Source organism: Leucoraja erinacea, chromosome 28 (genome assembly GCF_028641065.1).
Source record: "Leucoraja erinacea ecotype New England chromosome 28, Leri_hhj_1, whole genome shotgun sequence".
NCBI lineage: Eukaryota > Metazoa > Chordata > Chondrichthyes > Rajiformes > Rajidae > Leucoraja > Leucoraja erinaceus.
In genome coordinates this window covers 8,344,731-8,399,101 of record NC_073404.1, presented here as the reverse complement: position 1 = coordinate 8,399,101, position 54,371 = coordinate 8,344,731, and the positions used below count along the sequence as shown (strand labels likewise).

Here is a 54,371-nt window from a genome sequence, read left to right as displayed (position 1 = left end):
GACCCCCGACATCCAAAAGAAAAGTTGCGACGCCAGTTCTTCAACCCGAACGGCATCCGCAGCCACTCAAATAGGCCGAAAGGGGTGATGATGGCGGTTTTGGGCACATCCTCGGGGTGGACGAGAATCTAATGGGAGCCGCACACCAGATCCACCTTGGAAAAAATGGTAGCACCCACCAGGTGGGCCGTGATGTCCTGAATGTGCGGGACTGGGTAGCGATCAGCGGTCATGACAGCATTCAGGCGGCGGTAATCCCCACACGGTCTCCACCCCCCAGATGATTTGGGAACCATGTGTAATGGGGACGCCCACGGGCTGTCGCAGCGTCACACAATCCCCATGTCCTCTATTTGCCTGAACTCCTCCTTAGCGAGTGGGCCTGTGCATGCAGTGGAGGACCGGTAGTAGGAATACGATGGACCACCCCGTGCTTAGGGGCGGCCGCGTGACAGCGAGGCGTCAGGAGCTCTGGGAATTCAGCCAGTTTGGGGACACATGCCGCACCCTCATCTGTCTCAGATCCCAGGTGCGGGTCGAGGGGGCCGGGCTAAAGGGACTCCGGAGGCACGAGGCGCCGGTCCCGCACGTCTATCATTAAAGAAAAGCCCCCCAGAAAATCGGTGCCCAGCAACAGCTGGGAAACGTCCGCAATGGTGAAGGCCCACAAGTAATGGCGGGAGTCGAGGACGATGGAAAGGGTCCGAGCGCATATGGGTGGGTGGGGCTGCCGTTGACGGTGGCAGGATGGGGCCACGCTTACTGACACGAGTATCGAGTCCAGACAGAGGAAGGATGCACAGCACAGTCCCGGTGTCCACCAGGAACCGAAATCCGGAATGGCGATCCCGGAAGTAGAGGCGATGGTTCTGGCTGCCTCTACTGGCGATCGGCCGAAGCATTTCCCGAAAACAAGCAGGGGGCGCGGATCAGCGGGCCTCTGCACCCCAGCGTTGGTGGTAATAGCACCACTGGCGCTTACTGCGATCTCCAGCGGTCGACTTCGGCGAGGCGATGGCAGCGGAGGGCTGGATGTCCATGTGAGGCTGCTGGTGGAACCACCGTCTTGCTGCTTGGCCAGCCACAGCTTGTCGGCCTGTTCGGCGAGCTGCAGGGGGTCGGCAAAATCTGTTCGAGCGAGGAGCAGGCGGATGCTGTCGGGCATCTGCTCGAGGAAGGCCTGCTCGAACAGCAGGCAGGGCTGATAGCCATCTATAAGAGGGAGCATCTCGTTCACCAGCGCGGATGGCTCACGATCGCCGAGGCCATCCATGTGCAACAGGCGGGCCGCGCGATCGCGGCGACTGAGCCCGAAATTGCGTAGCAGCAGCACCTTGAGACCCTTGTACTTGCCGAACGTAGGCGGATTTTGCAGGTAAGGCAACAATCGGGTGGCAGTCTCCCAACCACGTGGAAGTAGCATCCACGACGATGTTGCGGAGCTCGAATTGGGCCTCAATGTGGGTGAACCACACTTGAGGCGGTACCGCCCAGAAACGGGCAGCTTCAGGGCCACCGCGTTTTGCTGGGCAGGCTGGGTGTGGGGGTTTTCGACGGCATTTATTATAATGATCCAAAATAACGTTCGGACCAGCGGGGTCACCACTTTAGCAAGACAGGTAGGTTGAGTTAAATGATTTTTTATTGACAAACAAAAAACGAAGATTGAACTCAGTACACGCGGGCCTGGTCAGCTAACTTTAGAATAGCTCCTGCTGCTGGGTGGAGCGCTGTCGGCCGAACAGAAAAACCCGCGAACTCACCCCCAAGGTCATGAGATCGGGCCAACCAATGACGAGGGTTCGCATTTCCCCCAAACCACCACTAGGTGCCGCTACAGCTTGCAATATTGAATGTTTAATTAATAGAATAAGCTCAATGACCTCGCACCAATGCAAACTACTCAGAGAATAGACATGTTTTATATAAACACAAAAAGCTGGAGTAACTCAGCGGGTCAGACGTCACATCTGGAGAAAAGTAACGGAGAGAGAGGAAATGCAGGGGTTACTTGAAGTTAGAGAAATCAATATTCATACCACTGGGTTGAACTCTTATACATCGGCGAGACCAAACGTAAACTGGGCAATCGTTTCGCTGAACACCGTTACTCAGTCTGCCTGGATCTACCCGATCTCCCGATTGCCAAACACTTTAATTCCCCTTCCCATTCCCACACTGACCTTTCTGTCCTGGGCCTCATCCATTGTCAGAGTGAGGCCAAATGCAAATTGAAGGAACAGCATTTCATATTTCGCTTGGGCAGCTTACCACCCAGCGGTATGAATATCGATTTCTCTAACTTCAAGTTCTCTAACTTAACCAGCATCTGCAGGTCCTTCTTACACAGATGGGTTTTATATGATTGACATGTCCAGTATTTTTTTTCTTCATTTCTATATTAACACAAGCAGAATTTTTGGAAATCTGTATTTATCATTTCAGCGCGTTGCCCTGGACATGTCACACATAGTTTTGTTTTTAATATCCTTTGCTTTATATGAACACTGGATGAACACTGTAAGTGGTGCTGGATAGAATAATGTCTCTTTTCAGCTCTGAGACCATAGTTCAACAGGTCTTCCTCTTTGGTGGCCGCAAGAGGCTTTGCCTTGTGAAATTAGATTGGGCCGGCCTCTGTTCATTTCCCAAGGGCTCTGGGTCAGAGAACAAAGCTGGCAACAACTTGCAATGAACTGACAACTTTACTTAGAATGGCATTGAGCTCTCAGAGATGGGAAATGGAAATATGATGAATGATGAAGCTGCTTCACTGCTTTGTTGTCAGAAGTACTTCTATTGCATCCTTTTTAAAGATGCATCTTTCCTATAACATGGAGCCCAAAACTGAACACAATACCCCAAATCCAGCCTTAACCCACGACTTATACAACTGCAATATGACCCCTCCCAACGTCTATACTCAATGCACTGACTGATGAAGGCCAATGTGCGAAAATCCTTTTTGACCACCCTATCTACCTGTGATGCCATTTTCAATGAACGATGTACCTGTGCTCCTGGATCTCTCTGCTCTACAACACTCCTCAGAACCCGACCGTTCACTGCGTAGGTTCTGCCCTTGCTGGTGCTCCCAAAATGCAACACCTCACATTTCCCTGGGTTAAATTCCATCAACCATTCCTCAGCTCATTTGCCCAACCGATCAAGATCCTGCTGCAATTTGTGACAACCATCTTCACTATCTACAATACTACCCACTTTTGTGTCATCTACAAACTTGCTAACCATGCCATGTACGTTCTCATCCAAATCATTGATATAAATGGCAAACCCTCCCTCCCTCCCTCCACCCCACACCCACCCTTCAGTTTCTTCCTATACAAGGTAAAAGGGGACCTAGGAGGGTGCTCGTTCAAAGACATGGGCTAGGCTCAATGGGCCAAATGGCATCCATCCACTGCCTCATCTTCCTCGCCCCATGCCTTCTGCAGGGACCACGCTCTCTGTCACTCCATGGTATACTGAACTTTCCCCATCCACAACCCTCCTTCTCTCTACCACAACCTCTGGCACTTTCCCCTGTAACTGTAGGCAGAACAACACTTGTTCCGACACCTCTGCTTCCGCCAACAACCAGCAACCTAAAAAAAACTTTTCAAGCGAGGCAAGATTCACATGCACCTTCTCCAACCTCTTCTGCTGGATTCGGAGCACCTGATGTGACCTCCTCCACATTGCCGAGACCAAGTGCAATCATTTTGTGGAGTACCTGTACTCTCTCTGCAATGGCAAACTAGGCTCAAGTGTAGGGTTCAAGAGCCTGATGGTTGTTGAGATTAAACTGTTCCTGAATCTGGAGGTTATGGTTTTCAGACACCCAGACTTCCCTCTCGATGGCAGGAGTGAAATGAGAGTGTAGCCTTGATGATGCTGGCTGCCTTTTTGAGGCAGTGCCTTCTATAGATCACCTATGTGCTTCTCCGGCCGGGTCCCCTCCACCTATTGCTCCCATCTGCCCACCCCACCATTCCCCACTACTTCCTTTCCCATCAGATTCCATCATCTTCATCCCTTTGTTAACTCCACCGCATCTCAGCCTCTATCTCTACCCCTCTCTCCCTGACCTGACTCTATCCACCAATTCACCTCTCCTCACTGGGAACCAACTATAGCTCGCCAGGTCTTGGCCCTCTTACCTTCACCCCCTCACATATTTCTACTAGCTATCCCCCCTCAACTCTTTCCGTTCTGATGAAGCATCTCCAGCCAAAACATCTGCAAAGTTACGTTTCTTTGAAGAATTCCCTCCTTGAAGAACTCCAGGTCTCCCCTCTCCACTCACTTACCTATTTTCTCTTTTCCTTGTTTTTCATCATGTAGCAATTAAAATTCACTTACACCTATTATATTTCCTGTTATGTTGTAAAAGGACAAAACTGAAACATCAATTCCGTTTTCCTCTCCCCACGGTGGTTCTCACAGTTTTCGTTTATTTTTTTAATTTTAGTTAACCACCTTGTATATCCTTCACTCACTGGGCCGTTAAAACAATAAATACTTTTTTGGACTTTTGTTAGGAAGGTAAGAGATATCAGTGCCTCTTTATCGTAAGACGATTGATTTTTGTTTTGCTTCTGCTTTCTCTCAGCCTCATTTCAAATTATTCCAAACGGACCTTGTGTGCAGGATGGATTTGAATGAATTGCTTTTTGATTAAAGTGATCTGAAGAGGGAAAACAGATGGATTTTTTATCTGAACCAGCTGTTTCACAAATTCCACAAATTCCTGCATGTGCCTGACTTCTATAGCCATCAAATCTCCCATGTATAAAAATCAACAGAGCAGCCGTTCTGCGCCTCTTTAGGCGCAACTCACTAATGTCTGATTCGTAACCATCTCCACTCTCATTTTACAACACCAGGATAGCTGTCCATTTGCAGAGAAAGAGAGAAAGAGAGAGAGAGAGAGAGCGCTGCCCCAGAATAGCATGCAGCATAAAAACACCGTAATTTTTTTAAGGTGAGCATGTTGGACTGATGATAGAATTCAAGTTTCAAATACAGAGTTGAAATGACTTACCGTTTCAATTTATTTTACAACCCAGCTCCCTATAATTTATTACTTCATTTCAAGTTCCCATCAGTATTCTTGAAGATCACTTAAGATATTTCGCAGATTAATAAAACTGTGCATCATTAAGATTATATTTTTTCCCAGAATGATTTGCTGAATTATCTCTGCTCAGTGGCACCACGAGTAATTCATTTCAAAAGACAGAAGGACATTGGTGTAGAATTTCCATTGAATTGATCAAAAGATTCGGTTTTCTAAAAGCTTGCTTTGGATTGTACTTGTCAATGAGTGAAAATTGTTGGTAGATGAGGTTTTGAAGCTTGTTAGCATACGATTACATAAACCTGGTTTTATTAAATAGATGCATTGATATTTAAAAGAGGAAGGACAATGTTAATTTGTCTTCCATTTGCAGATTCTGGTCAATCTCTGGTAGATTCTTTTGCATATTTTGAAAGTATTCCAGATGAGATTAAGATCTAGAGAATATAAGGAACTGCAGATGTTGATTTACAAAAAAAGATACAAAGTGCTAGAGTAAGTCAGCGGGTAATGCAGCATCTCTGGAGAACATGGATGGGTGATGTTTTGTGTTGGAATCCCTCTTCAGACTAATGGAGGTAGGGTGGTGAAAACCAAAGATCATAGAGCGGATGATCTTTGGTGAAAACTGGAAGAGAGGAGGCCAGGACAAAGCCTAGAAAATGATAGGTAGAAACAGATGAGGGTTTTTTTTTTGAAAGGCAGTTGGTTGGACAAAGGACAGTGATGAGCAGGCAGCAAGTGTGAGATAAGGGCAGACAATGTGAAGCTAATCGTGAAGCTAGATGAAGGAATCTAAGTGGAAGGGGATCCATGGGTGGGAATCCAATTGGGGCTCAGAGAAGATCGAAGGCAAAAATAATAAAAAAATAAAAAGGTGGGGGGGGGGGGGGGGGGGGGGGGGGGGAGTAGTTGTTTGCAGGTTAGTTTCCTAAAATTGGAGAATTCAATGGTGAAATGATAGATGTGTTTTTGTGATTGATGGAGGATGGTGAGTGTTTGAAATTCTTTATCCTAGAGAGTTGTGAAATGCCAGTTGTTGAGTATATTCAATCCAGGGCAGTAAATCTTCATAACTTACTGGTTATGGCTTTAACCGGACAAGCAGAGCTGATGTAGAGCTTCGATTGGAGTCAGCAGAGGGAAGAGTTTGTTCTGAATTGTTCTGAAACAGATCTTAATTTGGGGAAAAAAAAACACCTTCTTACCTCATTTCACTCTTCAGTTTCCCAATTTTCATTACTATAACTAATGACCATTCTTCAGGTCTCGACCCGAAACGTCACCCATTCCTTCTCTCCAGAGATGCTGCCTGTCCCGCTGAGTTACTTCAGCTTTTTGTGTCCATCTTGAGTTTGACTATATATCCTTTCTCTGCCTCTCATGATCTTATGTACTTCTATTACGTCACCTCTCAGCCTTCTTCACTCCAGGGAAAACAAGGCCAACCTATCCAATCCCTACCCATAACGAAAGCCCTCCAATCCAGCAATATTCCAATGAATCACCTCTCCACTCTAATCAGCTGAATCACATCCTTCACATTGTGTGGTGATCAGAACTACATGCAAAACTTCAACTGCTGTCAAACCCATGATTTGTAAAGTTGTATCTGCGGGTTTTGTTGGTTGGGGGCTTCTGGACTCTCAGGTATTGTCTCAGGTATTGTCCACAGTGTATTCTATGTATTTTCTGTCTGCGTTCGTTTTAAATCTGCGGGTTTGTTGGTTGGGGGCTTCTGGACATCTGAATTTCCCTGAGGGGATCAATAAAGTATTTATAATATAACATCAAACTCTTATATTCTGTGCTCCGACTTATGAAGGAAGGCAAGCATGCCCTTTGCCTTCTTCACCACCCCGACTCCTTGTTTTGTCCCTTCCAGGGAACTGTGGATGGATTCTACGTTTGGCTTTGTTGCTCACTCACTCACTCACTCACTCACTCTCACTCACTCACTCACTCACTCACTCACTCACTCACTCACTCACTCACTCACTCACTCACTCACTCACTCACTCACACACTCAAGCACATGCACACGCACGCACTCATACACACACATAGACACACACACAAGCCAGTCAAGCTAAGGACGGAGGAAGAGAGACACGCACAAACATGTGTGTTTATGTGTCTCCCTCGTACTCCTTCCTTGTCTTGACTGTTCTACAGTTTACCTTCCTACATCTTACGTTGTCCTTGTTTGTGCATTTTTGTTGTACATTTTTAATATCTTCATTCCCTCAATCAAACCATCTTTCTGTCTTCCTTTCATTGTCTTCCTTCCAAAACTATTCTAATTATAAATCTTTGGCACAGGTCTTGCTTAGCTGCGAACACAATATGTGTTCTCGATAACAACATGAACTGCTGGAGTTTGTGTGATGTTTCTGATGGCCATTGACACACAAGGGCTTCTCAGCTCTGGCAGATATTTTGAACAGCATTTTCTATGAGGTTTTTTACTTGGTAAAGTCTCAAAGATCAACCTACAATTCATTAATTCTTTGTTCTTATTATGCCTTCACTCCATACCCTGTCTCTAACAGATTTATTTAATGCTTCACAAACATTTAGTTTTGCAATGTTTCTGTCTGATTCTGTACATACCTAATGTCCAGTATGCACTTTGTGTCACTTATAGTTGTGTATATATATATATATATATATATGCAAATCCTTAATATGAGTATCTTTTGCCAATGTTTTCTTGGATTAAAAACCAACGAATGCCCATAATTTTATAACAATGTCCAAATTATTTTGTCCTGTTGGACACATTAGTTCACACAACAAAGGCATAGCATCATGTGGAAAGGAACTGCAGATGCTGGTTTACACCGAAGATAAACGCAAAATGCTGGAGTAACTCATTGGGACAGGCAGCATCTCTGGCGAGAAGGAATGAATTAAGTTTCGGGTCAAGTTCAAGTTAAAGTTCAAGTTTGCGTTTATTGTCACTTAACTAATTAAGATACAGTGTAATTTGAGGACCATACCATACAGCCATACTAAGTGAAAAGCAACAATACACATAGCCACATAAAATAAAATGTAACATAAACATCCACTACAGTGGAATCCACATTCCTCACTGTGATGGAAGGCAATAAAGTTTAGTCATCTTCCTCCTTTGTTCACTCGTGGTCGGGGCCTTTGAACCCTCCGCAGTTCGCCGCAGCCGACGGTCTGATGTCCAAGCCCTCGCTTCAGAATGGATCAGACCGAGTTCGGATCATGGAGCTTCCGAGTCGGCCTCTTCTTACCGGAGACCGCGGCTTCACAGTGTTAAAGTCCACAGGCCCCACGGTCGGAGCCCTTTCACTGGCGTTCCTCGGCAAAGGATCGCAGGCTCCGCGATGGTATGTCCGCACCTCGCCCGCGGCTTGAAGCTCCAGGCCGGTCTCCAGGAAAGGCCGCACCACTCCACGTTGTAGGCCTCAGGGGGGGATGGAGATGCGACATGGAAAAAAATCACATCTCCGTCGAGGTAAGTGGCTGAAAAAAGTTTCCCCCAATCCCACCCCCCACATAAAACATACCAAGAAACATTAAAACATACATTTAAGTCATACCTAAAATAATAAAAACAGAGAAGGGACGAGCCAGATTGTTGGCGAGACGGCCATTACAGATGGCACCCTTCTTCAGACAGTTGGGGGAGAGGGAGTCTCGAGATATGGAAGGGTAAGTTGTGAAAAAGACAGGTTAAAGTGGACAATGATAAGGAAATTTAGAATGGTTCATTGTTAGCTGAGGGCAATTTATTTATCACATCAGTGCAAGCCCAAAATAAATGTTTTGCTTGTTAAATGATACTTTACATTTTAAAATTATAAAAACACTGCTTCCATGTAGAGGCATGTGGTCGAACACAATCTTTTGTTTTGTTGTTGTTTTATCCCTGTGTTGCTGAGGTACAAAGTCAAATGGAATATCAGAATTACCTGGGGCTAGAGAATCAATTTGAGTGACGGAGTGAAATTCTTGTATTTTATAATCTGGCCTCAACAGGATTGATGTTGACCTGACAGATCCAACGAGTTCATCCAACAGGTCACGGAAAATGATATTCTCCGCCACTATAGTTTAAGTGGTTATTTTAGTTCATAAAATCGTGGGGCACAGTTGAAGGTTAATCAGCTCATCATGCATCTGAAAGAGCTACCAATTAATTCCACATCCCTGTTCTTTCACCCAGAGCCCTGAAACTTATTTATCCTTTTTTAAGCAGTGATCAAAATTCCCTTTTGATTGTTACGATTGCATCTGTTGCTGCCACCCCTTCAGGCAATCCAGATCATAAAACTCACTGAATAAATATGTTCTCATCTCCCTCCAAGCTACTTTTGCCAATTATTTTAAATCTGTGCCTTGTTACCAGTCCAAACTATTTCTCCCCATTTACCCCAGCTAAACCGTCACTGATTTTGATCACCTCAATTAAACTTCCCTTTAACCTCTGAGAGGTTCTAAACTGAAGAATTCAAGCTGCTAGGTTTTGCCTGATAACTGACATTGCTCCTCCCTGGTGTTATTGTAGTAAATAGCCTCCGCATTCTGTTCTAACGGTCCTTCCCAAAGTGCGCTGCCTAGAATTGGATGCAATTTTCCATCTGAAGGGCCTGTCCCACTTTCACAACCTAATTCACGACCTCAGCCGAGTTTGTCCCTTGACTCATACTTGCAGCATGGTCGTCACAAGGTCGTAGGTAGGTCGTGATGCTAGTCGTAGGTACTCGTGGCATCAAGTAGGTCGGGGCATTTTTCTAGCCTGATGAAAAATGCCCACGAATAAAAAAGGACGTGAATTAGGTTGTGAAGGTGGGACAGGCCTTTGAGGCTCATGAAGCCAATGATTTAGAACGTTTCCTTGTTTCCTTCTTTTTGAACTCCATGCATTTATTTATAATGCCAAAGACCCAAAATATTTGATCAACAATCTTTGTCAACTGTCCTGACAGTTTACATATTCCAAGTAAGGAAGTTTGTCTTGAAAGATTCAGCACGGAAACTGGCCCTTCGGCCACTGAATCCACGCCAACCATCGATCACATGTTCGCACTAGTTCTATGTTATCCTACTTTCGCATCCAGGCCCTGGATACTATGGGCAATTTACAGAGGCCAATAAAACTAACAATCTGCACGAGGGAGTGAACCGCAACTAGGGTTGCCAACGTTCTCACTCCCAAATAAGGGACAAAATTCCCGAAGGCAATTCGTTGACCAACTCGGCCGTGGCTGGGTGAATGATGAGTTAGCCTGGGTGCTGGACTGCACACAAAGCCCAGCCGGTGGGCCAGCTGAGGAGTTTTGGCCCGCACGACGTCGTGCACTAAGTCCGGCACCCCCATCCAACTCATGAACCGTTGATCAAGCATGAGGAGTGGTGGTGTCGGTGGTAAGCGAAGGTCCGGAGGTCGGACAGCTGGCCGGGCTGCCGACCGATGGGGCCACGGGCGAGGCGCTGCTGCTGCTGCACTCCATTGGCTGCACTACTTCGGGCCGGACGCGGCGCTCTGACCCGACAGTCCCCTCAAACCGAGTAGTAGCAGTCAAATACAGGACAAAGGCGGTCCCGTGAGGGATTTGAAGATTATGCATTGAAAACTGGCTTCCGGTACTCAAGTATATAGGTAAAATAGGTAATTTCCAGTTCATTTGCTGACATCTCAGGCCACGGCTCATAGCAAATCTTGGTGTTCCTACCTATGATTCAACCATCAATAGATCTTAGTGCTAAGGGTAGCCAACATCCAGGGATTCAATTAAAACTGGACAGATTTGTTAATGCAAGGTGAGTGTAATTTGGATAGAGCTGTTTCTACCTTGTAGCCCGGAAACAAAGATTGAAGGTTTAAATGGGCCACAGACTCAACTGTGGACACCTTTGCATGAAATTAAATGCCATTTCTAAGTTACAATGAAGGTTCTGCATTTCTTTCAGTACTAGGCGTCAAGAGTCACCATAACTAATCAGTTCCCAAGAATGTTGGCAAAACATGAAGATCTGTTGACTCAAAGCATCAACTGCAGATAAATAGAATAGAATTTCTTTTTATCTTGTTTATTGATCAGATTATACGCGAGTTGACAAAGAAAGTGACTCAATTGATTTAGAGCCATTGATCCCAGAATCCTCTTGAAATAGAGAGCAAAGCTTACAGTATCTCATTGTGCAACACTATATGAGAATGCAAATATTTTAAAACATTGTCAGCTGCAAAGTTTACCAAAAAAAATTGTCCTTACTAAAATTTTGCATGTGTAATAAGTTAAAGATAGGTGTTGAAAGATAATTTATAATAAGCTAGAGAAAACAGTGGGAAAAAGTAGACAGTGTCATTGAGGCTTTTGTCCGTAATGGAACTAGATTTATTCAAAGACACCAACTTAAACTATTGTGAAGGCAATCAACCTGAAATATATTCTGTAGGAAGGAACTGCAGATGTTGGTTTAAACCAAAGAAACTTGGAGTAACTCAGCGGGACAGGCAGCATCTCTGGAGAGAAGGAATGGGTGACATTTCAGGTCGAAACCCTTCTTCAGACTGGTTAGGGATAAGGGAAATATAAAGAGAGATATAGACAGTAATGTGGAGAAATAAACAGTGAATGAAAGATATGATAAAAAAAAAGTAATGATGATAAAGGAAACAAGCCATTGTAAGCTGTTTGTAGGATGAAAATGAGAAGCTAGTCCGATCTCCGTGGCAAGGATTATCCCAGTGAAAAAATTTCAAAACTCCACGTTCTTTATACCTGGGTGGTCATGTGGTGCGACGCTCAAATGACGTGTAAATGGCTCGCCGACGGCGTACAGGTGGCGCATGGTCACAGATGTTGACGCACGGTGACGCATAATAAATTAGCATTGGCAATGTTCGTGTGTCACTGAGCGTAACCATGCGTCACCACGCGCTACACGTACGCCATCAGTAAGTCAACGTACGCCATCAGTACATCAGCGTGCGCAAGGGATACATCACGCAGGTGGCGTGCAAGGATTTTGAACATCCCAAAATCCTGGGGCTCCGCGCGTTACCGCGCGTCACTGCATACGCCACCACGCGCCAACCAATTTTTAGGATGTCGCGTAAATGACACGCAAATGACGCCCAAGTGGGACAGGCCCTTAATAAACTCACTGTTCCGTTGTCGGTATATATGACAATTAAACACTCTAGAAGAATCTAGGAGTCTGGTGTTAGATTGTTACAACATGGGGAAATGCAACAGCTAAGTTGTTTGTTTTATTTATGTTGGTTGAGGAGACACAAAATACTTTGGTAAGTGCCGAACTTGACTTTTAAAAATGCAACGGAATTGTTCTTACCTGAGGGAATAGACAAAGAGACATCTTTGGATTCATATCTAAACTGTAAGACCATGCGTTGCTTACAATGGATAGTCTGCACACTGTTATATTTCTTACTCAATCCCTTGGAGCCAGGGACGACTTGCATACTCCAGTCCACGTGATAGTGTGACTGATCAATTGTGCGCTCAAGTCTCTGCACTGGGATCATGACCTTGTGTCTCATAAGCAAGATGCTACCAGTGAGGCATAGCTGAGAGAAACATAAAGAATTCCTTTCTAATATCTTTTATATTTACATTTCCTTCAAGTTTGATTGTGACCTCTGGCCCACTCTCCTGGCTCACTTTGAAGTAGTAATCTGTATTTACTTTCTGCATATCATTTTAGATTTTGTATGCTTAAGTGAAATCAATTCTTAACCACATACTTCTCAGACTGTCAAACTTAAGCTTCCCTGATCCTCTCTCTCTCAGCTCATACCCCTCTGGGAAACATTTCCCTGTTCTGCTGCCACGTAAACCATCTCATTTGACAACAGCACTCAATTCGTAATTTGGACTCGGCTCTCTCTGACTCAAAGACAAACATGAACTCCTGGAGGGACGTGGATTGGACTCTGACTCTATGCCTTTATGTGACAGCTGCTTCATGTCGGCCAAAACCAAATGTCAGTTCATGGGTTGACACGTCAATACCTTCTTACAGTAGAGCTAAAAACAAAATGCTGAAGGAACTCAGCCAGTCAGGCAGCATCCGCAGAGTGAAATGGACAGGCGACGCTTCGGGACGGGATCCTTCTTCAGAAGAAAGGTCTGAAGGAGAATCTCGACTTGAAACATCACCTGTCCGTTCCTTGCCCGACATGTTGAGCTCCTCCAGATCTGAGGAAGTGTCTCAACCCGAAACATCAATTGGTTTTTTTCTCCAGAGATGCTGCCTGCCCCGCTGAGTTACTCCATCTTTTTGTGTCTATCTTTGGTTTAAACCAGCATCTGCAGTTCCTTCCTACACACGTTCCTCCGGGTCTTTGTTTTCTACTCAAGGTTCCAGCATCTGCAGTGCCTTGTGTCTCCAGCCTTAGACCACGAGTTGGATATGTTGCTGTTCCGTTCAACCTTTCCCCTATGTGTATCAATGTTTCATTCTTAATTTAAGAATCAGCTGCGATTAACATTTTACGATTCTTAACATAGACACAAAATGCTGGAATAACTCAACGACTCAGGCAGCATCCCTGGGGAACATGGATAGGCGACATTTCTTCTCTTCTGCAGATTGATCTGTAACATTTTAAAGACTCTAAAATGTTTCTTCTTTGGCAGTCTCTTAGGATTTAGGATGACTTGCTGCCACTTCCTTTTTTTGTGAAGCCAAGGTAGGAACTGCCGGCTCTTCCACGGATCGGGCAGGTGTTGGCTGTGCAGGGTGGCTATTGTGTGAGATGGTGAACTCCTTCCGCCATTTATTCAGGGCTTGTGAGTGTGTGTTACTGATGCAAGGCCTTGAGATTCGCAATAACTATCCCAAGTGCTTCTTCTCCACCTTGATTATAACCACACAGACTGCAGTAATTCAAGAAGGCAACTCACCACCAAATCTCTCACGGAAAATTGGGAATGGGCAATAAATGCCTTGCCAGCATGATCCACATCTGAAAAGTGAATTAAAAAAACTTACACTGCACTGCCCATTTGTATTGCAGTTTAAAATTGCTTTTTTATTACCTGGACACAAGACATGTCAATTACCTGTCTTTCGAAGCCTCTTGATCCAAAGTTACTTGCAGTTTGTGTGCTTAATCAATTCATAGCATTTGCTGATCTTGAGCTGCAACCTTTATTTCTACAGCTGTCTCTATTTAGTATCAGAAGTCAAATTACCCAGGCTGACGATTCCATCCTCTGCCATTCAGTATCCTGCAACATGCTTTTTATTTGCTACACTGCAGTTAGAATTAGCAATTCCATTAAAATCATACTTAACGAGGCATTTGTTCCATCTGGGAGATTTACACCATTTGGGCACAATTTTTATTCTGCAAGGTTGTACCTGAGATCTAAACCTGAATTTCCAATGAGATGCGCAATCATTTTGCGTCTTTATTAGAATGATGCAGAAGGCAAATTATTGTTCAGCTTTCATTGTTTACATAAGAGCAGGAGAAGGGCAACCAGTCCTCAATCATGGATGTTTAGTTTAGTTTAGAGATACAGCACAGGAAAAGGCCCTTCGTGCCGACCAGTGATCCCCGCACAATAACACTATCCTACACACTAGGGACCATTTACAATTGTACCAAGCCAATTAGCCTACAAACCTGTACATCTTTGGAGTGTGTGACAAATCTGGAGCACCCGGAGAAAACCCATGCAGTTCAGGGGGAGAATGTACAAACTCTGTACAGACAGCACCCGTAGTCAGGAGCTAACCCGGGTCTCTGGCGCTGTGAGGCAGCAACTCTACCGCTGTGCCACCATGCTGCCAAAAGAACGACTGTAGATCCAAATAAAAAGTATGTTAACTGCAGAGGTTCCAAGAACAAATAAAAATTCCAAGGAGTATGATTTTCTTTAAATTAAGTATTTTATGAAATGTTTTTAATTTGAATTGAGTTTGCATTCTAAATTATTTTGCGCCCTTTACACTTGTTTCCACATTAGTGATGTAGACTATTCGGCCCATCAAGCCCATGTTGACCAAAAATTCCAATCCCACTTCTCAACTTTTGAATTGTGAATGTGTAGATTCTGCTGTAACAAGTTATTTTAAATTAGATGAGAGTTTTTACTTCAAAGGTTTCAAAGGTCTTTTATTGTTGCATGTACCAATTAAGGTAGTCTTATGCGAATTCCCATATCGCCATACGGAAAACAAGCAACAAGATACACAACTACATAAAAGTAAACATAAACATCAACCTCCTAGACCTTCTCTCAGTTCCTGCAAAATCTAGTAACGCTGCTACGACCACATTCATTGCAACCGAACCTCTCCAGCCAGCCCAAATTCAGCAAACCAAAATCAACATAAAGTTTAGATTAGATTAGTTTAGAAATTATAGCTCGGAAACAGGCCCTTTGGCACACCGAGTCTGCGCCGACCAGCGATCCCCGTACTGTAGCACTATCCTACACACTAGGGACAATTTACCAAAGCCAATTAACCTGTACAACTTTGGAGTGTGGGAGGAAACCGGAGCACCAGGAGAAAACTCATGCAATCACAGGGAGAACATACAAACTCCATACAGACAGCACCTGTAGTCAGGATCGAACCCGGGTCTCAGGCGCTGTAAGGAAGCAAGTGTACCACTGCGCCCAGGTCCTTGAAAGGAGGACTGAGTTTTAATTTCTCAGCAAATCTCATCTAATTTGATATGTATGCTCTATTCAGGGGGTTCTGTTAAATTGATGTTTAGGGAATTAAAATAATAAGTTAAATAGACTTTAGTCTTCTTTAGTTTGCTTTTGATCCCAAGATGGAAGAATATCAATAATGAATATAATGAGCAGTGCAAATTGTTAAGTACAAGCAGACATACATGGGAAAAAACGTTTCGCGTTGGAAGGAACTGCAGATGCTGGTTTACAACGAAGATGGATACAAAATGTTGGACTGAATCAGCGGGATAGGCAGCATCTCTGGAGAGAAGGAACGGGTGATGTTAAGGGTCTGAAAAAAAAACGTATTGTTGAGTTCCGTTTGAACATCAGTTATACACATCCAATCTCTCCCATAACTCATGATGTACAGATGGATCTTGGGGTCCAAGTCCATAGCTCTCTGAAAGTGGCCTCACGAGTAGTTAGTGTCATAAAGAAGCTATATTGTATGCTTGCCTTTATTGGTCATAGCAAGGAGTGTAAGAGTCATGTTTAAGAACATAACAGTCATGTTGCTGCTTTATATGACATTGGTTAGACTGCATTTGGGGTATTGTGTGCAGTTCTGGACGCCCCATTGCAGAAAATATCTGAAGGCGTTGGAGAGGGAATAGTAGAGGGTTTATTAGATGCTGAAACAAAGAACTCAGATGTTTGGTTACAAAAAAGGACACTAAGTGATGGAATAACTCAGTCGTTCAGGCAGCATCTCTGGAGAACATGGATAGTTGAGATTTTTGAGTGGTGACCCTTCTTCAGACTGATTGTAGGTGGGAGGAAAAAAACTGGGAGAGGCCTTGACTAGAATTCTATTTGGAATAAAGGGTATAGAACAATATAAAGCTTTACATAAAGCTGTATAAAAACTAGATTGTTTTTATATTAAAAAAGCTATTGCCTCTCGTACAGCTAGAGGTAATAGCTTTTTAACCTCGCTATAAAGACAAACTTGGAACATCTGAATGGGAGGGGAAATATGATAGAATTATATAAAATTATGCAAGGCATAGATAGGGTAGACTGTCGGAACCTTTGAAATGTCAAGGACTAGAGGGCAAAGCTTTAAAATAAGAGAGGTAAAGTTGCAAGCTAATGTTCAGGGCATTTTTTTCACACAGTATGTGGTAGATGTCTTGAAAGTGTTGCTAGGGGTGGTGGTGGAGGCAGATAGGGTAGGGGCATTTAAGAGGCTTTTACATAGGCACGTGGATATGGATGAGGAGGCCCATCAGCTGTGGCACGATCAAGCTGGCTGAGCAGAGAATCATGTTAAATACTTCTCATAGATACGAATGCAGAGAGCCATTTTTCATGAACTTTTTAAACATTACATGGAGTACTTTATAAAAATTGGAATACATGTATGATTAGAGGCTGAAATGTCATAAATGCACACTGAACACTTAAAAATATCTCCAAATCCCATTTATTCATCTAAGGAATTCGACATTCAGATAGGTACATGTAATATTTTAGGACAGGTACTCTGCTAAGCTGTAAATGTAGCTTGGTGCACCATTAAAATCCCACATCGTGTACATAAGCAAAGGATTTTCAGGGGAATTTATGCTGGGAGTAACTTGTAAAAAGCAAAATTTGCTTCAGTTCAATGGTTTCAGCTTGATTGCAGTGAAAAAGGCTGTAAACAGTGCATCTGCAAAGGCGCGCTGGATCAATTATGGCTACACCTGGGTTTCTGTGTTGTAATGTATGCATGACAATCCCCAGCTTGCTGACAGAAGCACAGAACAATGTCAGCAAACACATGAAGTCTCACCATCATTGCAATCACCGAAGGTCAGCTATTTGCTCTTCCGCCTCTGCATGGATGCAATTTAACCTGCTACTTCCGTATTTATTTACAATAGATATATACAACTCACCCAAAACCATATGATCGACTCGGCGAGGCAAAACAAATTGCAAAGTTAAAACATATATAGTTTGGTACATGAAGCCATCAAATAAATGTACTTAAATGTATGTTTTAAAGTATGTTTTTGTGTTTCTTTGTGTGTCTTGTGTGGGGGGTGGTGTTGGGGGGGTGAGGGGGAAACCGTTTCGGTCGCCTCCTCCATGGAGAGGCGACTTTTTCCAGGTCGCCTCCCCCGTGGCCTCACAATGAGGATCGGGCGGCCTTTCCCGGTGACGCGCCCGGGGCTTCAGCGGCGGGCGCAGCGTGGGCTCTCGGTGTGGAGCGGGCGAGCCCATGCTGGGGCTCACCGGAGGGGAGCGCTCCGTTTCGCTTGCCCGGGGCAGCCGGCAGCCGGCAGCCTGAAGCCGCGGTCTGCAGAGTTCCAGCTGGCTCGGCGTCTGCAGCCAGGGATCCCTCGTGGGGGACCCGGGGGGGAAGAAGAAGCTCCGAATGCCGGCCCGCGGCCAACTTCTACCACGGGCCCGGCGTGAACTTGCCATCACCCCTAGAGGGGAGCTTCGACCGCCGGCCCTGCAGTCTGCAGTGCTTCTGGCTGCGGCACGAACTTTAAATCTTCGACCGCCGGCCTGCAGCCTACACCAACCTGAAGCCGCGGTCTCCGGTGGGGAAGAGCCGATCCTGGACTGACTCTGGACTCTGGTCCCGACCACGGGGGGAAATGGAGGAGGACTGGCCAAATTTTGTGCTTTCCACCACAGTGATGTGGATGGCAGCTGTGGTGGATGTTTGTGTTAAATTTTTATTGTGTATTGTGTGTTCTTTATTATTGTACCGCTGCTGACAAATTCATTTCACTTGCACAAAATGTGACAAATAAAACTGATTGATTGATTGATTTAAACAGAGAACTCAGAGACACCACACGGCATCATTAAGCACCTGCTCATTGCTGCTCAGCAGTGCTGGGATCCATGGTTGTGTCCCCTCTTCAGTTAGTTTGGGTTAGAGATGCAGCATGTAAACAGGCCCTTCGGCCCACCGAGTCCATGCCGACTGTCGATCACCCACTGGTTCTATATTATCCCACTCTCTCATCCATTGCCTACTCATTCTAAGGGTCAATTTTACAGAGCCCAATTAACCCACGTCTTTGGGATGTGGGAGGAAACGTCTTTGGGATGTGGGAGGAAACCGGAGAACCCGTAGGAACCCCACAGGGAGAATGTGCAAACTGCACAAAAAACACCTGAGGTCAGGATCGAACCGGGGTCTCTGGCATTGTGAGGCAGCAGTTCTCGTACTAGCCAGTTTAAATGTGGCAGGGTATTACTTAATGGATAGACAAGTAATAGGCTTCAGCCATGCAATCGACTGAACATTAAAACAAATAATAGGCATTAAGAATGAACCATGAAAATCGAACAAATAATTTGGGATGTGATTAATTTGGGGAAATGTTCTTGGCTCTCTGTTTGGCATGGTATTGTGGTGGAGTTTACTCCTGCTGGAGTTTACATCATCTCACTGCTGTTGCCTCCCTTTTATTGGTTTAAAGGGTTCACTACTCTCCCCATGAAGAGCAGCGATCTAGTGTGATGCTCCAGGAGGAGGAAGAGGAAGGGATGATCAGCCATGAATTTGGCCTGCGTGGAAAGTGGCATGAACCCGGAGAGAGAGACGGAGGCTGCTTCACTTCCTTCTTCATCCACGTTCAGTGCCACACGTTGCTTCAGCTGAGGAGAATAAACAGGGAAACAAAACAAATATGAAGTGTGTGTGAGTATGAAGTATTAGACTGTATCGTATGTAACTGGTGCGCTACAACATACTGTGTATTCTGCATCTGTATCTTTACCCTTTGCTCTAGCTTTTGTTTTGATTGTATCTATGTATATTATTAGTTTAGACTTTAGAATTTTAAACTTAGAGCTACTCCTCGTTTAGTTTAGATTAGAGATGCAGCATGTAAACCGAGTCCGTGCCAACCAGTGATCACCCCCATACACTAACGCTATCCTACACACCAGGGACTATTTACAATTTTTACCAATGCCAATCAACCTACAAACCTGTACATCTTTGGAGTGTGGGAGGAAACCGGAGCACCCGGAGAAATCCCACGTGGTCACAGAGAGAAGGTACAAATTCCGTACAGATAGTACCCATGGTCAGGATCGAACCTGGGTCTCGGGCACTTTGAGGCAGCATCTCTCCCGCCCCCCTGAGTTTAGTTCAGAGATGCAGCATAGAAACATTGTCCACGCGGACCATCGATCTCCCGGTGACACTAATTCGACATCATCCCACTTCCTCATCCACTCCCTACACATCAGGGGCAATTTACAGAGCCCGATTAACCTACAAACCCGCACATCTTTGGGATGTGGGAGGAAACTGAACATCCGGAGGAAACCTTTGCAATCACAGGAAGAACATGCAAACTCCACGATGACAGGACCTGAGGGCAGGATTGAACCCGAGTCTCCGGTGATGCAAGGCCGTAGCTCTATCAGCTGCTCCACTGTGCCACCCTGGCTGACATAATTGGATATCATGCAAAACAATGGTTTGCACTGTATCTCGGCACACATGACAATAATAAACCTCGGCCTAAACTTACACCTCAGCAGTCTCAGCTCACTGGAGAGATAGTTTATGCACAACACTAACCAGTGGATACTGAGCTCTGTGGCTCTGTGAAATCCCAGATTTCTGAATCTCATTTTCTGAGTTAATTAATTTCATTTGTAAGAACACCTGGGTTGAGGAAAAGAAAAATGAACAAGGATTTACTTTCCTGATTGTGCAGCACAGAACACGGTGATTGGACCCATTGTCTGGATGCTCTCTGAAAGTTACTCACTAGTCCTAATCCTCTGCTTTATTTCCCGACAGCCCGACAAATACAAAGCAGTTTTTATCTAATTTACCTTTTGAAAGTTTTATTTGAAGCTGTTCCACATCTCTCTCAGGCAGTGCATTTCAAATAACACCTATTCAACGTGCAACAACAAATATCCATGTTCCTCTTCATATTAATGGAATGCCTGCTGGTGGCAGACCCTCTTAGAGGCATAGTCTTACAGTGTGGAGACTGGTCCTTCAGCCCAACATGTCCCATTTACACTAGTGCCTCTGTTTGGCCCATATCCCTCTTAACCAATCCTGTCCTCTTGTTTTTTTTTTGTTTTTTTTTATTAATCTTTTTACAAAAGAATTATTCAATTATTAAAAAATAATATTTACACTACAATAAAACAAGCCAGAACCCACCACCATAACACAATACAAACATATATTCATAATAAATTATTATACAATTACGATACAATCCTTATTGAGGATACATTCTACACCCTGCGGAGCCCAGCGGTCCCGGAACTCCCTCAGGGTGCCCGTGGACAGGGCGTATTCCCTTTCTAACCGCACCCGGGCACGGACGTATCCCCGGAAAAGGGGCAGGCAGCCGGCTCGGGTAAAGCCCTCCACCATCTGGCACCTTGACTTGGCCAGCTTGGCCAGGCCCAGGAGCAACCCAACCAGAACATCTTCATGTCCTATCCTCTTGTTGGTAGCAAAATAGAATAGTGCAACTACTAGATGCCAATAGGGTTGTACCCTTCCCCCTCTTTTTCAGGCAAGTCACCTCTCAGTGCTCGTTACCTAAAAATGCCAGCGTTCCAGTAAGGACGTGTTTGAGTCCCCTGTGCTTGAGGCTTAGCCCGTTTGGACGAGTTAATTGCATTGGGCGGACACCATCTATGCAATTAAATCACCCTCAGTCTGGAACATACCTTGAATGGACTGTGTACTCCCACTCCGTCGAATTTCACTGGGTAATGCTCCTTCATTCCCTAATGTTTCGATGAAACATTATCAGTAGAAAAATCTTAACATAAACCTCCAACTGCGCAGAGAAACTCGCCACTTAGAGACGGCCAGTGCTGAAAAAAAATTGCTATCACTTTGGAAGCTTACAAAGGACAATTATCAGTTGGTTTGACAAATCGCAAACTCTTTGACAGAATATTCCTATCATGTTTGTACTGCCGGAATAAACGGTGACAACACAACTGAACTACTCACCGTGCTAATGTGCAAGTTCCCCTCTTCACATACACCAGACAAATCTGCTTGATTCTGGAAGACATCCATCACACCCAGGTCTTGAAACATTTCAATTAAATCATAGTTTCCTTGTAGAGTGAACTTTGGAATATAGATCTCTCTTGTCCTATTATACAGGAGACACAAATCATTCAGACTGCAAACTCAATTCAGATTTAAAACATTTCATAAATTACTGAATTTAAAGCAAATGATATGCCTTGGAGTTTTAATCCGTTCTTGGGTCCTCTGCTGTTAACATATTATTTATTTGGTTCTACTGTCGGTCATTTGGCAGCACGGTGGCGCAGCGTTAGAGTTGCTGCTTTACCACGGCAGAGACCTGGGTTCATTCCTAACTACGGGTGCTGGCTGCACGTATGTACGTTTCCCCCGTGACCTGTGTGGGTTTTCCCCAGGAGCTCCGGTTTCCATCCACACTCCAAAGACATCCAGGTTTGTAGGTTAATTGACTTGGTAAAAGTGCGAATTGTACCTAGTGTGTGTAGGATACTGTTCGTGTGCTGGGATCACAAATTTGGGCTGAAGTGCCTGTTTCTGTGCTGTATCTCTAAACTATACTCAACTTTATTAATTATTTTTAATTTTCCCTCGCACATTTCTCTTTCCAAAGGCTCAGGGTGAAGCTCCAAAGCATCAGCTTGTTCCAAACCAATGCAGCAGATGTACATACATGCCTTGGCAATGATGGCAATGATCAGCAATGCCTAATCTGGTCCCTGCACACAATGCTGGCAAGCATTAAAACAGCAGAACTTGGCTAATTGGTTTTCTCCCCTTCCTACTCAGTGGCACTGATTTGACACAGGGTGGTCAATTGTGGTATTTCTACAATCAGAAATCGGGAAAATCAGCAGAGAACTGAAGCCCAAACCAGTAGCTGTCAAATTCAGTATCATTTTGAATGTAATTGCATATTCCCTTTGCCCAAGAACAGACGTGACAAAGACTTGGAAGTTGCAAGATGGCGTTGGAGTGCGGCGACTCTGTGTACTGATGTAGCAGAGGGTCTATTGTACTTGCGTTTGGTATGTTTTGACTGATAGCATGCAAGACATGCATTTCACTGTAACTTTGCAGCCGTGACAATCAATAAACGAACCCATTAACTATTGGTATTATTGTCACATTTACCGAGCTGCAGTGAAAAGCTTTGTCCGCTATCCGATCAAATATACTGCACATGAGCACAATCAACCCATTCAACAGGTAGTGCAAAGAGAAAAAATATAACAATGCAGAATATATCGTTGCAGCATTATAGCGTTATGCAGAGAAAGTGCACATTTTTTAAAGTGCAAGTTCCGCATTTGAAAAAGTTACTTTTATAACTACTAAACCAGGTTCGCTTCTTAATAAACAGACGCCACACAAACTGTTTGGTAGACCGGTTCAAAACTTTACTTAACATCGGCCGATGGAAGGGAGGGAGAATTCCAGTCAAGTGACCAATGCAGACACTTAACTGTGCTCAGCCACCTTCCCTTAACAACAGAATTACATTGCCTGAAATAGGTTTTTTTGTCCCCTTAGCACATTCCACAGACATTAATCATGTCAGAGGTACAGGAAAAGGTTTCCACAGATTGCATCACATCAAAGGCCTTTTGTTTACGGGGTTGGAACGACCCGGAGCAAACATTGGTACATCACCCGGCGCGGCTTCATGGCCGTGGGACATTACAGCGCCCACTGGGGGCTCCAACATTGTGACTTAGCCCTCATAAACGGGGCCGTTGGTTTATGACATCTTACATCAAAATGGCTAGCTGGGACTTATCATCGCCCTCTGGGGCTTGGACATCGGGGGAGACAATGGAGAACAGGGCGAGAAAAGACTTTGCCTTCCATCACAGTGGGTTCACTGTGATGGATGTTTGTGCGAATTAAATTGTGTGCTATGTCTGTAGGAATTTTGTATCTGTCTGTATGGCTTTTTAAACGGAATTTGCTTGAGCCTCACTGAGGTAGGTTGGGAGATTGAGATGACACCAAAGCTTGAGGGGGACCGTGCCACAACTCTCTATGACACTTGAAGCTGTTCTTGAACAGAGGTGTTTTGTGCTTCCAAGCATCGATACATCCCGATGTTATACTTTCAGAGGGGGGTGCATCAGTAAAGTTGGTGAGAGTCATTCTTGACATGCTGGCCCTTCCTTGTCCCCTGTCCCAGTGTAGAACCTGTCAACGGGGGCTGGAGACTTTGCGCCCACCCAAGGTTTCCGAGCGGTTTCCGGAGGTGTCAGTCTCCCGACCTGCTTCCCTACCTGCCCACAACTGCAACCTCCGGGAACCGCACGGAAAGCTTGGGGGGGCGCAAAGTCTCCAGAGGTTTCCGTTACATTTCCTAAGTGGGACAGGGGCAATAAGTCTTCTCAGAAAGTAGAGATGTTGGTGTGCTTTATTTGGCCAAAACTTCAATGTAGCTGGTCCAGGACAGATTGTTGGCAACATTTATACCCAGGAGGAGTGTGTGTTCCCAATGATACTGCCCACCTACTGATAACGTCTGTGACGGCTGTGACATACTCATCTAGATCAGCCGCGGAGTCCAAGAATATTGACTCAGTCCTCAACACAACGCAATTGCAAAGGATTTTACGAGTTTGTGAGTTGAGTTTCTTGTCAAGTGAAAAGCTTTTGTTGCTTGCTAACCTGTCAGCGGAAAGACAATGTTCAAGAAGGAACTGCAGATGCTGGAAAATCGAAGGTAGACGGAATTGCCGGAGAAACTCAGCGGGTACGGCAGCATTCAAGATGGCGGACAGCGGGGGTGATGCGCCGTTGTGTATGGCCGCTCCTCCTGCTGTCCGTCCTTTCACCCTTTTTTATTTTTATTTTTAGTCCTGTTCGTATAAATGTTTATTGGATGACTTCAATTTTATGTGTAGGGTTGGGGAGAGTCATTGGGGACATGCTTTAACCCAGTTATACCCTGTCCCACTTAGGAAACCTGAACGGAAACCTCTGGTCCTCTCTTTGCGCCCCACCAAAGGGAGCAGCGCTGGAGCGGAGGTTTCCTGTGGGTCTGCAGCTTCCACTACCTGCCACCTCTGGACATCTAAACCACCTGCAGCCTGGGAACCGCACGGAAAGTTGGGTGGGGCGCAAAGTCTCCAGGGTTTCCGTTCACTGTCCTACCGTCGACAGGGGCGCGGAGCCTGGGATCAGAGAGTCGCCAGTGTCGGGGTGTGCTTTATTTGGCCAAAACTTCAATGTAGTTGTCCAGGACAGGGGGTTGGCAACCGCTTCACCCCTGGCCGCTGATGGACGTTCACCCACGCCGATGGTGCCCACGGCAGGAGGGCCTGAAGATAACGGTCTGCTGAGGAGGCTGTGATATAGGCTCATCTCGGGTGGATCATGAGGCGGAGTCCAAGATATTTATTGGTGCCAGTCTCCTCACAAGTGAATTTGCTAAGGGGGGGAGTTTCATGTGATTTCTATAGTGTACTGTTCTGTGTCTTTTTTCTTTTTCTCTTTTTTTTGATTTGTATGGATTTATTGCATTGATCTGTAAAGCACTTTGGTTCAAATACTGGTTTTGTAGAAACGTGCTATTGCCGGAGATTACTCATTATTATTATTATTATTATCTATGGAGCGAAGGAAATAGGCAACGTTTCGGCACGAAACGTTGCCTATTTCCTTCGCTCCACAGATGCTGCCGTACCCGCTGAGTTTCCCCAGCAATTTTGTCTACCAGCGGAAAGACAATACATGATTACAATCAAGCTATCCACAGTGTATAGATACATGATAAGGGAATAACATAAATAACGTTTAGTGGAAGATAAAGCTGGTTAAGTCCAATCAAAGATAGTCTCTAATGAGGTAGCTGGTAGACTGCTCTCCAGTTGTTGGTGGAATGGTTCAATTGCCTGATAACATCTGGGTAGAAACTGTCCATGAATCTGGAGGTGTGCGTCAATGGAGGCGATCATATGTCTACTCAGACCAGCACTGCACCAATTTATGTACCCCATACTCTGGCTTCAGTTTCTGCTTGTGAGCAGGTCTCTGTCAGGTATCTTTCATGTCCAGAGCTTTAAACCCCAAGAGCAGCATCACTTCCTGATTTACCTCGTCTTTTTAACCTTGTTTGGGTCATCCATTATGCAGAATGTCATTGTTTTATATTTTCGTTAGCAGACGGCGTGTGTTTTTGTGTGCATTGCTCTTTCTAATTGCCTGCCACAAAGGCATAGGGGAAGTTCTGAGAGAAGGACAGCCAACTAATTTCTCATCTAGGCATGCATAACTTTCAAAGAACCAACTCGTAATTATAGTTCATAGGGACCTGTGGTTGAACAATGTACTGTCTGTTACATTTCCATACCTTGCACAGTTGGAAGCAGTGATGCAAGCATTAACAGGGAATGTTAAATCTCTCTGCAGTTCCAGAATTTGCAATATTTACACCATTAAACAAATGATTTTTACAAAATTGTGAGAGGAATAGATCGGGTAGATGCACAGATTATTTTACCCAGAGTAGGGGAATTGAGGACCAGAGGACATACGTTCAAGGTGAAGGGGAAAAGATTTAATAGGAATCCGAGGAGTAACTTTTTCACACAGGTGGGTGTATGGGACAAGCTGACAGAGGAGGGAGTTGAGGCTGGGACTATCCCATTGTTTAAGAAACAATTGGACAGGTACACGGATAGGACAGGTTTGGAGGGTTATGGACCAAGCAAGTGGTACTAGGGTAGCTGGGACATTGTTGGCTGGTGTGGGCGAGTTGGGCCGAAGGGCCTGTTTCCACACTGTATCACTCTATGACTCTTTACTGTATCAATGACTCTATGACTCTATTAACTATGGACAGTGGTATTTATATAATGTGTTCAGTTGGCTTTCACTTAAATTAAAATAAATAACATGTGTTGTGGGTTGGTGTTGTCACTAGCAAGGCTGCCAAGTATTGCCCACCTCCAGTTGTCTTCAGAAGGTGGTGAGGGGCTGCCTTGTTGCAGCAGTCATAGGTTCATAAGTTCTAGCAGAATTCGGCCATGCACCCCATCGAGACTAATCATGGCGGATCTATCTTTCCCTGCTAACCCCATTCTCCAGCCTTCTCCCCATAAGCCTTGACACCCTCACTAATCAAGAATGTGTCAATCTCCGCCTTAAAAATAGCCAATGATGGCCTTCACAGCCATCTATGGCAATGAATTCCACAGATTCACCACCCTCTTACTAAAGAAATTCCTCCTCAACTTTCTAAAGGTGCATCCTTATATTCCGAGGCTGTGCCCTCTGGTTGTAGACTCGCCCACTGGTGGAAACATCCTCTCCACATCCACTCAATCCAGGCCCTTTAATATTCACAATGTCACCCTTCATCCTTCTAAACTCCAGCAAGTACAGGCCCAGTGCCGTCATACGCTCATCATGCATTAACCCAATCATCGCTGGGATCATTTTCATAAACATCCTCTGGACCCTCTCCAAAGTCAGCGCATTCTTCCTCAGGTACGGGGCCCAAAACTGCTCGCAATACTCCAAGTGCAGTCTGATCAGTGCCTTATAAAGCCTCAGTATTGCATCCTTGTTTTTATTCTCTAGTTCTCTTGAAAGATATGCTAAATGAGGCCCAGTCAGTGGTGACATTGCTTCCACTGTATAGTTGGGGAGTTACAAACAGTAATGAAGCAACGGTAGTACTATTCCAGTACATTTATTCTCCAACCTCTCCAAAGCTGCAGAAATAGACTAGTTAGTTGCCTTTATCCCAGGAGAGCTCCACAGTTTTTAACCTGATGACGGCCACTCATTGCTCACTAAGATATTGGTTTCTGGTGACATTTTGCTGACTGAGCTCGGAATTTCCTCAGGGAATGCAATGTACACGTCATGATGGCGGGCTAATTTTCACAATAAAATACTGATGCAGCTGGTCTCTTCACACTAGAGCATCTAGAATTGTTAAACATGTCATCATTATTTCCCGCGTATGAGGTTCCATACTCCAGTGATGAGTTTGATCTCAACCCAAGGAATAACTCATGACATGAAGTATGGAAATGTTGTTCAGAGACCCAGCATGGAGACAGACCCTTTGTCCCACCATGTCCATACTAACCATCGATCACCCGCTCACACTAGTTCCATGTTATCCCACTTTTGCATCCACTCCCTACACTGTGAGGGGCAATTTGGGATGTGGGAGGAAACTGGAACACAGGGAGTAAACCCACTTGGACACAAGGAGAACGTGCAAACTCTGCACAGACAGTACTCAAGGTCAAGATTGAACCTGGGTCTCTGGCACTGTGAGGCATGGCGCTACCAGCTGCACCATTGTGCCACCCTATTCTTGGCAGACATAGAAGATATTCTTGAGTGCGGTGGAATACTCTGATAGATTCTGAGGACCATCAGATTGAAAGGTAAATCTGATTACTAATGTGTACATGCCTACTATGAAGGACTAGTTCGAAGCAATAGTGTCAGGTTGCTATATAACGTGAACAGGGCTGGTTGTGGCTTACCTTTCTCTCAGACCCTACCACTGAAGTTCGTCCCTTCCCACCCAAACCACCCCCTCCCCAAGTACTTTCCCTTGCAACTGCAGGAAATGCTACACTTGTCGCTTTCCCTCCCCCCTCGACTCCATCCAAGGACCCAAGCAGTCCTTCCAGGTGAAGCAGAGGTTCACCTGCACCTCCTCCAACCTCATCTACTGCATCCGCTGTTCCAGGTGTCAACTTCTCTACACCGATCGCTTTGCCCAACACCTCCGCTCAGTTCGCAATAACCAACCTGATCTCCCGGTGGCTCAGCACTTCAACTCCCCCTCCCATTCCGAATCTGACCTTTCTGTCCTGGGCCTCCATTGCCAGAGTGAGGCCCAGCGCATATTGGAGGAACAGCATCTCATATTTCGCTTGGGTAGTTTACACCCCAGCAGTATGAACATTGACTTACTTCTCCAATTTCAGGTAGTCTTTGCTTTCTGCCTCCTTCCCCTCCCCCTCCCAGCTCTCCCACAAGCCTACTGTCTCCATCTCTTCCTTTCCTTTCCCCGCTCCCCCCCCCCCCCCCCCCCAGACATCAGTCTGAAGAAGGGTCTCGACCTGAAACGTTGCCCATTCCTTCTCTCCATAGATGCCGCCTTACCCGCTGAGTTTCTCCAGCATTTTTGTCTACCTTCGATTTTTCCAGCATCTGCAGTTCTTTCTTAAACACTACTCTTGCCTGCTTCCGTTTGAAAAGGTTACTGCGGGGGAAGGGACTGCCGGAAGGACCTTGTTGAGGTGCTGCCATGTGTTGAATGGATTGTACGTGCCTGGGCCGCAGTGTGCTGGTGCTGGAGTGAATCCAGCAGAAAGGCTAAGAGAACTGAAAATAAAAACTCAGCACATCAGTAATTCAGAACCATTGCCCAACATCTGAGTCTTTTGATGTAACAAAAAGGGTAATTTTTACAAATGTTGTTACCCAATATGGATTGAAAGTCAGATGTGTCCAATAGGTCTGTGAATTATTCCCCAGATGGTAAATTAAAAACCATGTATTTCAGAAATCCTATTTTCAGACTTTTTATGCTCCTTTGTTTTCTGTTTTCCTTTGTAGAATGTAACTTTAATGAGATGATGCCTGCATTTCAGATTCCAAACAGCATACTTGGTGAGTAAGCTTACCTTTGATGTTGTATGGGAGGATTTAAGAAAGCAGGCAGCAGAATTAAACTATAAATAAACTACAAGACTTGAGCACCTCACCACCTCCTTCTGCACCTATTGTCTATGTTTCTATGGCTAATGGCATCAAAAGATATGGGGAGAAGGCAGGCAGGGGTTATTGATTGAGGACGATCAGCCATGATCACAATGAGTGGTGGTGCTGGCTCAAAGGGCCGAATGGCCTCCTCCTGCACCTATTTTCTATGTTTCTATGTTACTAAGAATATCTCCACGCTTCACGTCATGAGTGATTTGTTTGTATTGAGGGCAACTCATCACTGGACAAAGCTGCCAAACAGTGGAACCGCCATCTTAGGAAGCAATCATGACACGTTTTAACGATTGTAGGTGTATGAAGAAATTAACTCCAAGGAATTGCTACATCGGTATTTTATTGTGAAAATTTAGCCCGCTGTCAGGATGTGGACGTTGCGATCCCTGAGGAAATTCTGAGCTCCGTCAGCAAAATGCCACCAGAAGCCAATATCCCAGTGAGCAATGAGTGGTCGGCATCAGGTTAAGAACAGTGGAGCTCTCCTGGGGTGAAGTCAACTTGTCCATTTCTGCAGCTTTGGAGAGGCTGGAGAATACATTTGCCAGAATGAGTAATTGGATTAAGGGCTTTAGTAATGCAGAGAGAATGGTAAAGCTGGATTTGTGCCACTTGGAACAGGTTTCATAAAGAGGTTCAAAATCACATAGGGTTTTGTTAGTAGCAAGGGTGAATTCTTCAATGAAACACAAAGTGCCGGTGGAACTCAGTGGGTCAGGCAGCAACGGTGGAGAGAATGGATAGGCAATGTTTAGGGTCGGGACACATCTTCGGACCAGATCCATTCCCCCAACAGATGCTGCCTGCCCCACTGAGTTCCTCCAGCACTTTGTGTTTTGCTCATGATTCCAGCATCTGCAATTCCTTGTGGCTCCAGCAAACCTTTCCGTCCTTGATTCCCAAACCCTGGGGGGAAACACAGTGTGTTTTTACCCTATCTATGTCCCTTGTGATTGTGTACACCTCTATAAGATCACCCTTGAGTTTAATTTAGTTTAGTTTAAATTAGAGATACAGCGCGTAAACAGGCCCTTCAGCCCACCAAGTTCGCACCGACCAGCGATCCCCGCACACTAGCACTGCCCCACACACACGAGGGACAATTTACATTTATGCCAAGCCAATTAACCTACAAACCTGTACGTTTTATGGAGGGTGGAAGGAAACCGAAGACCGTGGAAAAAACTCGCGCAGGTCACAGGGAGTACAAACTCTGTACAGACAAGCACTGGCAGTGAGGATTGAACCCAGGTCTCTGGCGCTATAAAGCAGCATCTCTACTTCTGCCCCATCGTGCCACCCAGTGATTTGTTTCCCCAAATCATTTCTGAACTCTTTCAGGTGGAATACTCTGCTGGAAACTCCGAGGATCACAGAATCAAATTGAAAGGTAACTTTGATTAATAAAAATGTTTACATGCCTGCCATGAAAGACTAGTTTGATCCCGTTTTTGGGTATAAAGATGAATTCGAATTTTGCCAAGCCTGTGCTCATTCCAAGGAATTAACCGCAAAGGTCGTCCTTTGATATTTTATTTCTTTCTCTCTGTAGACTGCTCTCAATTTGACTATTTCATTGAGATGTTGCCATGTTCCAAGATGTTCTGACCATTTTACCAATGGAAATTATTTGAAAATACTGTCATGGTTGAAATATTTTTCAATCAAAGGTGTATTCTCAATTTTGGAAGTTAGGACTCTGGACAAAATATGATTAAAAGTGCTAATCAGTAGCAGTTTTTCTGGAGAATATAGCAACGAGAGAGATTCTTTAGCTCATCCAGAATATCATAAAATAAAACACTTTACATTCACTGTGCTTAATCTCTGTGGAGAAAGATATAAATGGATTTTGAGAGGTATATGTAAGAGGATGTTACATGATCAGACAGAAAAAGGCTGGCAAAGATGACAGCAGAATGTAGGCAACCAATTCCAAGTCCAGCAAGATGACTCAGAGATGTGAGGTTATATTACACTAAAAAAACAATTCTTTTGATTGAAAAAAATGAATCTGATTATAGGTGTTGCTTTGTACATTTGGTATCTTGTATCTTGTATTTTCTTGTATTTAGAAGAGGTGGATTGAAGCAGCTTAATAACTAATATCAAATCGTGCTTCACCAAGTGGCGCAGCTGATAGTGCTGCTGCCGCACAGCACAGAGCCGGAGTCGATCCTGACTTTGTCTGAAGAAGGGTCTCGACCCAAAACATCACCCATTCCTTCTCTCCAGAGATGCTGCGCTGAGTTACTCCAGCGTTTTGTGTCTACCCTGACTTTGGGTGCTGTCGGTGTGGAGTTCGCACCTTCTCCTTGTGACCACGTGGGTTTCCATCAGGTGCCCTGGTTTCCAACCGCAACCCAAAGATGTGCGGGTTTGTACGTTCATTAGCCTCTGTAAATTGCCCCTGGTGTGTAAGGACTGGTGGAGGCATGTGCTACTGGCAGTTAAAATGTTTGCATTAGGGTAGTTACGATGGTCAAGGGACGTTTCTCCCCCTTTGCGTTTTTCTCTTTATATTCTCATCAACATCCGGTATCTATCCGGTAGGCGGCGCGGCTCTGGCCAGCAGCGGCCTCTGCAGTCTGTCCGCGTTTTTATTATTTTCTGTCTGTGTTTTAATGTAGTTTTTGTTATTTTTTGTTGGGGTGTGTGTGTGGGGGGGTGGGGGTGGGGTGGGAGGGGGGGGGAAACTTTTTCTCTCCCTGCACTGGAGACCCGGTCGGGTTTCCGTTGTCGTTGGGGCCGCAACGAGGAGCGGCCTCCAACAGGAAGAAGCCGGGGACTCTGGTGCTACTCACCGTCGCCGTCGCGGGGCTGGCCGAGTCCGGAGCGGTTGGAGCGGTGGAGGAGCGCTGCTGCTGCTGCTGCCGCTGCTGCTGCCGCTGCTGCTGCTGCTGCCGATGCCGCTGCTGAGTCGGAGGCTGCTACTGCGGGTCTGCGGACGGCGGCACCGGGAGCCCGTGGGTCCCTGGAGGGAGACCGCTTTTCGGGGCTCCTGCAACGGCGAATTCTCCCGTTGCGGGGTTGAAGAGCTCCTGGAGCGGGGCCTGACACCACTGCCCCGCGCGGCTGGAATGGCCGCGGGACTTTGCGAGCGCACACCGGGGGCTCCAACACCAAGACCCGGTGTGCGACCTCGCACCACCCGGCGTGGCTTCAATGGCCGCGGGACAATCGCCATCGCCAGCCGGGGGCTTTGACTTTGACTCTGACATCGGGGGGGGGAGAGTGCAGTGGAGAGATAAGTTTTTTTTGGCCTTCCATCACAGCTATGTGATGGATGTTTATGTAAAATGTAATTATGTTGTGTCTGGGGTCTATTTGTGTGTAATGTATGGCTGCAGAAACGGCATTTCGTTTGGACCTCCAGGGGTCCAAATGACAATTAAATTGACTCTTGACTCTTGAACATGCACCGTATGTGTGCATGGGGATCTACCAGGGTTTTACAAGCACAAATTGTCAAAGCTGTCCTCTCCATTTTTGTACGGAATTGAGATGAAAGGATGTGGAGATTAATGAAAAGAATCCCGAACCTGAGTATCGCATCTAATCCCCGCAGAATCCAATTTGATGCCAAGCTCCCTGGTCAATAGTCAAAGCTAAGGAACACATTGCAATGAGTTATCAGATTGCCATATTGACCATAGGACACTCAATGTGGTGATGTGGAGAGCATGTTTCCACTAGTGGGAGAGTCTTGGACCAGAGGTCATAACCTCAGACGTTCCTTTAGAAAGGGGATGAGGAGGAATTTCCTGTCAGAGGGTTGTGAATCTGTGGAATTCATTGCCACAGAAGGCTGTGGAGGCCGTCAATAGATATTTTTAAGGCAGAGAGAGATAGATTCTTGATTAGTACGGGTGTCAAGGGTTATGGGGAGAAGGCAGGAGAATGGGGTTAGGAGGGAGGGATACATCAGCCATGATTGAATGGTGGAATAAACGATGGGCCGAATGGCCTAATTCTGCTCCTATCACATATGACCTTATGACTTGAGTCCTCCATATCCATTGTCAACCCTCTGTGAACTCAGGCACTCGTATTCCCAACAAACATTTACATGATCAACTATGGAGTCCAACAGCACAATGGTGAAGTTACTGTTCTTTGATCCAGAGACAAGAGTTCAGTTCCCACCATGGACTAACTGGGAATTTCTCAATGCAGTTCACGAGATAAAATCTGGAATTAAAAAGTGAGTACCATGAAAGGGACCATGATACTAATGAGATGTTATAAAAATCCATTAGTTTCACTAGTTCTTCTTCCATAGTTCTATGTTATCCCACATTCTCAATCACTCCCTACACACTTGGGGCAATTTTACAGAGGTCTGTTAAACTACAAACCCTTGCATCTTAAGTGTTTAAGAAGGAACTGCAGATGCTGGAGAATCGAAGGTTACACAAAAAAGCTGGAGAAACTCAGCGGGTGCAGCAGCATCTATGGAGCGAAGGAAATAGGCACGTTTCGGGACGAAACGTTGCCTATTTCCTTCGCTCCATAGATGCTGCTGCACCCGCTGAGTTTCTCCAGCTTTTTTGTGTAACCCTTGCATCTTAAGGATGTGGGAGGAAACTGGAGCACTGGGAGAAAACCCGAACGGCCACACGGAGAACATGCAAACTCCACATACACAGCGCCCGAGGTCAGGATCAAACCCAGGTCTCTGGCGCTGTGAGGCAGGAGCTCTGCCAGCTACGCCGCGGTGCAGGAACATTTGAGGGGACATAGGAAGACTTATTGGGCCAATCTCAAAATGGATTCTAATAGCATATGTATTTTTTTTTAATAGTTCAGGGAACTAAAGAAAAGAATAAAATTGCCTGTAACCATACGATGAATTACTTCTTTCAATTGCTCATCCCTTTCAAAAAAATGTTTAATAAAATACCTGCTCCTAGCAGCTTGATGTTGGCCTATTAGATTTAGTCCCACATTAGTATCTGTACCATTTTAAAGTAGGTTGTAAATGTTAATTGGGTTTTAAATTTCAATTGACTACTCTAAATTTTAAATGTTAAAATTATAAATTTTTTATTTATTCCCCCTACAGGGACCTACCACAAATTACCTTGTATGTGAACAGCCGGGTTATGTGTAATTCCAGTGCTCCTTTAGTCTCTTTATTTTCCTCACAGCTCCAGAAGATGGTTTGGTCGGTATGGCTCCCCCAGGAACAGGCCACTCAGCCCTTCTCATCTGCCCTGCTATTTTCCTTACGTCTGATCAAATGGTTCAAATCAAATTTACCCACCCTATTCTCATATTTCCTCAACCTTTGACCCTTTCCAGGGGTTCACTGTTAAATAGCTTATGCTCCGACTCTAGAAGTGAATTCTGTACCTAATTCATAGGTTCATAGGTGATGATTAGGCCATTCGGCCCATCAAGCCTACTCCGCCATTCAATCATGGCTGACCTATCTCTTCCTCCTAGCTCCCTTCGCCTGCCTTCTCCCCAGAGCGCCTGACTCCCATACTAATCAACGCACTTATAAACGCTCAATAAAGATTATTGAAGTTCAGTTACAAAGATTTGACCACGTGTGAATGAGTCCTGACAGACATGAAACCCATCCTCCACTTGAACCACGTCCAAGCAACATAAGACCAAAAGAATTCCCTGAAGAAAGTTATTTGTGTCTGCTCCACCATTCAATAAGAAAGTAGCTGATCTTTTATCTCAATATCACTTTCTTCCACTAACCTCGTACCTATCAATTCCCTTAATATCCAACATATCCATAGTCTTTCAATCCTGAAAAGGAAGGAAATCCTGCCTCATAAGCCTCACAATCCTAACCCTAAATGATAGGAACGGAATTAGGCCATTCGGCCCATCGAGTCAATTCAATCATGGCTGATCTATTTTACCCTCCTAACACCATTCTCCTGCCTTCTCCCCATAACCACTACCACTCGTACTAACCAGGAATCTATCTCTGCCTTAAAAATATCCATTGACTTAACCTCTGCGACCTTCTGTGGCAATGAATTCCACAGATTCACCACCCTACTAAATAAATTCCCCCTCATCTTCCAAAAGGAACGTTTAATTCTAAGGTTATGACCATTAGAATAGGACAAAGTCATTCAACCTACCCTGGTTGCGGCACTCAATATAGATCATGGAAAATCTGTTAATTTTATTTCCATCTACCCACCTTGGTTTGAAATTTGTTAATGTTATTTCCTGATAAACATCCATGCAGTCTTGTTTCTGAAGGTTTGTTGCTGTAATAGCTTTTTGAGTGGGTGAGGTTCCAGATTTTGCCACTGTATGTGCGAAGAGTTTATGCCTGCCACTTTTGGTGTTCAGCCAAGTGTTAATGTTAATATTATGTTCTCCTATGTGCCTCTTCCACCAGAGGCAGCTTTTTCTCTCTATTAACCAACCGTCCTATTTTGATCATCCTGCTTGGGCTGCCTTATAATACAATGAATACAAGGTTTAGATTAGAACAAAGAACAGAACAGCACAGCACAGGGACAGGCCCTTCAGCCCATAATATCCAAGCTGACCATGATGCCAAGCTAAATGAATCTCCTCTGCCTACACGGGCGGCACTGAGTTGCTGCTTCACTGCGCAGGAGACCCGGGTTCGGTCGCGACTACGGGTGCTGTCTGTACAGAGTTTGTACGTTCTCCCCGTGAATACATAGGTTTTCTCCGAGATCTTCGGATTCCTCCCACACTCCGAAGGTTTGTAGGTTGGTATAAATGTAAATTGTCCCAGGCATGTGTAGAATAGTGTTATGTGCAGGGATCACTGGTCAGTGCCGAAGGGCCTGTTTCCGCGCTGTATCTCTAAACTAAGCTAAACTAAACATGATCCATATTCCTCCATTTCCTGCATCGCCATGTGCCTATTTAAAATCCATCAATGCCATTATCGTTTTTGCCTCCTCCACCATCCCTGGCAGCGTGTTCCAGGCACCCTCCACTTTCTGTAAAAAACTTACCCGCACATCTCCTTTCAACTTTGCTCCTCACACCTTAAAGCTTTACCCTCTAGCCTTTGACATTTCCACCCTGGGACGAATGTTCTGACCACCTACCCTGGGGTGGGAGATTACAACCTTCACGTGGTCCACCCTGTTTTGACGAATGCAATCAACCGAACGTGCACGAACAAATAGATGCAGTGTTTTGGTGTCTACAACTTTAGGCTGTGCACGCCATACGCAAGGAGAAGACCACCTACCCTATCTATGCCGCTCTCAATTCTTCATACTCTCCCCTCAACCTCCGACATTCCAGAGTAAACATTCCAAGTTTGTCAAACCTCCCCTTATAGCTTTTACACCCTAATCTAGGCAGCATTCTGGTAATTTCATTGTTCTATCTGGGACACATGACAATACAACTCTCTTGACTCTTGGCTTGACTCTTAAACTTTTGCATCCTCTCCAAAGCCTCCACATCATTCCTGTAATGGAACGACACAACTGCACACAATACTCCAAATGAAGCCTAACCAAAGTCCGACATAACTTCCTCTTCTTTGTCTCTTCCACTTAATGCCCTTACCAATACGATACCATAGAACTTTATTTATCCCAGGAGGGAAATTGATCTGCCAACAGTCGTAAAACACAAGATACATGACATTAAAGTGATAGGTGGAACGGATTGGGGATGTGCAAAGATTTGGGGAGAGGGGTGAGTCAGTCTACTCCACGACAGAAGGGGGAGGAGTTGTACAGTTTGATAGCCACAGGGAAGAAGGATCTCCTGTGGCGTTCTGTGCTGCATCTTGGTGGAAACCAGTCCGTTGCTGAAGGTGCTCCTCTGGTTGACCAGTGTGTCATGCAGGGGGTGAGCTGCATTGTCCAAGATGCTCTACAGTTTGAGGAGCATCCTCCCCTCCAAGACCACCTCCCATGAACCCAACTGTGCCCCCAGGACGGAGCCTGCCTTCCTGATGAGTTTGTTAATCCTGTTGGCGTCCTCAGCCTTCACCAACAAGGCCCTGCTGCCCAGCACACGACAGCAAAGAAGATGGCACTGGCTACCACCAATTGTTAGGACATCTGTAGCATCTTGCTGCAGACGTTGAAGGAAAACTGTACACTACTGTATAGTGTTCCCTCTTGAGGCAGATAAGATCTGATAGCTAAAGATGTACATCACTACAACAAAATTCCAATAAACTGGCATACTTGATGGTGCTAGACTAGGAGGTCTTCTGGAATATTGGATAATTCAGCAGAACAATTTTAATTCACCTTTTTCCAATAAACCAGCTGTATTTAAAGTGAGTGGAAATGGGTCCTGTTTGTGTTTGAAGTGAATGTGGGGACAGAGGGTGGGGACACAGTTAAAGCAACTGTGGAAATGGGACCCCAGTCTTTTTGAAAGTGAGCATGGGAGTGGAGTCCTGTGTGTGTTGAAAACAAGCGTGGGAACACGACCCCTGTGTGTTTAAAGGCAGTATGGGAACATGGTTGGTGTGTTTAAAGTGAGTGTGGAAACAGGGCCCTGTGTATATTTACAGGCAGTGTGTGAATAGGGCCTTGGTATGTTTAAAGGGAGTGTGAAAACAGAGCCCTGGTGTATTTAAACATAGTATTGGAACAAGGGCGCTGTGAGCCTGATGCCCAGAGATTAATATTTACATAAAATAGGATAGTGGATCATTAATTTTACTGTACTTGCATTGACAAATAACTTTTCAAAAATCTTTCAAAATGTCCCAATGTACTTCACAGCCAACAAAGTACTTTTGAGGTTTAAGTTCAGTCATAATAGAGTCATAGTCATACACGGAAACAGGCTCTTCATTCCAACTTGCCCATGTCGACCAAGATGGCCCCATCTATGTTAAACCCACCTGCCTGTGTTTGGCCCATATCTATCTAAACCTTTCCTGTCCAAATGTCTTTTAAATGTTGTTATAGTACCTGCCTCAATTACCTCCTCTGGCAGCTTGTTCCATGCACCTACCACCCATTGTGTATAAAAGGTGCCCCTTAGGTTCTTATTAAAGTTTCCCCTCTCACCTTAAACCTTTGTCCTCTTGTTCTAGATTCTCCTTGGATGCATTCACCCCATCTATTCCCCTAATGATTTAATAAACATCTATAAAATCACCCCTCAGTCTCCTGCACTCCAAATGAACAAAGTCCTAGCTTGCCCAACCTCTCCCTGCACTTCAGGCCCTCAAGTCGTAGCAGCATCCTCCTAGTGTAGGAATTGTGGCGGACAAATTGTGTACTGCAACCTCCCATAAGCAGCACGATGGTAATTATCTGTCAATGTTGTCAGTGTTAATTTCGACTGATCTTCATGAAAACCTTTGGCATTACTCTCCTGCTCTTCTTCAAAAACAGAGCAATGGCATCATTTGTATTCACTCCAGAGAACAGACAGGAGCTTGATTTGATTTCACACCAACAACACAACATCGATCTGCTGTCCAAAGAAAGGTAAAACCTATAGCTGAAGGCTAAATTTTAGTTGGCTGCAAAATTTAATCCAGGATTTTCATGTCCTGATTATGAGTATTTTGTGTTAAAAGTATAAAGTTGTCATATCTTTGACAACTTTAACTTTGTGCTGTTCAACAGTTCAATTTGCTTATCCTTCGATCATCTTTGTCCTTATGTCCCCTGAATAAGGCATGCAATTCAAGTCAAGTTGATTGTATTGTCATATGCAGAAGTACAGTGAGGTGCACTGGGGTAACTCAGTGGGACCGGCAGCATCTCTGGAGAGAAGGAATGGGTGATGTTTTGGGTCGAGACCCTTCTTCAGACTGAAGTCTGAAGTCAATCTGAAACCATCTATATCTCTTGTTTCCCTTTCCCCTGACTCTAGTCTGATAGGCCTAGCAAGTGGGAGCACAGTTAACGCTATAAAGTAAATAAAAGTTTGTGAAAAGGGTATAACTTGGGAATTACTTTGTCAAATCGAACAAAACTTACTACTGCACACCCCAGGCGAATGATGAACAAAATGCCCCAAACATTGTAGTGCTATTGTGTACCAATTTGGCTGTATTTTGGGCACCATAGACTTATTTTTACTGGACTTTATCTTGCGCTAAGCATGCTAAGCATTATTCCTCTGATCATGTATCTGTGCACTGTCGATGGCTCGATAGTAATCATAAATAATCTTTCCGTTGACTGGTTGGCACGCAACAAAAGCTGTTCACTGTATCTCGGTACACGTAGTAAACTAAACAAATTTTTTAAATTGTGTTTTGCACTAGTATCTTCGTACAATTGTTTCCTTTTCACTGTCTTGTAAGATTTATGTATTATATATATTCATGTGTGTGTCTGAATCTATGATCCCATGATGCTGCTGCAAATGGGCTTTCATTGTACCTGCACCTCACTGCAGGAAGGAATTGCAGGTAGACACAAAATGTTGGAGTCACCGTGCCTGCGCAGTTGGGGGAGGGTTGCCAGGCCGGGATCGCCATTTTTACTGAACATCACCTCATGTATGGGTGAGTGGTGGAATATTGCGTTGGGGAAGGGGGACCCAACGGGTCCGCGCGTCGTCAAGTAGGACATATCAAGGAGCTGATCGGGGACCACACCTCTACGGGTGAATTTCCTGAAAGTCCTTTTTCTTCTTCTGTTCTACTGGGTCAGCCGGGATCGCCCACGATCGCTGGATGAGAAATGTGATGCAAAAAGCCAGAATGGTTTCTGGACGTTTCCTGGAGTATTCGGTGACATGCTAGATCTCTTTAAGAACCTTTGAGGCCACGTGGAAGTGAGGACGCCGCTGCCGGGGGGGAGGAACAAAGAAGGACCCGCCGTGGTGGAAACACCGTGAGGTATGGGGGAGAGGGGAGAAGAACAAAGGGGGACCTGGCGCAGATACATTGTAACTTTCTAAGCCCCCTTTATGTGGCAACTATTTGCATACCTTGAGTAATGCAAGCAAAGAATTTCACTGTGACTTTGTCACATGTGGCAATAAAGTATTCATTCATTCATTCATTCATTCATTCAAGAAAGTAGAAGCGCCAGCAAACCTTCCTCATGATTACATCTGTGTGCTATGATAAGTGGAGAGCCCAAAACACACAGTATCATTGAGAGATTGTGATGATAATCAATGTGGCGCATAGAAACCTGAGTTTGAACTGCTCTCTAAAGGTTAGTTGTGAAATGTATTGGATAAATTTTATTGCTGGCGATAACTGGGAGGTGTGTCGACAACATCAGATTTTGGGCTTTCAATCTTAGAACCGGTGTAGTTGTAAATCCTTTCATTACTGCAGACTGAGTTCAGATCTAGCTCAGCCTGATGAAATGCAGGTAATTGACTGAGGCTGCAAGATGATTTAATGCCTGAGTGTGCCTGGTTTCTTCAGACTGTGATTTGGATTAAATCAAGATTCGGCAGTTTTGCCCATGAAGGTAACAAGTGGGGAGAGGAACCAAAAATGGGGGAAGATGATGATGAGGTTGGACATGAGGTACATCATGGATTGCAGTAAAGGGACCTTCAACCAAACCCAACCTTGGAAGTGGTTAATCCATTAAAAATAAAAATATCTTGCACTATCTTCGGCACGGTACTGTGGCACGATGGCGCAGCGGTAGAGTTACTGCCTTACGGTGCCGAAGACACTGCTATAGGTGCTGTCTTTGTGGAGTTTGTATGTTCTCCATGTGACCACGTGGGTTTTCTCCGGGTGCTCCACTTTCTTCCCACACTCCAAAGACCTAGAGGTTTGTAGGTTAATTTGGCTTCGATAAAAATTGCAAATTCTTCCTCGTGTGTAGGATAGTGCTAGTGTACGGGGATCGCTGGATGGCGCGGACTTGGATGGCCAAAGGGCCTGTTTCCACGCTGTGTCTCGTGGTTAGTGATTAGTATAAAATCTCTAAACTAAATCATCACAACTTCAGGATGTCCCAAAGCAGCCAGTGAAGTGTACTAGTATTTTGTCAATGTTGTAACGTAGGACATACATAACCCAAGATAGACACATATCGCTGGAGTAACTCAACGGGGCAGGCAGCATCTTCAGAGAAAAGAAATGGGAAACGTCACCCGGGTGACCCGGGTACAACATACAGACAAAACCCAGGTCTCTGGCGATGCAAACGCTGTAAGGCAACAAGTCTACCGCTGCACCACTGTGCCGCCCTAATCCTGAAGCCTGATTATAAGCCTGAAACACAAGAAACTGCAGATGCTGGAATCTTGATCAAAACACAAGTGCTGGGGTAACTCAATGCACATGTCATAGAGTCGTACAGCGTGGCAGCAAGCCATTCGGCTCAACTTGCCCACCCGGACCAACATGGCCCCTACTCCAGCATTTGGTGTCCTTTTTCCAGATGCAAAAACAAATGCCAACCTCCCACCTTCCAGGTAATTACATGGACGAAGAGTTGATGAGACCGACCATCATGGTGGGAGCACTTTCAACACATCCATTATGCTGTCACACTACCTGTTTGTCATGTCCTTGAGCCATCCGTCAACCATTTCCCAGCTGAGTTCCCTCTCGATGTGCCTCAGGCCAGTGGTTCTGTAGGGGACCACAACCAACATGCTGGCGTTGCCACTGTATGGGATACTGATAACGTCGCACTCATGGGCGTGATCCGTGGCGGCAAGCATGCTGGCTCTCACATACATCATCGGCACCTTCACCATCGATGTCCTGCTGGTGTGGAAATTGAGCATGGCCGTCTTGCTTTTAATAAACTTGTGCTCCCACGAGCCTGCAAACAGAACAGATTGACAGAGTAATAACAGCCTCGTAGCACTAACCTGCAAGTTAAGATTGATGACAACGGCAAGCTTGATAACGGTGTGGAAAATGATCACATTAGTTACCGCGCTGATCCAAATGAAAGCAGAGACGTCTTCCAGTGTAGGTATTGTTCAAAAGATAGGGCTGGCATTGATCATAACTGCAATATCCCCAAAGCAATTTGGAATTGTTTTTGTGGTACAAAACAAAACCCCAGGCTGCTTGGACGATTGGGTTAACGGTTGCATGAGAATATCTGACTGCTGTTTAATTAAAATTAAACAAAAGGCCTATTGGGAAAGAGCAGGTGACTGGTACTCGTTCCATCGATTTTTTTTTTCACGGACATGATGGAGTGAATAGACTCCTTTTGTTTAGTTTAGTTTGGAGATACAGTATGGAAACAGGCCTTTTGGCCCACCGCGTCCACGCCGACCAGCGATCCCCCACACACGAGTCATCGTAGGCCCAACTCGGTCATGACTGACCATGGGTGAAGCATCCTAGTTGTTGGCTGCTTGCTCCAAACCTCGGCTAGAGCAGCGTCGCATACGATTATGTGTCAATTAACCTACAAACCTGTATGTCTATGAAGTGTGGGAGGAAACTGGAGCACACGGGGATAACCAATGCAGTCCATGGGGAGAATGTGCAAACTTCGTACCGACAAGCACCTGTAGTCAGGATCGAACCCGGGCCTCCGGCGCAGGAAGGCAGCATCTCTACTGCTGCGTCACCTCTATGACAATGATTCATCCAACACTTTGAGGCAGCACAGGCTCGAAGGGCTGACTGGCCTACTCCTGCACCTATTGTCAATTGTCTCACACATTGCTGCCTGTGCGGAGTTTACATGTTCTCCCTGTGATTACCTGGGCCATCTCTGGGTGCATTAGTTTCCCCCCACATCCCAGTGTTATGCGGGTTGATAGGTTAATAGGCTGCTGTCAATTGCCCCGAGTGTGCAGATGAGTGGTAGAATCTGGGGGAAGTTGAGGAGAATAAGGGGAACAAAAAAAATTGGGATCGGTGTAGGATTAGTGTAAATGGGTGGTGATGGTTAGTATGGAATTGGTGGCCCGAAGGGCCTGTTTTCATGCTGAATAACTCTATGGTTCTTTGACTTATTTTCACAACTCTTTTTGTTAGCTGGCAGCTCTTGGGCTAGAGCCAGCTGCCAAATAGCTGAGCCAAGCCTGGGAAAACAGCAGGGATGGGAATTCTAACATCAATGTTCACCTCCATTGCTATGGGGTAATTATTATCTCACCGGTGTTACCTAATGCTGCACCCTCCTGGATATTGAGCGTTGGGGGGGGGGGGGGGGGGGGGCATATCAGAGGCTGTCTTCCCTCTTCAGTAAATCCCTCACTTCTGAGCCACAGGGTTGTTGTTTCAAATTTCTGCCCAAAAGTGTAAACATTAGCTGGACACTCCAGCGCTGTAAAATGAAGAGGTCTTAGAACGAGATCCCATCTATCCTTTGAAAGTAAAAGACCAAATGCCACTATTTCAATGAAGATTGAGGAAGCGGCCTCCACCACCCATCCTGTTGTATCCTGTTTCCAGTGCGCATGTGAGAGACAATGAACTACAGGGTAATGAGTAAGGGGCTGGGATTGTTCTAATAGACAGTGCAGACACAATGGATCGCAGAGTCGCCTTCAATATTGCGAAAAACCATTTATTCCTCCCTCAACATCACCAAAACGGTCTTGCATGGGGTGATCGCTGGTCAGTGCGGACTGGGTGGGCCAAAGGGCCTGTTTCCACAATGTATCTCTAAAGTCTTAAAGATTAAAGTCATCTGTCCAATTCTCTCTACAAATGCCGCCTGACATGCGGAGTTCTTCCAGCTGTTTGCTGAAGATCCCAGAATCTGCCATCTCCTGTGTCTCCATCACTAAAACAGGTTGGTTAATAATTATATTGGCTAATAATTATAAAATTAATTGGTTAATATCATTTTTGCCGTGTGCTAATTAGCAGCTGCATTTTCCAAATTGCTTCGGTGACTGCACTTCTAAAGCAGGGTAAATTACTTTGGAATATTGTGAAAGTCTCTATATTAATGTGCCTTCCTTATTGATCCGCATGCCTCAGTCTATCTATTGAAGCGAAGTATATTTTTTTAAAAGAAATTGTTTCAGGAGTATTCTCATTTTTCTGATCATATCGGTACAATCTTATGCGGGGAACATCAAACTCAAAGTATACCATCAAAGGTCTGGAGCCTGAGGTGCAACAATGATGTTGGAATTATTTGATCTGGGAGAGAATCACTTCTGTCGCTATCTTCAAAAGAGTTAAGCAATAGTGGTTCTATAAGAGACACAAGGAATGCAGATGCTGTTAACTTGAGCTAAAAAAAACAAAGCCCTGGAGGAACTCAGCAGGTCGGACAGCTGAGTCTGTCAGCTGTAGTCTGCCCATTCCCTCCACAGATTGCTGCCTGACCCCCTGAGCTTCCTCAGCACTTTGTATTTTGTGTTTCTATTATATGTAAATATCTAGTTACATTTACAGTGGCGTGCAAAAGTATTCAGCCCCCTTTAGTCTGATACCCCTAAATAAAATCCAGTGCAACCAATTGCCTTCAGAAGTCACCTAATTAGTAAATAGAGTCCACTTGTGTGTAATCTAATCTCAGTATAAATACAGCTGTTCTGTGACAGCCTCAGAGGTTTGTTAGAGAACATTAGTGAACAAACAGCATCATGAAGCCCAAGGAACACACCAGACAGGTCAGGGATAAAGTTGTGGAGAAGTTTAAAGCAGGGTTAGGTTATAAAAAAATATCCCAAGCTTTGAACATCTCACGGAGCACTGTTCAATTCATCATCCGAAAATGGAAAGAGTATGGCACAACCGCAAACCGACCAAGACATGGCCGTCCACCTAAACTGACAGGCCGGGCAAGGAGAGCATTGATCAGAGAAGCAGCCAAGAGGCCCATGGTAACTCTGGAGGAGCTGCAGAGATCCACAGCTCAGGTGGGAGAATCTGTCCACAGGACAACTATTAGTCGTGCACTCCACAAATCGGGCCTTTATGGAAGAGTGGCAAGAAGTAAGCCATTGTTGAAAAAAAAGCCATAAGAAGTCCCATTTGCAGTTTGCCACAAGCCATGTGGGGGACACAGCAAACATGTGGAGGAAGGTGCTCTGGTCAGATGAGACCAAAATTGAAGTTTATGGCCTAAATGCAAAACGCTATGTGTGGCGGAAAACAAACACTGCACATCACCCTGAACACACCATCCCCACTGTGAAACATGGTGGTGGCAGCATCATGCTGTGGGGATGCTTTTCTTCAGCAGGGACAGGGAAGCTGGTCATAGTTGATGGGAAGATGGATGGAGCCAAATACAGGGCAATCTTGGAAGAAAACCTGTTAGAGTCTGCAAAAGACTTGAGACTGGGGCGGAGGTTCACCTTCCAGCAGGACAACGACCCTAAACATACAGCCAGAGCTACAATGGAATGGTTTAGATCAAAGCATATTCATGTGTTAGAATGGCCCAGTCAAAGTTCAGACCTAAATCCAATTGAGAATCTCTGGCAAGACTTGAAAATTGCTGTTCACAGACGCTCTCCATCCAATCTGACTGAGCTTGAGCTATTTTGCAAAGAAGAATGGGCAAAACTTTCAGTTTCTAGATGTGCAAAGCTGGTAGAGACATACCCCAAAAGACTTGCAGCTGTAATTGCAGTGAAAGGTGGTTCTACAAAGTATTGACTCAGGGGGGCTGAATACTTTTGCACGCCACAATTTTCAGTTTTTTATTTGTAAAAAAAATTGAAAACCATGTATCATTTTCCTTCCACTTCACAATTATGCACCACTTTGTGTTGGTCTATCACATAAAATCCCAATAAAATACATTTACGTTTGTGGTTGTAACATGACAAAATGTGGAAAAGTTCAAGGGGTATGAATACTTTTGCAAGCCACTGTATGTCTGTGGGCATTTGCATAATCTAATGCTTGCCAGAAGATGTATTTCTACAGTTTTGTTAATAGTTTTACAGATAAACTGAATTATTACTTAAAATGGAATAGGACATTAAAAATATGTTCCAGAGGGGGGGAAGTTATGTTAAACCTCTATTGGATCTTAGTTGCATTGACAAGGTAGCATAACAATCAGTACTGTTGCCCCGCAGCTCCGGGGTTTGTGTTCAATCCTGACCTCAGGTTAGTCGTGGAGGTTGTCTAGATTCTGCACAAATTTTCACCCTACAGCTTTGCGACCGAGGTGAGGGTGCGGCCATCTTGGCAGGCATGTGACCGAGGTGAGGGTGCGGCCATCTTGGCAGGCATGTGACCGAGGTGAGGGTGCGGCCATCTTGGCAGGCATGTGACCAAGGCAGCGAGACTCAGCAATGGATGAACTGTGCCCTTAGAGAAATCTTGCCTTTGGCAGAGAAGTAAATGTAAGTGGAAATCAATGGGTTTGTCGGTGAATTGGCCTCTGCAAATTGCCTCTAGCGTGTAGGGTGACTGTATATGAGAAAGTGGTACTGTATAACATAGAACTAATATGTATGGCTGCTTGATGGTTGGCATGGACTCAGTGGGACAAAGGACCTGTTTCTGTGCTGTACCTTCAGTTAATTCAATTGGGGCAGCACAGTGGCACAGCGGTAGAACTGCTGCCTTAAAGCGCCAGAGCCCCAGGGTCGATCCATCTGACTAGGGGTGTTGTCTGTACAGAGTTTGTACGATCCCCCGCGACCTGCATGGATTTTCTCCAGGATCTCTGGTTTCCTCCCACACTCCAAAGACATACAGGTTTTTTTAGGTTAATTGGCTTGGTATATTTTTAAATTGTCCCTAGTGTGTGTATGATTGTGTTAGTGTGCGGGGATCGCTTGTCGATGGGAACTCAGTGGGCCGAAGGACCTGTTTCCGCGCTGTTTCTGTAAACTAAACTAAACTAAACTAAAATTCAATTAATTGATCGGAAAAGAAGTAAATATTAAACGTTGCATGTTGTCTTCCATCTAGACTTAATATATTGGAGTAAGTGAGGTTGGACCCACTCTAACAGTAATATATGATTAGAATTTTCCACGTTTTTTATATTTATATATTTATCTATAAACAGATGCATTCAACACATTGCCACCTTTGTCTCTATTCCTGTGTCCAGGTTTTTGGAAATAGCATGTTGTTTTAATTGCTGCTATTTAATGGGTCTACTAGTTAATATCACACTGCGTCTGGAAGTGGCCCAGCAACACAGACTGTGGACGATGTGCCTCTGAACAAGAACAAAGCTAGGGCCAGTGTCAGAACCTGCACTCATCATATGGCCGATGCTGAACTACTAAGTAATGTTAAACTTTAACATGGAGACCATCTCCATCTAAGTTGGATATGGAAACACTACCTCGCAGGCAGGGAGAGGCAAAGTAGGGTCTCGACCCAGAACGTCACCCATTCCTTCTCTCCAGAGATGCTGCTGTCCCGCTGAGTTACTCCAGCATTTTGTGTCTATCTTCAGAGGCACAATGGACAAAATTACTGCCTCCCGAATGGTATCCCAAATACCAACAGGAACGCCTCACATCTATATTGCATTTTAACGCATTGAGGGGAGAGGTGATAGAAGTATATAAAATTCTGGGAGGCATAGGTAGGGTAGACAGTCAGAATCTTTTTGTTCCCACGTTGGAAAAGTTAAATACTAGACGGCACAACCTTAAGGTCAGAGGGGGGAGGGGTTTAAAGGAGATGTGCGGGGTGAGTTGTTTGTATAGAAAGAGGTAGGTGCCTGGAATGCACTGCCAGTGGAGGCGGGGGAGGCTGGCACGATAGTGGTGATTAGTACACTTATAGATGGCTACATGGATGTGCAGGGAACAGAGGATTTGCGTCACATTCAGGCAGAATGAATTAGTTTAATTTGGCGTCATGCTCGGCACGGACATTGTGGGCCAAAGGGCCTGTTTCTGTGCTGTACACTTCTATGGTCTACTCATTACACTGGATAGGAGAGCATTGTAATAGTGAGCCATGAAGGTGACAAATCATGGGAGCAATTGGGCATAGGTGGTGTGGGTGGGAGATGGTGGAGGGACGGGAGGGGGGAGAAGAAAGATGGTGGCAGAAGGGGGGAGGAAAATGGTGGGGGGGTGGGGGAAGGTGGAGGAAGGGGGGGGTGGAGGAGGGGTGGGAGGGGGGAGAGGTGGTGGAAAGGAGGAAGATGGTGGTGGGGGATAGTTTCAGTGTTGTGTACGTACAAGCGGGTGGTGTTGATGGTGACTCTAGGCCTCTGTTGAGGTCATTTTCCATTGAGTCACACTCGCCCTCGAGTGCCCAGACACTGGTCTACTCCCTAAAGCTCCTCACAGTGCTGAGTAGCCCATCGTGGGCCAGGCTTACATGTGAGGCATGGGGGTGCAGTTGAAACAATGTAGTGGGAGCCACGTTGGTTCGCCCGGCTTCTGGTTGCCTTGCGATTCATTTCAGACACGGCTTCATGGGCCACAATGTGTTGGAACACTAATGTGCCACCGTAATACTTGGAAATGTCAGCTTCTACATAGTGTAGTACATTTATTATCAATGCAGCAAATCACTTTGTTGTTGTGCTATTGCCTTTGTAATAATGGTTATAATTTCCTCTGCAGTTCATCTAGTGGTGACTGCCATTAACTAGGCTTGACTCACATCATTGTTTTTTACATGACAAGTTTCTGATGCTACAAGACGGTGGCATTAGAGAGAAATAGGGTACCAGTAACCACTTGTGTGACTCCTTTACTAATCAGAATGAAGGCATTTGTAAAATTAACACCACCATGACTGAAAAGAAAGTGTGAATTGTGATCATGGGTCCTCAATGTCAAATCAGGTACAGAAAGGGAAATGGTGGGAAAGGAAGGTTGGATTCAGGGGAAGAAACTAAAAGGCAGTAGATTAAGCTTATTGACGATTTTTTAAATTACATTTTTTTTAACGTTTGCACAATTATTCACTGAGGGGAAACAGCTCATCTGCAGTGCCAGAGAGGTTCACTGGCAGCATTTAGCAACTTTGATATCATTAGAAAAATACTCAGACTGAAACATATGAGTTTTTACCTTCTGTGGCAAATTTAGTTCACATCCACTGCATAAGTAATGACATTCTATTCAATGTGCCTCGGTGCCCAGCCATGCAATGATACACCATTTTGCTAAGCTAACACGCAGAGCGGATGGCAAGTGGCGGATATCTGTTTGTAACGGTGAACCTGATATTGCTGCACCATTTCAGTGGCATTAACCGCAAACACCATTAGTCTGATGATTTTTAAAAATGGCCTCACTCTCACAGATAATGATAACAACATATCTTGGCACACTGACCTTTGAAGTGGAGTGCCTGGAAGATGAGCATCGCTGTCTGGGGGTCAATGTCCTCCACCGTATTCTGGAGCTTCCCCTTGGTGGCCTTTGATATGAGTTGGTTGAACTTGGTGATGGTGTGGGGATCGGAGAAGTCCACAGAGTCTGCGTGTGCCCAGTAGAACTGTTTTAACCCCTCCGCAAAGGTTTTCCTGATCTTCAGGCCATCCCTGACGTAGACGCCGGAGAATTCCTTCAGGGTGTATCCGAAGTGGTGCCTGAAGAGCCTGTGGATGAGCTTGTGGAAGACATTGTGCAGGACCTCGCCATCGCGCCCCGGTTTGGGGCTGACGAACTGGTCAAAGCCCAGCGCCCGGGAGATCTGGTCCTGGCTCCTGTTGCCAGCCCCCAACATCACCATCGCCATCATGCTAGAGACCCCGAATGGGGAGAGGACCACATTCTGGGCACTTGGCTGCGTCCTCAGCAAGCTCCTGTACAAATTGAACGCAAATTCGGTATTGACCAGGGCCAGGCGCTGGATCCGGGATTTGCCCTTGAATTGTTTCCGTATGGAGTGTGAGGTTTTGGGGGCGGCGAACTGCTTCTTGCTTACAAACACATCTTCAGGGACGGCGCGGACATCCTCTTCATCCTCATAGTCGTCGGATTCGGTGTAGTCGTACTCTTCCAGCTCGGGGATATTGAACTCTCTGGTCAGTGTGTTGCTTTCAATTGGTACCACATGCCCAGTATCCGGGCGTGCCGGAGCTGCCACTGTGCTTAAGGAACAGAAGCCCCACAGCAGAAAGCAAAACACGACCTTCCTTCTCTCAAACATTTCTCCTGAAGTGATCAGCAATCCCACTTTGTCCAAGGAGACTAGCCAGTCGTTTTTAGTTTTCAGCAGAGTGTTCCGCTCCGTCCGGCAATGCGAGAGAACTGAAAATGTTTTGCTTCCCAAATGATCTTGGATGTATTTTTTAATCACAGCTGTTGCACAACATGAGGTGACCCCACAGGCTAAATAAATCCCAGAGGTTAAACACAGATGCAGCACAGATACACACAACTGTGCCAAAACAACCGAAACTAATCAGAAACCGTCTATGAACTCTTTTTTCTCAGAAAGTAGACTTCCTCACTTGCAAATATTTCTCGCATTCAAGGCGAGCTTGGATATGCACCAGCGTTTTTTTTTTTTTCCATTGCTAACCATTTCCATGTGTGAGGTGTAGTTACTGTGTCTAAACCAAAGAAAACAGTGGCCAAATCCTTTGGCACCGATTCAACTGTCTCTTCACAGGTTTTCCTGCAAGATTTGCTGGAACAGAGTTCTGTTGACACCTTTTGCCCACTCTGTTGGTTATGAAGCACTTTGTGATGAGCTGAGGTCAGAAGGGCACTGTAAACATGATGCATATTTTGAATGTTTCAGCAGAAGGCGATGCAAGTCATATCGGAATAGAAATGGCTGGTGTCCTTTGTGATTCTCTGTTAGCAATTCTCCACCCGAGTTAACAAGCTGGACTGGATTGTCGTGGGGGAAGCAGATGCAAAGGAAAATTAGAAAGCAATGCACTCAGAGAGAGAATGATTCTTAGCTAGTCTGGCTTTCACACAGGGGATGCCCTCATGACGGATTCTCAGACAGGGGGAAGCAAAACTCAGAAGGTTCAGATTATAGAACACAGGAACAGACCCTTCGTTAGTAACTTGTCAGTTTCTTTGTTGAACTAAATTAAGGCGCATGTTGCAATCAAAAGCGCTTGAACAATTGGTTGGGAAGAAAGCCAAACTGTAAGAAAGACGACATGTACAGCACAGGAACAGACCCTTCAGCCCACAATGTCCGTGCCGAACATGATGCCAAGATAAAGGCCTGTCCCACTATACGCGTTTACCCAAGAGCTCTCCCGAGTTTAAAAAAACAAATCAAACTCGTGGTAAGCACGTAGAAGGTACGTAGCGGGTACATCGGAGCTCGGGATGTCTCTTAGCAGCTCGTAACACTAACGGCAGGTACTCGGGAGACGCGGTAAGCTCGTGAAGATTTTGAAAAATGTCCACGAGAGCCTCAAGTACCTACGAGCGGCTATTACCATAATTCTCCGAGTTCGAATCAGGGGAAACTCGGGAGAACTCTTGAATTACCTCGTAGAGTGGGACAGGCCCTTTAAACTAATCTTTTCAACCTTCACACAATCCATATCCCTCCATTCCCTGCATATTCATGTGAGGGAGAAGGTGTAGGAACAAGTAACTAACCAACTACTAGAATGTTTGGCGATGTGAAAATGTTATATATACACCCAGGTTTTATACCAGGGTCCTTCTTAAATCAAAGAATAATGTCATAATATTCCTATATATCGGCGAGGCCAAGTACAGGCCCGGCGATCGTTTCGCTCAACACCTCCACTCAGTTTGCCGAGGCCTATGTTATCTCCCGGTTGCTAAACACTTCAACTCCCCCTCCCATTCCCACACTGACCTTTCTGCCCTGGGCCTCCTCCACTGTCAGAGTGAGGCCCAATGCAAATTGGAGGAACAGCACTTCATATTTTGCTTCGGCAGTTTACAACCCAGCATTATGAACACTAACTTCTCTAACTTCAAGTAACCCTTGCTTTCCCTCTCTCTCCGTCCCTCCCCATCCTAGTTCTCCGACTAGCTTCACTATCCTGATTAATTTTACTGATTGTATGCCTCGTTGTCGCCCACCCTTCATCTAACAATGAACCCTTCTACCTTTTCTTGATCACCATCTGCTTTGATCCTACATTTTCACACCCTTCCCTTCCATATCTCTATGAGTCCCTCTCCCTGACCCGAAATGTCTCCCATTCCTTCTCTCCGGAGATTCTGCCTGTTCTGCTAAGTTACTCCAGCATCTTGTGCCTATCTTCAATAAGTACAGTTCCAGATTGAGTTAGCCAGTGTGTCCTAGCCACCCCCAACTCTTTCCATTCCTACCACGATGTCTCAACAATAGAGGAGCTTTGAGCAACTGATTAAGAATTTAAGTTGTAAAAGTGGTGATTGATTGTACTTCATTGAACAAGCGTGTCTCAGTTTTACTCGAACATTTTTTGCTGCGAATGTGTTCCTAGTGTGAGATTTCAGTGGAGCTCCCTAAGCAGAGGTTAGTGAAGTTACTCAGTAATTATGTGCAGGGCCATTGTGGAGAAATCTGTCTCTGCATCACTGGGCGGTGTTATAGTAAGCCCACAACTTGTGGCTACTTGGTAACAGGACAACCCACATCTGGTCCTTGGGCCAGTGCCAGGGTGAGAGAAGCAGCTGGTTTAAAATTGAAATTGTAAAAGTGGACATTTATTGTACTTCATTGGTCCACCAGCCACCAGCGTTCCCAGTCCCTATCATTGTTCAGCGGCATCCCTCACCACGCACCACACCTACAATGTGAGTGTGTATGTTACGCTAAATGTCGATGCTTCTGTATGCAGAATGTTCATCAGCAAGTATGCACATTCTTGTGTGTGTGTGTACATGTGTACGTGTGTATGTGCATATGTATGGACACATGTACCCTGAAGTACACGTGTCCATACATATGTACCCTGAAGGAGGGTCTCGACCTGAAACGTCACCCATTCCTTCTCTCCAGAGATGCTGAGTTACTCCAGCTTTTTGTGTCCATCTTACATTTAGTTTAGTTTAGTATAGTTTAGTTTAGTTTAGGGTTACAACGTGGAAACAGGCCCTTCAGCCTACCGACTCCACGCTGACCTACGCAGTCCACGCTGACCAACGATCACCCATACGCTAGTTCAATGTTATCCCAGTTTCACATTCTACACACCAGGGGCAATCTACAGAAGCCAATCAACCTACAAACCTGCACATCTTTGGAGTTTATGAGGAAACTAGCGCATGCAGAGGAAACCCTTACGGTCACGGGGAGAACATACAAACTTTGTACAGACAGCACCCATAGTCAGGATCGAACCCAGGTCTCTGCCACTGTAAGGCAGCAACTCTACCGCTGTGCTACCGTGCTGCAATGTGAGTGTGTGGATTTGTGTGCATGCGTGCATGTGTGTGTTGGTGTGTGTGTGCGTGTGCCTATGCATGAATACACATATGAGTGTGGATTTGTGTGTGTGTGTGTGCGCACATGCAAAGGCTTTGCTATGACATGTGTTCGTACCTATGTATGAATGTGTGAAGGCATTTCTGAATGTTCATGATTATCTGTGCATATTTATACATGTGCAACTGTGGTGTGAGTGGTTATATATGTGCGAGGGATGTGTGTAATTTTGTGCATGCCCATGTTAATGTGCATACAGTATTTGTTGTGTGTGTGTGAACCTTGACTACGATCAGCATCAGTGTGATCTCCTGCACACAGACCCACCTCCACCTGAGAGAGGCCAACGCCTGTGGAACCACCTTTGTGAAGTTCGAGGGGAGAAAAAAATCCCTTATAAATAACAGTTGTGTTCGATGCCAGTAATAAATCTTGAGATTGAAATCCAGATACAAAGCAGACATCATCTCAACCCTTCAACATATTATATTGCCCTTTGTCGGTCTCCAGAGAATGTCGTAGCTGCGTGTTCTGTCGCCTCCTCCACATATCCATTACTCTCCATAAAAATGGGCTCTGAAGCTTAAGCAGCTTAAGATGCATGGGCTGTGAGATAAGTGTTATCAGTCCAGTAACTCAAAAGATTATCGATCCTGGCTGATAAAATACTGCTGTATAATGAACTGCACAGAT

The 54,371-nt window shown here is 45.2% G+C and overlaps 1 protein-coding gene across 1 annotated transcript; it reads right to left on the bottom strand.

Moving 5' to 3' along the window:
- Window positions 1–18,056: 18,056 nt before the first annotated feature.
- On the bottom strand, window positions 18,057–53,950 carry LOC129710562 (heparin cofactor 2-like). Its single transcript, XM_055657646.1, has 4 exons — window positions 49,643–53,950; window positions 41,979–42,252; window positions 21,752–21,899; window positions 18,057–19,398 (listed from the first exon to the last, which is right to left on the bottom strand). Exons 1-4 carry the CDS (start codon window positions 50,460–50,462, stop codon window positions 19,207–19,209), a joined length of 1,434 nt encoding a protein of 477 aa, XP_055513621.1. The 5' UTR covers window positions 50,463–53,950; the 3' UTR covers window positions 18,057–19,206.
- Window positions 53,951–54,371: the final 421 nt, after the last annotated feature.

Coding starts and splice junctions, on each gene's coding strand:
- LOC129710562 (XM_055657646.1), bottom strand. CDS start 50,462: ATGTTTGAGAGAAGGAAGGTCGTGTTTTGCTTTCTGCTGTGGGGCTTC. Junction 21,900..41,978: donor CTCAAGGACATGACAAACAG/GTAGTGTGACAG, acceptor CCTGTATAATAG/GACAAGAGAGATCTATATTC. Junction 19,399..21,751: donor GGAACTTGCACATTAGCACG/GTGAGTAGTTCA, acceptor TATTCTCCTCAG/CTGAAGCAACGTGTGGCACT.